Source organism: Nelumbo lutea, chromosome 5 (assembly GCF_056320005.1).
Source record: "Nelumbo lutea isolate HS-2025 chromosome 5, American lotus-T2T, whole genome shotgun sequence".
NCBI lineage: Eukaryota > Viridiplantae > Streptophyta > Magnoliopsida > Proteales > Nelumbonaceae > Nelumbo > Nelumbo lutea.
The window spans coordinates 67,541,238-67,613,326 of NC_142688.1; the positions used below are offsets into that span (position 1 = coordinate 67,541,238).

General features: G+C 39.4%; 2 protein-coding genes, 1 non-coding gene and 1 pseudogene across 5 annotated transcripts; 3 read left to right on the plus strand and 1 right to left on the minus strand.

Moving 5' to 3' along the window:
- Positions 1-709: 709 nt before the first annotated feature.
- Positions 710-5,445, plus strand: LOC148852777 (uncharacterized; annotated as a pseudogene).
- A 2,917-nt stretch (positions 5,446-8,362) lies between these two features.
- LOC148852778 (uncharacterized) lies at positions 8,363-54,608 on the plus strand. Of its 3 annotated transcripts, none has more exons than XR_016098812.1 (3): positions 8,363-8,741; positions 13,322-13,727; positions 14,011-14,887. XR_016098812.1 is itself a non-coding variant. In XM_088943038.1 (3 exons), exon 3 carries the CDS (start codon positions 52,364-52,366, stop codon positions 54,053-54,055), a length of 1,692 nt encoding a protein of 563 aa, XP_088799164.1. In that variant the 5' UTR covers positions 8,363-8,585; positions 8,665-8,741; positions 51,658-52,363; the 3' UTR covers positions 54,056-54,608. The 3 variants fall into 3 exon arrangements, 2 of the variants coding, with proteins under 2 accessions (XP_088799164.1, XP_088799163.1); XM_088943038.1 differs by lacking the exons at positions 13,322-13,727; positions 14,011-14,887 and adding an exon at positions 51,658-54,608 and having other exon boundaries at positions 8,363-8,585; positions 8,665-8,741; XM_088943037.1 differs by lacking the exons at positions 8,363-8,741; positions 13,322-13,727; positions 14,011-14,887 and adding exons at positions 39,871-41,635; positions 51,658-54,608.
- LOC148852779 (small nucleolar RNA R71) lies at positions 32,709-32,818 on the minus strand. The gene has a single exon (XR_016100096.1). It is a non-coding gene; the product is annotated as a small nucleolar RNA R71 (small nucleolar RNA).
- LOC148852780 (uncharacterized) lies at positions 33,078-34,412 on the plus strand. Its single transcript, XM_088943039.1, has one exon. It carries the CDS (start codon positions 33,078-33,080, stop codon positions 34,410-34,412), a length of 1,335 nt encoding a protein of 444 aa, XP_088799165.1.
- Positions 54,609-72,089: the final 17,481 nt, after the last annotated feature.

A 72,089-nucleotide genomic window follows, 5' to 3' on the forward strand; every position in this document is an offset into this window, starting at 1 on the left:
AGTGTTTTCTTTGATCTTTGCACATTTCTTGTGTTGTCCTTGCATAGTTTCTTTGAATTCTTCCATTCAACTTCTTTGTGTTTTTGAATAGAGTCAATTCTGTTTTGTGTGTTTTTGAATAGAGTCAGATTGCAGATATGATTTTTAATCATTTTCCCAGCATAAATGGGATTTCTTGAATTGCAAGATCATATTCCTATAAGTCATCATGAATTCTCCTTTCCTTTTTTGGGTTTGACTAGTTAACTAATTCAAAATCCAACTGTATAATCCTTTTTGAGCTGGGATTTCTTTTCATTAAGCAGTTGTCTTACTTAGTACTAATCCTCATAAAATAAGGATTCTTGTGTCTACATTAATTTAGTCTCATGCTCCATATTTATTCTATTCGGGTTCAATTGCGCAAGGCCGTTTTGTGTATTCTAGTGATTTCTTTTGCATGTTTTTTGCTTCCTTTTGAAGTTTTCTTATTTTTTGGCTCCTATAATTGATTGGTTTTTTCTTCCTTATTTCTACCGTTTGCCTCAACTAAGTTTTTTAAGTTCTGATTTTGAGATTTTCCACCATCTAACTAATTTCTCATTGAGATTTGTTGATCCTGATTCTATTAAGAATATAAAGGAGGCTGGCTTGAGTGAAAAAAAAAGTGAGGGAGTGTGTGAGGAACAAAATTTCTTTTATTTCCAATGAGTTTTTGTAGGTTATAAACATGAGTATTGAAGGAGAACCACAAGAGATTGACATGAAATTATTCATTAGGGCTGTTAATGAACAATTTAGAAAGTTGAATGTGAGGCTGGATGATTTGCAATCCCCATCTATTTCTAAGTCCACTAGAAGTCATGTGTTTGAGGAAGAAGAGGAAGATGATTTGGATTTGGAGGAATCAAGTTCTAAACGAGGAAAGAAGGTTGTTTCCAAAAGAGATAGAAATTTGGGCAGCATAAAGATGAAGATTCTGATATTTCAAGGAAAGAATGATCTCAAACTATACTTGGAGTGGGAAAGAAAGGTTGAGCATGTATTTGATTGTCATGATTACTCCAAGGAGAATAAAGTAAAACTAGCAGCCATGGTCACAGATTATGCAAGCATATGGTGGGATCAATTGGTGATCAGTAGGCATAGGAATGGAGAGAGGCCAATTTGGTCATGGGAAGAGATGAAATTGGTAATGCACAAGAGATTTATATCTAGCCATTACTATAGAGATTTGCATAGAAAGTTGCAAGGGCTGGTTCAAGGTTCTATGAGTGTAGAGGACTATTACAAAGAGATGGAGATAGCCATGATTAGAGCAAACATAGAGTAGGACCAAAAAGCAACAATGGCTAGATTTATTAGTGGCTTGAACAAGGAGATTGCTGATGTGGTGGATTTACAACACTATGTGGAGATGGAGGAGCTATTGCACAAAACCATTAAAGTGGAGAAGCAAATCAAATCAAAAGGGTTTAGATCTATTTCTTCATGGAAATCTAATTGAAAGGACAACAAAGCTACCTCAAAAATAAAAGATGAAGCAAAGCAAAAGGATTTGGTTGTTGTTTATAAGAGTAAAACCAACACTAAAACTTCTTCTAAGTCACGTGATGTTAAGTGTTTTAGGTGCTAAGGATTTGGGCATATTGCTTCTCAATGCCCAAACAAAAGAGTTATGATTGTGTTAGAGAATGGAGAAATAGAAAGTGTTAGATCAAGTGAGGATGAGATGCCACCATTGGAGGATTGTTCTGATGTTGAAGTTGTAGAACCTGTTCATGGTGATTTGCTGGTTACAAGGAGAGCCCTAAGTATACAGCCTAAGGATGATGGTGATGAGGAGCAACGTGAGCATATTTTTCACACAAGATGTCGTGTGAAGGATAAGGTATGAACTATGATTATTAATAGTGGAAGTTGTACTAATGTTGCTAGTACATTGTTGGTAGATAAGATGAATTTGCATACCATAAAGCATCCTAAACCGTACAAATTGCAATGACTGAATGAATGCGGAGAAGTGAGGGTAACCAAGCAAGTTCTGGTTTCCTTTTCAATTGACAAGTTTGAGGATGAGGTTCTATGTGATGTGGCACCAATGCATGCTAGTCATATATTGCTTGGCTAACCGTGGCAGTTTGATAGGAAGGTTTCACATGATGGGTATAAAAACCATTATTCTTTTGTAATGAATAACCGATTTATTGTACTAACCTCTCTCAAACCTTTGCAAGCTTATGAAGATCAAATTAGGATAGCAAGAGAGTGCAAAATGAGAGAAGAACAAAAGTGTGAGCAAGAGGAAAAGAAAAAAAAAGAAAGTGAACAAGCAAAAACAAAGAGAGCAAGTGAGACTAAGAGGAAAAGTGCAAGTGGAATGACTAAGGCCTAGAGGAAAACTGGAGAGATAAGTGTACAAAAAGGAGAGACAAGCAAGGGAATGAGAGTGTTTGCTGAAAAAAAATGAGGTTAAGAGTGTCATGATTGCAAGACAACAACTACTTGTAATTATGTACAAGGATGTTTACTTTTATACTAATGACCTTAACCCCTCTTTGCCTAGTGTTGTTGTGTCTTTATTGCAAGAGTTTGAGGACCTATTTTCCGAGGAGATTCCCTATGGACTATCTCCCTTAAGAGGTATTGAACATCAAATAGACTTCATTCCCAGTTCTGTCATACCAAATCGACCTGTTTATAGAGCTAATCCGGAGGAAACAAAGGAGATACAAAGGCAAGTGGTTGAGTTGGTGCAAAAGGGTTTTGTAAGAGAGTGTCTTAGCCCATGTTCAGTTCCTATCATCTTAGTCCTAAAGAAAGATGGAACATGGCGTATGTGTGTGGACTGCCAAGCCATTAACAAAATAACAGTTAAGTATAGACATCCTATCCCTAGATTAGATGATATGCTTAATGAATTGCATTGCTCTTGTTTGTTTTCTAAAATTGATTTAAAGAATGACTATTATCAAATTCGCATGAAAGAGGGAGATGAATGGAATACCACATTTAAAACTAAATATGGATTGTATGAGTGGTTAGTAATGCCTTTTGGTTTAACTAATGCACCTAGTACATTCATAAGGTTAATGAATCATGTCTTACGTGCTTTCATAGGGAAATTTGTGGTAGTTACTTTGATGATATTTTAGTTTATACCAAAAATTTGGATAAACATGTGAAACACTTGCATGCTGTTTTTAGTGTGTTAAGAGAGCACCAATTATATGTTAATCTAAAGAAGTGCATGTTTTGCATGGAATCTGTTGTGTTTCTTGGATTTGTTGTTAGTTCGTAAGGTATTAGTGTTGGTGAAGAGAAGGTAAAGGCAATAAGGGACTTACCTACACCTAAGAATGCAAACGAGGAAAGAAGATTTCATGGTTTAGCAAGTTTTTATCGAAGGTTTGTTAAGGATTTTAGTTCTATTGCTGCACCTTTGAATGAACTTATTAAAAAGAATGTTATTTTTAAGTGGGATGAAGTGCATGATCGAGCTTTCAAAACTTTGAAAGATAAGCTAACTAATGCACCTTTGTTGTGTTTGCCTAACTTTGATAAAGATTTTAAAGTAGAATGTGATACATCTGGAATTGGAATAGGGACTGTTTTGATGCAAGATTCCAAACCAGTTGCTTATTTTAGTGAAAAGCTAAGTGGGGCAGCCTTGAACTATCCTACTTATGACAAGGAACTTTATGCATTAGTGAGGACTCTTCAAACATGATAGCATTACTTGTGGCCAAGGGAATTCATTATTCATTCTGATCATGAGAGCTTAAAGTTCTTGAAATTCCAAGGTAAGCTTAATAAAAGGCATGCTAAGTGGCTAGAGTTCATAGAAATGTTTTCTTATGTGATCAGGTACAAACACAGAAAGGAAAATGTTATTGTTGATGCATTATCTAAGAGGTACACATTAGTTACATCTTTACAAACTAAGTTACTTGGTTTTGAATTGCTTAAGGACTTGTAAGCTAATGATTCTGATTTTGGCCAAGTATGGAATGCATGTTATAAGTGTGCATTTAATGATTTCTATAGGCATGAAGGATTTATGTTTAAGAAAGATAAATTGTGTGTGCCTATTTGTTCTATTCGTGAGTTACTTGTTAGAGAAACTTATGGAGGCGGCTTGATGGGGCACTTTGGTGTACAAAAGACTTTAGATATATTGCGTGAGCATTTTTATTGGCCTAATATGAAGCATGATGTACAATCTGTTTGTGATAAGTGCATTACGTGTAGGCAGGAAAAATCTAAAGTTAAATTGCATGGCTTGTATACCCCTTTACCAGTTCCTAACCAACCCTAGATTGATATTTCTATGGATTTTGTTTTAGGGTTACCAAGGTCTTAAAGTTGTAAGGACAAGATATTTGTACAACGGCTCATTTCATTGCCTGTTCTAAAACCAATGATGCAACACATATTGCTGACTTGTTCTTTAAGGAAGTTGTTCATTTGCATGGTTTTCCTAAGACAATTGTTAGTGATAGAGATGTTAAGTTCTCAAGTCATTTTTGGCGCACTTAATGGAATAAATTAGGAACTAAACTATTGTTTTCTACTGTTGCTGACCCTCAAACAGATGGTCAAACTGAAGTAGTTAATAGAACACTCACTACTTTGTTGCGTGCTATCATTCAAAAGAACTTAAGACAGTGGGAGAACTGTTTGCCACATATTGAGTTTGCATATAACAGGTCTGTTCATTCTACTACTTCTTTTTCACCTTTTGAAGTTGTTTATGACTTTAATCCTTTAACTCCTATGGATATTTTACCTTTGCCTGCTAATGAACATGCTAATCTTGATGATAAGAAAAAGACAGTTTTTGTGAAGGATTTACATGCCAACATTCGGGCTAACATTGAAAGGAAGAATGAGCAATATGCTAAGCAAGCTAATAAGGGGCATTTGAAGGTTGTTTTTGAACTTGGAGATTGGGTTTGGGTGCACATGCGTAAGGAGAGGTTTTCTACACAAAGGAAATCAAAATTGCAGCCTAGAAGAGATGAACCTTTTCAAGTCTTGGAAAGAGTCAATGATAACGTCTACAAGCTAGATTTTCCAAGCAACTATGGTAGTGTTAATGCAACTTTTAATGTTGTTGATCTATCTTTGTTTGATGTAGGTGATTCAAGGACAAATCCTTTCAAGGAGGGAGAGAATAACGGAAATAGAGGTGCTGACCAAATGGCTCAAGCTAATATTCCTAAATATTCTCAAGAACCTTTGCAAGGAATTGGTGGTCCAATGACTAGGACAAGGACAAAGAAGATGAAAGAGGCTTTACAAGGCTTAATCATGGAAGTGCATGGCAAAGAGGATGTTCTAGAAGATTCTAAGACTTTTCTAGAAGTTTCCAAAGCTTCACCAAGGATGATCACCTATCTTTATGTGAAAGATGATGTGCAAGGCTTAGATCTTAAAGAACAAAGCTTAGAATTCATGACATAAGACCAAGGCACATGGACATGATAAAAAAAGGCCTAATCTGCATGTTAAGATTTATTGATGGGCTTAGCGCATGGACATGATAAGAAAAGCCCCAATTCGCATGCTAAGATGTATTGATGGACTTGTTTTTTGTCTTGTTTTGTTTTACTTTGACTTTTCTATGCTTAGTTGTCATTAGTTGTAGTCTTTTAGAAGGATTCCTATATCAAGACAGATTTGTTTTCCTAAATTAAAGGGATCCTCATTAGGTTAGGTATTTCCTTATAAGATAATACATGCCTATATAAAGGCTACAACTATGTAAAACGAGATCATCAATAATATAGAGGTATTTTTAGCAAGCTTAGCTTTGCCTTCTTGTGTTCTTGGTAGAATACAATATCTTGACTTATCAAGGGAGTGATCAACCTTTGTGGTATTTTCAAGATTGGATTTTTTAAGGACTTAGTTTCCTTAAAGTTCTAATATGATCAACTACAACTTGCTTTCTAGCTTCTGGGTGCGCATAACAACTTGATTCAAGAGTTCCTAGAGCAGGTCGTCTAGTGGGTTCTTATCAGTAAGAGCACATTTCTCCAGATTTCATAAATTCTAGCACTACATTTATTGTTTTTCCAAAAGAAATTGGGGCTGAACAACTCTCATATTAGGCTACTATAGTAGCTTGGAGAGAGGGGTGCCTAATACTTTCCCTCTCCCAATCCTTGGGACCCAAAATCTCCCGGTTGTGTACCTTTTCAATGGAGAATAGAGTCACTATCAAAGACTTAAATCGAATTTTTCAAATCCACAAGTAAGGTCCCATTTCTTCTAAAAAGTGGGTGGAAACTCCATCTTTTTTAGCCGGCCTTGAGCTTACTGGAGCTCACAATCCTAAAATATTTAACTTAAAGTTTTTTGAAAATCATAGGTACCCAATTACACAAAATGTACATGTAATAGAGCATTTTTTAAGGAGTGTATTGTAGAAGGATATGTTGCAAATGAATGCTAACATTTTACTTGATGTACTTTGAAAAAATTGAGACACATTTTAACCAACCAAGGAGAAATGATGATGATGGGGTTGTTGAAATGGAAGAAAGTTGGTATATCTTTTGACAATTAGGCCATGCCTTTGGGAATAGTGGTGTAATTCTCTGAAACCAAGACATATTAAGGAAGGAAAATTAATTTGTTTTGTGTAATTTCCTAGCAATTGAACCATACATTTGATAGGTGAAATATCCTTAAAATATAGTTATAGACAATTTAGCTTATAAACTTAAGTATCAATTTCACTTTTGTGAGCTTCAAAAAGGTCATGGTCATCTCAAAACGATGGAGTCATCACCCATTTTTTAGAGGAAATGGACGCTCATTTTCAGATTTGAAAATTTTGATTTAAATCTTTGATAGTGACTCCGCTCTCCATGGAAAAGGCACACAACCGAGTGATTTCGGGTCCCAAGGATTGAGAGAGGAAAGGTACTAGGTGCTCCTCTCTCCAAGTTATTGTAGCAATCCAATACGGGAGTTGTTTAGGCTAAATTTCTTTCAAAAAACCAATAAACACAGCTGCTAGAATTTATGAAATCTGAAGAAACATGCTCTCAATTTTCCTAAGACCCTCGCCTTATTGCCTCTATACTCAATTTAGAAGAAATCGATAACAATGCTTCTCCAAGGTCTCAAAACTTCATGCAACTCAAAAAAACTAAAAAAAGAATTACCTTTCATATGTACCTTGTCAAAAGTTTTCCTACAACTAGGGATGATATAGAATGAAGTTTAAATGCATTCTTGAGATAGGGAGTGTTTCTGGTTGCAACAACTTCTACTTGAAAATGGAGGAGGCGAGTTTGGAATTTGAGGTTTAGAGTACCTCTGAATTTCATGTGAACAAGAGGCAATATATGGGCTAGGTGTTAGCACTCAATTTTTGCTTGGTCTATCACCTCAACCCCTAACTCACCCTGAACATGACCCTTTTGATCTCTCCAAATCACCCAAAAACCCAAAAACCCAAGTTTTACTATGCGAGCCCTCAGATCTAAAGTTAAACCTGCCTGATACCTATTCGATGACCCCAATTGACCCTCACTTACACCTCAACCATTAGAGCAGACAGGACCATCAGACCTAGGACCGCCCAAAACACCTTCCCATGAAAATTGAATTCAAGATTCCTTCGTTTACCTTTCCATCAAACGAAGATTCCATTTCAACTCCTATCGTTAGCCTAAACACTTAGAATCCAGATTCCCTTGATCTTGACACATCTGAATTGATCAAACCACATCGTTAAACTCTGGATACATCAAAGCACCTGCCCATAAAGTTTTAACCCCAAATTCCCCCATTTACCCTTTCATCAAATCAAGATTCTATTTCAAAGTATCCCATTGACCCAAATTCTTACGATCTTGACCTCCCCAAGACTAATCAATCATCACCATCATATCCTAGGCACCTCCAAGCACCAACATATAAAATTTCATCCAAAACACACCATTGTTTACCCTTCTATCACATAGATTTCATTTCGATGCTTGAGATTTACTAAATCAAGCCCATTCCTGATTTGCTCGATCTAGGCCCATTTGGTCCAATCAGACCCCACCAATCAATCCAAAATGTCTGAAAATCCTACCCTATAAAATTTCAGCCTAAAATACCCTCGTTTACCCTTCAACCTAAAAATATTCTATTTCGGCCAATCTTGCTAGCCTATTCATACAAACCCACTCTCTATGGTTAAACCCATCTCAACCCTCCACTTTTTGACTTGGAACCATCCATCATTGAAATAGGACCCTGGTTTGACCCCGCTGAAATTCCTTGAAATTATAAAATTACCCCTGCCTTCCATATAAATTCAACCTAAAGTTTCATTCGCCCTAATGGACAAATTCCCTTCTCCCCCTATCAAACTAGAAGCAGCGGTGCCCTTTTTCATTGTCGGCTCACTCATTATTACTGCTGATTGAAGTCTTCCCACTTTTCAATCTCTGTTGTTTTCTGAAAACTCGTCGCTAGTGCTCGAAAGACTGAAACTTAGCTAAAAACGACCACTATTTGATCGTATCGGCAAAGTCCATCACAAAATTAGTCTTCTGGTTCAGAGGTCAATTCCATCCATTCATTAGCCACAAGTCAGAGTAAACATCGATCATTCATTCTTTTGTGCATATCATTCTCAGGCCACATTCTTCTCAGGCAATCCCTTCTCTCATTCAGTGTGTTCGGGTTTTCTTTCTCCTAGCGTTTTACCGACATCTGGAGTTGGGAGTAACGGGAATGGTTGACTCAGCCAGGTACTTCTCGGTACCAATCCAGATTTAGGTTTAGGTTCTTTTTTTCTCTTAAGAGTATAAAACCTGTTTTACCCTCAAATCTCATAATAAGTCATGTGATTTCTTTCTTTTTGGACCATTGTCTCTTTCTTTATTTTACCTCTTAGATCAGTTCATCATACTAAATATTTTTTATAGAATGGCAATGGTTTAATTCTATTAATCATCCTAAGATATTTGTTCTAGAGATAATTATGGTTTATACCATCTCATGCTTTGTTTAGCTAAGTCTGTGTCTGATGTTTGAGATATTAGTTCTTTAAACTATATTTGGTGAGGTATATATATAGCTCCTCCATGAGCTACTTTGTTTCATCTTGTTGTGTTTCTTTAATTCTTATATGAATATTTTGCTTGATTGATCCCATGTGAGCCCCACCTATTAGACCTGAAATAGGGGTGTCTTACCCCTTCCCTCTCCCATCTGAGTATTACTCAGACTGGTTAGCTGGTGCCAAAAGCTTTGGAGTCACTACTAAAATGAAAAACATTTTTGTAAATTATTCCCAGAGGTCCCATCACCTCCATTTCCTAAACTAATGGATGGCAACTCCATTTCTAGCCCAAGTGGTAACTGAGTCATTTTTCCAATGCTCACAAACTAGTGACTCCACTAGGGAATTCTTGGACCATAGGTGGGGCCTACATGGGGCCCATTTGGCTTGATTGCCTTTTTCTTGTTTATATGCATGCTTCTTTGTTGCTTTCATCTTTTAGAATAACAATTGATTGTTTTTCGTTGATTCTTAGTTAATTCTTTTACTACTTTATATTTGTTATTGCTTATCTACTCACTTACACTCTGCACACATACTTTTGCATTAGTTTTAATATCCCATGTCCTATTAGGGAGGGTCCTAGGTGGCAGGTCATCGAGGCCTTGGTTCTAATAGTCACACTGAATACCTAAACCAGTCACCAGTCAAAGAAGCCCATTTGGCCAATGGGTGGAGGTTTGAAGACCAACTACCTTGTTGGAGTCTTGTGTCTAGAAATAAACCGTGTCAACCCATGCATTTTCACTTAGACCTTTCATTTTTTTTTTTGATAAAAAGTAGTGGGCGAGATCACCCTAATTTTAGGATAGGGCACACATGTTGAGCACTTTGTAGAATAACAAAAAAATAAAATAAAATATGATAGGATAGAAAAATAAAAAAGGAAAAAAAAGAGAAGAAAAAGGAAGAAAAATTGGAATAAAAATAGTAGAAAACTTTAGCATTTTGTTGGGATAGATAAAGAAAGTAGAAATAGCACAAATGCATATGAAAATGAAAGGGAGGGTAATGAAGAAAATAAAAATCAACGAAAAATAAAAAAATCAAATATAAAAAATCAAATCATCGAAAAAGAGGAAAAGGAGGAAAAATAATAATGATAAAGGAAAACAAAAAATAAAAAAGAGTAACAAAAGCTTTTTATGTAAAGAAAATGATGTTGAAGAAATGATGATGATAATAATAATAATAAATAAATAAGAAAAATTAAAAAAAGATTGTAAAAGAAGAAGGCATGAAGATCCCTTGTCACAATCCAAGATTGTTGAAGTTTACTTTAATCAAACCAAGTTTTGGGAAAACTTAAACAATAAACAAAAAATAATAATAATGAAAAAAAAAGGAAATGATGAAAAATAATCCAAAAAGAAAAAGGAAAAAGTTATAAAGATAAAAAGAGGAAAAAATAAGAAAAAAAGTTTTTAAGAGGATAAAAAAAGAATTGATAAAAAATAATAAAACAAAAGATTGGAAATGAGAAAAGAGGATGAGAATATCCATTATCATAGGTATTTCTTGTAGTTTGTGTTCACCAACTAGAATATTGGAATTGTAATAAAGGCATATTATCAAATCAAAAGATGAAATAAAAAAAAAAGGAAAAGAAAAAAACAAAAAGAGAAAAAGAGTTGTTGGAAAGAGAGAGAAAGAAGGACTTGATTTAAATGCACAGAGTTAAGGTAAAGTTTTGCAAACTTCCTGCAAGTTCTGGGTCCTTGGAGAAGAACAAGGTAGTCCCTATTATTAGATAATGTTCTGCATGTCTAGTGGAGTTATGAGCATCCTCCCCTCAGTTTTGAAGATGAAAGGTCCTGAAGGTTACGAGACCCATTTGACCCAAGGGCTCTATTCTTGGAAATTTATGGGGTTCATATCCCAAGGGCTCTATTCCTGGAAATTTATGGGGTTCATAGAATTCCTATTTGGTGACAGTAACTTTACTGGGATTTACCTTCAGGCATTGGACAACGCAGAGGTATGATTGAATTAGCAATTCATGGAAATTTTGCTTGAAGATCTCTTCCACCAGAGCTTAATCACTTAAAGAGTTTAGAATGTTAGACAGTTTTGTATGCCCTTAGCTTCAATCAAAATTGATGTACTTTATGAGTTTATTGTAAATGAATAAAAGTGCATATTTGATTCATGTTCCCTTGGTATGTTTCTGTGTAATACCCTTAAACTGGACACTTATTGAGACTCGTGTTAGTTTAGAATATTCACAGCCTGTGGGCCCATAGAGCCCATTCGATGGGTTTCAGGGGGTGCACTGTCTTTAACAGTGTATTCGACCAGGCCTTGTAACAAAGGCTAGGCCGAACCCATGTGGCTGATGTGTAGATCAATGCTTGGGTCCCACGCCATACAAGGAAGCCCAACTGGGCAGCAGTTAGGAAGGTTAAGTGAGCACATAAGCTTAATGGGCCTAAAGCCCATTTCGAACTGAGCTATTTATTTAGTTAATTAAAGGGGCGAATTCTGAGATGGATTAGCAGATAGGATAGGGTCTTAATCCTATCTACTCAGAGAGTCCAGATCTGAATATGATTAAGATCTAGAAACCTCCTAATGGGATTAGGAGAAAGCTAATCTAATCTGCAGATAAGATAAGGGTTTATCCTTATCACTAGAAGAGAAGGTTGATCCAAATATGATTTGGATAAGCAGCTCCTAATGGGATTAGGAGCTGATCTTTTAAGTTAACAAAAAGAAGGAGGGGGCGACAACCTTTGGAAGGGATACATCAGATCCTCTTTAGTGCTGAAATCAAGAAGAGAGAATTCTGCACCCTGCGAATACTCTCTTGCCGCCTCCCTGTTCTTGTTGCCCTGTTTGCCAGTTCGATCTCCAGTTGTGGGAGAAGTCAAGATTGGATCTTGACATCAGTTCTTTGAAAATGGATTGAGAAGGAAGCTGTGCTCACGTATCATTCTACTGATTCTTGCGAAGGACAGAGTTCTTGGGGAAGAACACTGCTGATTCTGCTCCATCCTGCACTGCGCCATCTTCAGTGGGAGCAGTGTTTGGATCCTTCCTTTGGCGTGAACACCTTCGTTGGGAGATATTATTTCTCCGTATCAGGTATAATTCTCTCCTATTCCTTTTGGTTCAGATCTAGTTCAGTTTAAGGTTCAAGAATGATCCTTGAAAATATGATTTTCTAAATAGGGAATGTGATTCCCAGTTGAAGGGAGAGAAAAATTTTTGAAATTTGCCCCTTATTCCGCAATCTTTGGGTGTCCATGGGATGGATCTCTCATCCTTTCATGGAATCCCTGTACCTAGGAGATATCGGGGATCAGTTTCACTTGTGAGGATCTAGAATCAGTTTAATAGTTTCATTTGATTCAAACCATTGCAGAGGATTGATTATCTTGTTCTAGTGCTGCTGAATCTGAATCAAGTAATAGCATGCCACGAATGAGTTGCATGTTACCTGGCAAAACATTTTTAAGGCTGATGAGGGGACTAACATTAAGAATTGCTCTTATAGTGTATGGAAGGGTGGAAGAAGCAGACACACTGAGTGAGCAAATGACTTGGGATCAAGATCCCATACTTGATTATGGTGGTTTGTATGCTTTGGCACTGGCTTGTAGGGGAACAGCTAATAACAAGACCATCCGCTAGCTGCTGTATTTTGTTGCATCAAATGTTGGTGATGATGTAAGGACTGTTACTCTGGCCCTTAGTTTTGTTCTTTACCCTAAAACCAAAATAGACCACTCAGATTGTTTCACTGCTTGCTGAGTCTTACAATCCACATGGTGCAACTGTAATAGGAATTTCCTACTGGGCACGGGTTTGAGTGAAGCGATGTCTTTGCTATAGCTGTTTGCATTAGATGTTTTGGATTTTGTTTGTCAGGGACCCTCATTAGTATGGCTACGATCATGGTCCAGTTTAGTGAAGCTAGTGATTGTTAGGATAATTCAAACTTTGGGGCCAGTTGGGCCATGATCCAGTCCAGTAGGAAGTTATCTTTCAAGTCCAATTAGTTTCAGCTTTTAGAATTAGTTTCTATCTTGTTACATGTGTCATTTGTTAATTTATTACTTGGTAGAAAATTCACCTAGATGTGCTGAACATGTTATCATGGAAGTTAATTAGTTATTAGTTCTGGGTCTATTTAAGGAGTTCTTTGTATTATTTTGAGTGTGAAATACAATTGTTCTCTGTCAGATTTTGCCTCTATAGTGTTCAATAGCTTGCTCTATTTTGTTTAATTTTTTTGATCACAACCTGATTGTGAAATTGCTGTAGAGACACCACAGCAGTTTTTATGAGCTCATCAATTTACAGATGGTATCAGAGCCTTGTTGATCCAGAAGTTAGGCCTTCCTTTATATATAGTAGAAGCATGGTAGGTAATGTTGTGAATGGTTTATTGGTTGTTCCTATTTTTTATGGCATTATATGTTTTGGAGTATTAAGATGAAGACAGTATTTGTGTCAATCAAAGCCTGGGATATTGTAGAAAATAGGTTTGAAGAACCTGAATAATTGACAACAGCTCAGTGGAATGAACTTAAGGAGAAGAAGAGGAAAGATGCCAAGGCATTGTCATTGATCCATCAGGCCATGGTGGACAACATCTTTCCAAAAATTATGAATGCCATCACTTCAAACGAAGCATGGGATATTCTTGGAGAGGAGTATCAAGGTACAGGTAAGGTACTATCTGTTAAATTGCAAGCTCTCCTTCATGAATTTGAAAATCTATCTATGAGAAATTCTGCAAAATTTCAAGAAATATTTAGTATAGTTAGTTCAATTGTCAATCAAATTCAGTCATATAGAAAGGAATTATTTGATCAAAAAGTTGTTGAGAAAGTGTTAAGAATTCTTCCATCTAAATATGATCATGTCTTTGCTGCCATAGAAGAGTCTAAGGACTTATATTATTATTCTATGAATGAATTAATGGGTTCTTTGCATGTACATGAACAAAGACTAAATAGAGTTGCTGATACACCACCAGAGCAAGTATTACAGATGAAGTTGGATCCCAAGAAAGGGTCTGAAGATGCTGGAAGAGGTTATAATGGAAAAGGCCGTGGACGTGGTGGGTTCCAAGGAAGAGGTAGAGGCAAATCTAATGGCCAGTAGAGAAATTCAAATGAAGGAAATCATGGTTTCAATTCGGTTGCATGTTCATATTGCAAGAAAACTAATCATGCTGATAAGGATTATTGGTATAAGAATAACAACAATCAACATAGGAATTCACCACAATGTTATTATTGTAAAAAACATGGGCATATAGAGAAAAATTATTTTCAAAAATCTAGGGAACATGCAAACTTTCTTGAAGAGAAAGAAGACAATAGACATAAAAGTGATGACAAATTATTTCTCTCATGCCTTACTGCCCATGATGGAGTAAATGATGATACTTGGTGGATAGTGGGTGTAGTAATCACATGACTAGAAACAAAACTTATTTTGTTGAACTTGATGAATCCATCAAAAGACAAGTGACAATGGGTGACAACAACCAAGTTAAAGTGCATGGAATAGGCATTGTTGTTATCACTAATCTAATTGGAATGAAATTTATTAATCGTGTAATGTATGTGTGGAGAAGATGGGCCGAATGGCCCATAGGCTATTTATCCTTTTTTATCTTTTATGTTCTTTGCTATAATGGACCTTAATCTGGGCCTATTCTTTCTTATGTTATGTCGTTTTAATTTTCTGCCCAACTAAGGGCTTCTCTATAAATTACCAAAGTTTAACTTAATAAAATAGAATTAAGGGTGTAAGAGAAGAGATTATGTTCAAAAATCTCTCTCTCTGAATCCAAGTTGCCGCCACCTTCTTCTTCATCTTCTCCCCTCTTGAACTCTGATTTCTGCTACTTTCTTCTGATTTACATCTTTCTAAACAGTCATTTCTTCTCAAAAGGCTGTTTTTCTTCTTGATATCAGAGCATACTCATATTTTCCCTTTTTTTCACTTTTTTTCCCATACACAGTGTGTATGGAGAACTGAATCATATGAGTAGTTAAAGACACATTTTTCAGCCCAGTTATTAGTGGTTTCTAGAGAGAAGAGGACTGAATTTGTTGCCCCCTTGATAGATTCAAGTGTGTTGCCCAAAACACTAACTTTTTGGAGTTCTGTGAAGCCTACAAGGAGTGGCTGAATTTTCTCCATTTCTCCCAACTTCCAAGTGTAACGCAGATTACTTGTATGGCTGCATAGAGGTTCGCTCACAACACAGTTTTGTTCTGTCTTCATTTGGTGTTTTTCGAAGTTGTTTGAAATCATTTTTGAGGTGTTTAAGAAGATGAACTCCTCAGACATTGAAAACAAGCATGTTTCTGAATCCAGACAGGTTCCGAGAGCCTCTGTAGACTAAATACTAGGTGTGACCACAGTCAAATTGGATGGAACTAATTATCTAGCATGATCACAATCAATAAAGATTCATATTTGTAATAGAGGTGTTAGATAGTTTTGTATGCCCTTAGCTTCAATCGAATTGATGTACTTTATGAGTTTATTTTAAATGAATAAAAGTGCATATTTGATTCATGTTCCCTTGGTATGTTTCTGTGTAATACCCTTAAACTGGACACTTTTTGAGACTCGTGTTAGTTTAGAATGTTCATAGCCAGTGGGTCGGTCTGGGGAGACCTATCGTGACAAGGCTGACACTGTGGTGCCACCAAGTTGGTTGGGGTGGCTTGTCTCAGCTACTGGGGTGAGACCCCAGGCACATACAGCGTGGGATTAATTGAATCTTTGAACTGGACCAGATTTCCAGTATTGCCCTGGACCTTGGAGATTGATGGGCAAAACTGGAAAGTTACACCTGACCCCTAGACTCGATTATGATACTGCACTAGGTGTCGGATCGGGCTATCTTTGATGTACCAATCAGTGAGATCCTTAGCGGGGGTCAAAACCTGGGTATGTTGGGACAATCCGAGAATTCATCTAAGTGGGTGATCAAAATGATAGGATCAACCCCTTTGTCGGACAAAGGTAATGATCGGGGATGCACTCTCACTGTTCGAAACCAAGACTACCGGCAGCCGATTTCAACCGTTGAGATTTGTTTTGCAAAGTATATTTTATATGAGATATAAAGGTATATATATTATGGTTTCTAAAATGTTTGCAAAAGGGTTTTAATTCCCGGGATCCATATAAGTGGAGAGTGCAACACTGTTCCTTGCAGCCGAGGGAGAGGTCCTCTCTTGTCGGGCAGTGTATGATCATTAAGGGCTGAGAGGTTAAGTGTAAGACCATTGAGGATAATACCTGATGGGCTAATCTTGCATCTGCCCACAGTCCCTAGGTGTTACAAGGAGGCTTGGCCCAGGGACCACTTAGGGTAAGTATTGTGCCCATAGAGCCCATTCGATGGGTTTCAGGGGGTGCACTGTCTTTAACAGAGTATTCGACCAGGCCTTGTAACAAAGGCTGGGCCGAACCCATGTGGCTGATGTGTAGATCAATGCTTGGGTCCCACGCCATACAAGGAATCCCAACTAGGCAGTAGTTAGGAAGGTTAAGTGAGCACATAAGCTTAATGGGCCTAAAGCCCATTTCGAATTGGGCTATTTATTTAGTTAATTAAAGGGGTGAATTCTGAGATGGATTAGTAGATAGGATAGGGTCTTAATCCTATCCACTTAGAGAGCCCAGATCTGAATCACATTCAGATCTAGAAACCTCCTAATGGGATTAGGAGAAAGCTGATCTAATCTGCAGATAAGATAAGGGTTTATCCTTATCACTAGAAGAGAAGGCTGATCCAAATATGATTTGGATAAGCAACTCCTAATGGGATTAGAATCTAATCTTTTAAGTTAACAAAAGAAGGAGGGGGCGGTAGCCTTTAGGAGATATACATCAGATCCTCTTTAGTGCTGAAATCAAGAAGAGAGTATTATGCACCCTGCGAATACTCTCTTGCCGCCTCCCTGTTCTTGCTGCCCTATTTGCCAGTTCGATCTCCAGTTGTGGGAGAAGTCAAGATTGGATCTTGACATCAGTTTTTTGAGAAATGATTGAAAGGAAGCTGTGCTCACGTACCATTCTACTGATTCTTGCGAAGGACAGAGTTCTTGGGGAAGAACACTGTTGATTCTGCTCCATCCTGCACTACGCCATCTTCAGTGGGAGCAGTCTTTGGATCCTTCCTTGGGCGTGAACACCTTCGTTGGGAGATATTATTTCTCCGTATCAGGTATAATTCTCTCCTATTCCTTTTGGTTCAAATCTGGTTCAGGTTAAGGTTCAAGAATGATCCTTGAAAATATGATTTTCTAAATAGGGAATGTGATTTCCAGTTGAAGGGAGAGAAAAATTTTTGAAATTTGCCCCCTTATTCCGCTATCTTTGGGCGTCCATGGGATGGATCTCTCATCCCTTCAGTGGTATCAGAGCCATGGTTCAAATCTTGAACCATGCTATTTCAGATCTGAACCTGCGCAATTAGGGAGAAGGCGTTCTACCCAATTTGTGCAGATATGGTTTTTTGGGAAATTTGTTCCCAAAACAGATGGGCAAATAATCTGAAATTAATTTTAAATAAATCTGATTATTATTTAGAATTATTCTTTATAATTTTCTTGATTTATGGGTTGTTCGTACAAGAGGAGATCGAATTCTTGGTTTGCGTAGGGAACCTGCGATTTTGCAGTTCTTGAATTATTTTTGGGTCTGTAAATATATATTTTTTATTTTCTAGACTCAATGTTTAGGTATTCGATCTGATGTAATTATTGATAGAAATAGGATTTCTATTTATTTTATTTTGGATCGGAGATGGCAGCGCAGAGAAAAGGAGATTTCACAGATGGGAGAAACGCTATCTGCGATTTGCAGTTTGTGAAATTGCATTCTGTGATCTAACCTCTGTTTTGCAGGATGGATTGTGTGAACAGCCCGGATTGTCTGATTCTTGTTTTTCCTTTTATCAGTATTTAATTTCAGATTATTTTCTTAAATTAAGGATTTAATTAAAAATCAAACCCTAGACCCATTCGAACCGAGATTGGTTCAAAATGTTTGGACCAATTCTAGCGTTTAATCAAGGCTAAAAGTCAGCCCTAATTTCCCACTAATGGGCCTAAGGATTGATATTTAATTAAATGGTTAATTCGGCCCAACCTGTAAAGGCCCAATTTTAAATAGCTAAAACTGCAAAAGCCCATTTTAAAGGATAAAGCTATATGGGTCGAACTGGGTAACCCTAATTCAGCCCATATACCTAGATAATATTAATGGTTAATATTATGGAATTTTAACGGGCTTCCAACAGGCCTTACAGATAATTAATTGATTGGATCAATTTATCCCTGCATGAGATGTATGAATGTGTGATGTGCTGCGTACATGGGCCATAAGTACTTGGCCCATGCTCATTCGACAGTGGCTCTTGTGCACACCATGGCTGAATGCACATCATTGCCATGGTGTCCCTTTTGGTCATTGGATGACTTCCCTCAGTGGTGGGCCCCACACCTCATTAAGAGGTTACGTGCGGAACCCTAGCCGATTCAAGGCCCACCGAAATCAGGCTTTATGAAAGTCAATGGGAACCACTTTGGTTTGACCTAAATCAAACTAGGGCATAATTTTGTTCCCTCCAGCTAATATGAGTGCATGTGATAGAGAGATTCATATGATGAACTCTCTAAAGGCCTTCCATCATTAGCATGAGGATGGGTCCTTCAGTAATGAGAAAACGCACCAGAAAATGGGCTATCCATTTGCTGTTGGACTTGTCTGAGTGTTTCATAAGATGATAGGGGCGTCATAGACCGATGTGGGAGGGGCTTCACCAGAAAATGGGAACTCTCTCACGGTACCTTGGCATTCACGAATATGATGGGTAAGCACTCATTGGACAGAAAGGTTTACCTGAAAATGGCTCTGAACCTTGTCTGACAGAGGCCAAAGGGAAAACTCATATGATGAGTGGATATGATCCTTCACAGAAAGGTGGTGGGGTTATGCAGCTGAAACAGTTGGCTCCATGCACCCTATGTGATTTCCCACATTTCCAGAGATAACCCGTAGTCTCCGTCACTGAGAAAGGAGGGAAATCTCAGAGACAAATAAATGGAAATGGATCGTAGATTAAAATCCATATCTATGAAATGAACATGAATCAAATTAGGTTGTGGACTGATGTTTGCTCTTTTATCAGAAAATGGCAAACGGATCTTTTGCAAAACTACTTGATGACAACAAGTTGAAGGGCCCAAACTATGCTGACTGGTACAGGAACCTTATGCTGGTCCTACCTTCTAAAAAGCTGGACAAAGTGGCAAAGAATCCTGCCCCAGAGCGTCCGGGTGATAGGGCTTCTGAGGCCCGAAGGAGAGACTATCAAGAATGGGAGGAGAAAAACTCCCTTGCCCGGTGTTACATCATTGCCTCCTTGGACAACCCGATACAGAGGGAGTTCGATCAGATCGAACTTGCCAAAGACATATTGGACAGTCTCAGGACAATGTATGAAGAGGAGAATCGTTCTACTCGACAAAAGGTCTTGAAACAGTTCATGACCGCACAAATGTCCAAGGGTCAACAAGTTCATGACCATTGTCTTCGGATGATGGGGTACATCAACGAACTGGAGGCTCTTGGATCCAGGCTGGACCTTGTATCCCAGATAGATGCTATCCTTAACTCTTTGCCTCCTTCTTTTAATCCGTTCATCATGAACTATAACATGAACAAGCTGAATGTTAGCTTACAAGAGCTCAACAATATGTTGCAAAGAGCTGAAGAACTGATTAAAAAGGATGAGCCTGTAGCCATGCTTGTTGAAGCTGGCAAGACAGGCAAGAGAAAGAGGAAGGCAAAGAAGCCTCAGAAGAAAGCCACTAAGAGCAAGAAGTAGAAGAAAGACAAAGCATCGGATGCCTGTCACTTCTGCAAGAAGACCGGCCAGTGGAAAAGGAACTGTCCTGCCTACCTGGAATCCAAGAAAGGTAACTTCGAAACTTGTGTTATAGAAACCAATTTGTTGGTACCTTCTGCGTCCTGGTGTATTGACTCTGGGGCTTCAACTCATGCGTGTAACTCACCGTAGGGGTTCAAGGTTAGTAGAAGGCTGAGTGAAGGAGAAGTCACACTCTACTTGGGGACTACTGCAACTATTGCAGCTGTGGCGATAGGAACCGTGGAGTTAATTTTTAGAGAAGGAACAATTGTATTGAAAGACTGTCTTTATGTGCAAAATTTAAGAAGAATTTTGATTTCTGTCTCAAAACTGTGTGCAGATGGTTATTCTGTCTTCTTTAGTAATACGATTACTATTAAAAGAAACAACAGATTCATCGCATTTGGGGAACTAGAGAACGGTCTCTATGTTCTACATCCTTCTCTAGAAACTAACATAACCGAAACTACGTCAGCTGAAATCCCCAAGAAGAGAGCCCGTGATACAGTTAGTCCCACGTGTCTGTGGCATTATCGACATGGCCACATCAGTGTTGACCAAATCACAAGGTTGGTAAATGATGGTCCTTTGGATTTTCTAACTGTAGAAGATCTTCCCACTTGTGAGCCTTGCCTATAAGGCAAGATGACGAAACGGCCATTTAACGGTAAGCCTGAAATATGTACAAGCACACTTGACCTAATACTTACTGATATGTGGTCCCCTAAGTGTTAGGACACGAAATCAACACGTGTATTTCATCACCTTCACAGATGATTTTTCATGAAACGGTTACGTGTACCTAATGAGACACAAGTCTGAATCATTTGAAAAGTTCAAAGAGTTTAGACAAGAGGTCGAGAAACAGTTAGGGAGAGAAATTAAGGCCCTTCGATCAGATCGAGGTGGCGAGTATCTCTCTGACAAATTCAGGGACTACTTAAAGGACAAAGGGATAGTATCACAATTAGCTCCTCCTGCTACACCACAACTTAACGCTGTTTTCAGAGAGGAGGAATAGGACCTTATAGGATATGGTCCGGTTACCCACATCCTTTTGGGGTTATGCATTAGAGACTGCGATTTATGTGCTGAATCGGGTTCCAACCAAATCGGTTCCGAATACTCCATATGAACTTTGGACCGGAAAGAAACCAAGTGTCAGACACTTGAAGATTTGGGGTTGTCCAGCACACGTTAAAAGAACGAGTGCAGACAGGTTGGAATCCAAGACCAGCCATTGCCTATTTCTAGGCTACCCAAAAGGCTCTGTAGGTTACCTATTCTATGACCCAAGTGAGCAGAAAGTGTTCTACAGTCGTAATGCGCAATTCTTGGAAACCGACTATATCCTGGACACCCATCGTCAGGAAGTTGTTCTTGATGAAGAGAGCTCAGGAGCAGTGGGAGATGTCCCACAAGTTCCAGGTAGTGACCAACCTAGAAGATCCACTCGGGTATCCAGGCCACCAGTCCGTTATGGTTATGATCAGGATAGTTACCAGGTGGAAACTTTGACTAGTGAGGAGGATCCCGTGACTTACACGGAAGCTATGTTGGACATGTTAGACAATTTTGTATGCCCTTAGCTTCAATCAAAATTGATGTACTTTATGAGTTTATTGTAAATGAATAAAAGTGCATATTTGATTCATGTTCCCTTGGTATGTTTTTATCTAATTCCCTTAAACTGGATACTTATTGAGACTCGTGTTAGTTTAGAATGTTCATAGCCAGTGGGTCGGTCTGGGAAAACCTATCCTGACAAGGCTGACACTGTGGTGCCACCAAGTCGGTTGGGGTGGCTTGTCTCAGCTACCGAGGTGAGACCCCAAGCACATATAATGTGGGATTAATTGAATCTTTGAACTGGACCAGATTTTCAGTATTGCCCTGGACCTTGGAGATTGATGGGCAAAACTGGAAAGTTACACCCGACCCATAGACTCGATTATGATACTACACTAGGTGTCGGATCGGGCTGTCTTTGATGTACTAATCAGTGAGATCCTTAGTGGGGGTCAAAACCTGGGTATGTTGGGACAATCCGAGAATTCATCTGAGTGGGTGATCATAGTGACAGGATCAGCCCCTTTGTTGGACAAAGGCAATGATCGGGGATGCACTCTCACTATTGGAAACCAAGACTGCCGGCAGCCGATTTCAACCGTTGAGATTTGTTTTGCAAAGTATATTTTATATGAGATATAAAAGTATATATATTATGGTTTCTAAAATGTTTGCAAAAGGTTTTTAATGCCCGGGATCCATATAAGTGGAGAGTGCAACACTATTCCTTGTAGCTGAGGGAGAGGTCCTCTCTTGTCGGGCAGTGTATGACCATTAAGGGCTGAGAGGTTAAGTGTAAGACCATTGAGGATAATACTTGATGGGCTAATCTTGCATCTGCCCACAGTCCTTGGGTGTTACAAGGTGGCTTGGCCTAGGGACCATTTAGGGAAAGTGTTGGGCCCATAGAGCCCATTCGATGGGTTTTAGGGGGTGCACTGTCTTTAACAGTGTATTCGACCAGGCCTTGTAACAAAGGCTGGGCCAAACCCATGTGGCTGATGTGTGGATCAATGCTTGTGTCCCATGCCATACAAAGAAGCCCAACTGGGCAGCAGTTAGGAAGGTTAAGTGAGCACATAAGCTTAGTGGGCCTAAAGCCCATTTCGAACCGGACTATTTATTTAGTTAATTAAAGGGGCGAATTCTGAGATGGATTAGTAGATAGGATAGGGTCTTAATCCTATCCACTCAGAGAGTCCAGATCTGAATGTGATTCAGATCTAGAAACCTCCTAATGGGATTAGGAGAAAGTTGATCTAATCTGCAGATAAGATAAGGGTTTATCCTTATCACTAGAAGAGAAGGCTGATCCAAATATGATTTGGATAAAAACAGCTCCTAATGGGATTAGAAGCTGATCTTTTAAGTTAACAAATGAAGGAGGGGGCGGTAGCCTTGAAGATATATACATCAGATCCTCTTTAGTGCTGAAATCAAGAAGAGAGAATTATGCACCCTGTGAATACTCTCTTGCCGCCTCCCTGTTCTTGCCGCCCTGTTTGCCAGTTCGATCTCCAGTTGTGGGAGAAGTCAATATTGGATCTTGACATCAGTTCTTTGAGAAAGGATTGAAAGGAATCTGTGCTCATGTACCATTCTACTGATTCTTGCAAAGGACAGAGTTCTTGGGGAAGAACACTGCTGATTCTGCTCCATCCTGCACTGCACCATCTTCAGTGGGAGCAGTCTTTGGATCCTTCCTTGGGCGTGAACACCTTCGTTGGGAGATATTATTTCTCCGTATCAGGTATAATTCTCTCCTATTCCTTTTGGTTCATATCTGGTTCAGTTTAAGCTTCAAGAATGATCCTTGAAAATATGATTTTCTAAATAGGGAATGTGATTCCCTGTTGAAGGGAGAGAGAAATTTATGAAATTCGCCCCCTTATTCCGCAATCTTTGGGCGTCCATGGGATGGATCTCTCATCCCTTCAAGAGAAAAGTTTGGTTTTATCTCCAGGAGCAAAAAGGCTTCTTGAGAAGATGATCCATCATATGAAAAGTGGATGCAAGAAAATTATACTATTATTGGGTGGCTTGTGAACTCAATGCAACCACAGATTAGTTAGCACTATTTGTGGATGAATTCAGCAAAGGAAATTTGGGATAGTGTTGTTGAAACCTATTCCCAAAAACTAAATGTGGCTAGAGCTTACAATTTGAGAAGTGATGTGAAGAAGTTAAGACAGGGGGAGAAATCATTAGCTGCATACTTCTCAATGCTGAAATCTTTATGGCAAGAAATAGATTTGATAGAAGCTATAACCTGGGACACCACTAATGATGCTAAGACCTACAGAAAATTTGTTGAGAGAAATAGGGATGTTTGAGTTTTGACAAGACTAAATCCAGAGTATGACATTACAAAATAAAATATTTTATCCAAGGATAGTGTCTCACTATCTCAGGCATATGCCTTGGTAAGTAGTGAAGAAAGCAGGAGACTTGTCCAGGTTCAAGGGGCTGGTCTAAATGATTACTTTGCTAATATGGGACTGAAACCCAAGGGGGTTGTAGGGACTCCAAGTAGCTCAGGGAAGAAAGAGATTGTCTGTGAGTACTATAAAAAGCCAAAACACACTAAAGACAAGTGATGGAAATTGCATCCTGAGCTCCTACCACTTCGGTTTTAGAAGAAGCCTAATAATAAAAGGGCAGGGAGTGCTAAGGTTGTTGCTGGTCTAGATAGTGATAGATACCAAGCTGAAGAGATGATGACTAGTGTGCAGTTAGCAGTTATGAAGGCAGAATAGGAGAAGTTTGGGAGGATGATTAGTCAGAGGGTGTGATCTCTTCTTCCAACCCTTTAGAAAATTCAACCTCTTCTGCATTTGCTCATTCAGGTATATGGGCTTCTGCCAATCATGCAACTATTTTAGGTAATCAAGGATCCCTTGGATTATTGATTCCGGTGCTTCTGATCATATGACCAACCTTTCTACTTTGTTAGTTTCATATTATTTACTTCTTGGACGTGATAAAATCACCCTAGCCGATGGCTCTCTTGCCCCTATCTCTGACAAGGGAACTATCAAGGCTATAGACTCCTTGGTTCTTCCTTCTGCTCTTCTTGTACCTAGACTAAATACAAACTTGTTATCTGTAAGTATCCTAATTAAGTCATTAAACTATTATGTAACCTTCTTCCCTTCCTACTGTGTTTTTTAGGATCTAGAGTCTCAGAAGGTGATTGGGAGTGGCCGTGAGGCAAATGGAATATACCTGCTAGATACTCCCGGACAGTGCCATGAACAACCTAGAAAAGCTACTTTTGGGTCTACATCTACAGAGTTCATTAGTCGAGTTATGTTATGTCATTTCTGTTTGGGTTATCATTCTTTTTATGCATTAAGTCATTTACTCCCAGAACTGTTTAAGGGAACTAGTTTGTCTAGTCTTCATTGTGAGTCTTATGAATTGTCAAAACATTGTAGAAACAATTATCCTTTAAGTAATAAAAGATCTTCTCCTTTTAATATTGTACACTCTGATGTGTGGGGGCCCTACCACTTACCCTCTATGGGTGGCTGCAAATATTTTATCTTGTTCTTTGATGACTTTTCTCAGTTCACTTGGATATTTTTTATGAAGTCCCATGATGAAGTTCCCAAACTTGTGAGCCAATTCCACGAATTTGTCCTAACCTAGTTTGATACCAGGATTAAAATTTTTAGATCTGACAATGCAAAAGAATATTTTGAGAAAAACTTGACCTGCTATCTCACTAATTTAGGGGTTATTCATCAAAGCTCCTGTTCCAGGACCCCAGAACAGAATGGAGTTGCTGAAAAAAAAAATAGACATATTGTTGAAGTTGCAAGAAGTATTCTATTTGCCTCACATGTCCCTACAAATTTTTGGGTTGATGCTAGTCTCATTGCTACCTACCTTATAAACCATATGCCATATGGGGTTTCAGGGTTTAAAGTCTCCCTTTAGTCTTCTTCATCCGAACAAGGATCTTTTTCATATTCCTCTTTGTGTCTTTGGCTGCATCTGTTATGTACATATCCCAAGTGTCCAAAGACATAAATTTGAACCAAAAGCCCACAAGTTTATCTTCCTTGGTTATTCCCCCACACAGAAGGGTTACTATTGTTTTGATCCAAAGACTGGAACTCGATATGTCTCAATGGATGTCACCTTTGATGAGCTTTCTTCCTTTTATGGTTCCTCTCTGGAGAGACATTGTCCAAAGGGGGGGGATTTGTCATAGGTGTTTGCTCTTCCTCTTCCTGTCCCAGTTGAGTCTTTTGCTGAGTCTCCTCCTCCTTCAAATGAATAAAGGGAGGATCAATCACTTCACTCTCATTCCAGTGTTCCTATTCCTTCTCCTTTACCTCCTCACCCACTTTTTAATCCTAGGATGTATCAAAGGCAAAGAACCAGAAATGAGCAAGTTGTTTCCCCAACAACACATGAGCCTCATGCACTTCCAGTTACAGATGAGACAACAGGTACTGTTACAGCCCCTTTGGAGCCATCCTTCTTAGACCTTGATATCCCCATTGCTATTAGGAAAGAAAAAGGAAGTGTGTTGCACATTGCATTTCCAAACACCTTTCTTATAGTTTGCTCTCTCCGTCATATTTTGCCTATCTTTCTTCTATTGCCTCTAACCTAATTCCCAGGTCAGTGTCAAAAGTTCTTAATATTCCAGAATGGAGGGATGCTATGAGAACAGAAATTGATGCCCTGCACAAGAATGACACTTGGGAAGTAGTTGATTTGCCTGAAGGAAAGGATCCAATAGGCTGTAAGTGGGTCTTTACTATCAAATATCATGCTGATGGCACCATTGAAAGGTACAAGGCTAGGGTGGTTGCAAAAAGCTATACACAAACATATGGAATTAATTATCTGGAGACCTTTGCCCCTGTTGCCAAGATGACTTCTGTGAGAGTTCTTCTATCTTTGGCTGCACACTCAAACTAGGCACTTTATCAACTAGATGTAATGAATGCATTTCTGAATGGAGAATTACATGAGAAGGTTTATATGTCTCTTCCTCCAGGGATGTATGAAACAGATATGAAAGGAAAGGTCTACAGGCTAAAGAGATCTCTTTATGGACTCAAACAGTCCCCTAGAGCATGGTTTGAAAGGTTTAGGGCTGCCCTGTCAGCTTTGGCTATGTACGACACAGCCTGGTCATACACTCTTTGTGAAGAGGAGAGGATTCTTGATTGTTTACCTGATTGTGTATGTTGATGATATTGTTGTGACTGGTAATGATGTCTCGGGAATTAATGATCTCAAATCTTTCCTTCATACAGAGTTTGAGATCAAAGATCTAGGGGAATTGAGATACTTTCTTGGTATAGAAGTTGCTAGATCCAAGGATGGGATTCTTATCTCTCAGAGGAAGTATGTTATTGATTTTCTCTCTAAAACATGGAAGATGGGTGCTAGACCAGTTGCTACTCCTATTGATATGAGCCATAAACTCTCTGCTTCAGATGGAATATTGTTAGAAGACAAGGGAGTCTTCCAGAAACTACTTGAATAACTTCTTTATCTATGCATGACTCAGCCAAACATTGCATACGCTGTCAGCTGCATCAATCAGTTCATGCATGCTCTTAGGGATACTCATATGGCACAGTAGAGCGGATTCTGTGTTATTTGAAGGGCTCCCATAGAAAGGGAATTCTATTTTCCAAGCATGGCCATATAAAACTTGAAGCCTACATAGATGCTGATTGGGTTGGAAACATTGATCATAGAAGATCTACCTCTGGGTACTGTAGCTTGGTGGCAAGTAACATTGTCTCTTGGAAAAGAAAGAAACAATCAGTTGTTGCTCGATCTTCAACCGAAGCAGAATACAGAGCCCTGGCATACGCTATCAGCTGCATCAGTTAGTTCATGCATGCTTCCAGGGATACTCATATGGCATAACAGAGCGGATTCTGTGTTATTTAAAGGGCTCCCCTAGAAAGGGAATTCTATTTGCCAAGCATGGCCATATAAAACTTGAAGCCTACATAGATGCTGATTGGGTTGGAAACATTGATGATAGAAGATCTACCTCTGGGTACTGTAGCTTGGTGGCAAGTAACATTGTCTCTTGGAAAAGAAAGAAACAATCAGTTGTTGCTCGATCTTCAGCTGAAGCATAATACAAAGCCATGGCACAAGGAGTTTCTGAACTATTGTGGCTTAAATCATTGATGGAGGAACTTGGTATTGAGCATGATAAGCCAATGATGTTATACTGTGATAATCAGGCCGCCATCAACATTGCTCACAACCCAGTACAACATGACAGAACTAAGTATATTGAAGTTGACAGACACTTCATTCGAGAAAGAGTGGCTTTTGGTGAAGTGTGTCTACCTTTCATCACCTTTGAAGGACAATTAGCAGATTTTCTCACCAAGGGCATTTCCAAGGCTAAAACTCCAGCATGATACTGGCAAGCTTGGAATGATTGACATCTATGCTCAACTTGAAGGGGAGTGTAGAGAAGATGGGCCGAATGGCCCATAGGCTGTTTATCCTTTTTTATCTTTTATGTTCTCAGCTGAGTGTGCAGTATAAAGAGTGGGAAAATTAAATAATTAAAATTCAAAATGAGCAATATCAACTTAAGAGAAATCAGTCTTACCGAATTCTGATTCAAGGGTTTGGATTTAATCAATTGATCATCAATCCTAGGTAGACTTTGGCAGTCTTGCAATTCAAGCATTTAACCTTAGATTTATTAGTATAGCCATAATAAATCTTGTGTTTTCCTAAATCAGCTGACAAAACCCAGCATTCGATCAACACTTATCACTAATCGACTAGGTACGATAGTGCTCCATATTAACTAGTGATACCATTAAACTTTGTGAAAACAGTTAAACCAAAATAACAATAATTGAGATAGTGATGAACTTACAATTTATCTATAATTTTTGAGGACTTTAGCATGGATTTTTATGCCGGTTTTATTAATTTTTGCCTTAATTTAGCTTAATGCTAAGAATAAGTTCAGGGATAATTAATCCAAGAAAAGGAAGGAAAAAGGCAAGAAAAGAAGGTTCAAAAAGACCAATTTCAGTCCAGCCCGGTCATGGAAGCAAGAGAGAGCACTTCGGCCCAAGAAGAGCAAGTGAATTCCTTGAGAAAACCCAAGAAAATAAAGCCTAGCTATGAGTAGAATTCGGCCCAGCAAGGAAGGCCCATTCTCAGCCCAAAAGAGCAGCTCAATGTATAGCTATCATGTGCTAAGAGAGAGCCTAAGTGCAGCCCAAATAGCAGCCCTTAGGAGGCTTTCAAGAGAGCTCTAGGAAGTTCAAGAAAGGGGTGTAATACACCCCATTCTAGAGGCTTCAAGAAGGGGGCAAGAGCCCCCTTGAAAAACTATATAAGGAGGCCTCTAGGAGGGGGGAGAGGTGTTCAATTGCTTGAGAGGAAGGCTCTCCCACTCTTAGAGGTTCGGCCACCTTGAGAGAAGAGAAGAGAAGAAGGCTAGGCGCAAGGAAGAAGAAGAAGAAGGGCTGAAGGAAGTTCAAGACAAGAAAGCTAGAAGAGAAGGTGAGTTCGAATTGAGGGTTTGTGATTCAAAGATATTTTGTAATAAATCATTTGTAGTTTCATTCTCTTTTGATTTGAATTCAGTTTCTTTGTTATATTTTCTTTCTTCTTTCTCCTTGTTTCCATTCTTCCTTGATGTATTTCAGCTTGTAAAATTTCAGTTCAGCAATCTAATTCTTTTTGATTCATTCAAATGGTCATGAATTGTACTTGAAGTTTCTTGAGTAAGGGTGTTATTGTAGATTAATTCGGCCAACTAACCTTCAAAACTCAGATCTGAATTCTCAGATCTGAGATTGCAAGATCTGAATTGCTTGAAAGAGAATTCAGATCTGCAATTTTCAGATTGGCCGAATGGATCTAAAGCTTGGAATTCCTAGAGTGCTTGAGAGAGACTCTAGGAATTCAGATCTACTATTCAAGAACTGAATTGAGTGCAAGGTTAGAGATAACTTGCACAATTCAGTTGGTGATCAATTCAGACTTGAATTGATGCCTTAGAAGTGTTTGAAGAAATGCATGCATGGGGATTAAATTCTTACTAGAGATAGAAGAACCGTCACTCATGCATAGGATGAACATGCGCTTGAGAGAGGCTGTTCATGACCTTGGGGTTTCACCAAACCAAAGCTCAATGATGATTTATTCGAATGATCCAAATTGATAGATTGCTGAATTCTGAGATTGACATTTACTGCTTACTCTTCTAACCTGATTTGAAGGCAATTGGGCCAATGATTTAGATAGATTTTAATTTAGGATTTTTTAGCTTTCATTAAAGTTTTGATTTATTTGTTGATCAGATAAGAAGTGCTCAATTTAGTATTGGTAATTGTTTCCTAAATCCTCGTGGGAACGATACTTCACTCACTACTTTATTACTTGAACGGCTAGTGCACTTGCTAGTGTCACAATGAGCCACACATCAAGTTTTTGGCGCCGTTGCCGGGGATTTAGGGAAACAATATTAGGAAACATTGAGCATTCTTAATCTGATCTCATTCAGCATTGCATTCATAGTTGGGTTAATTTGCTAAGTTTTTCATTTCAGCTTGGACTACAATTGCTGTACTACTGTAATTGTGTTTTAGTAGATAACTTTCTCTTCCCTGTTTTAGTTTAATTTTCATAAAGGGAGACCTGTTTTCCTTTCTATCTTGAAGTTATTGTCTTCTAAAAGAAAAAAAAAAAAATTGAAAACATGAGTGTTGCAGATCTGAGTTGCATTCGGCACTCAGATCTGCTATAGCAGAACTGCAATACTCAGCTGAAAAAAAAATCTGTTATCAGCCCTTTATTATTCTTTTCTTTCATTACAAAAAGAAAAAAAAATATATTTAGACAGTGAAAAAAAAAAAGAGAGAGAGAACCATATAACCGAAAGAATGGAAACCAAGGATTCGGATCAGAACTCAGATCTGAGTTCAGATCTGAGTTCTGCTGTAGCAGATTTGCAACAGTTCAGATCTGAGTTCCCTTGAACTCAGACCTGAACTGATATAAATTCAAAGGGTAATTGGGGGTTATCTTCACCCCAATACACCCTAGAACAAATCTGCTATCTGTATAAAACAATTGGATAGCATTGGGTAAAGAAATTCAGATCTGAAATCACCCAAATCTGAACTGGGACTATGAACAGAGCAGGATAGAGGGCAGACTTTGCAATGTTAGATAACTTGTACTATGATTTTTTTTTTTTTTGAGCTGATTTGGTTGAGAAAAAGTGTGTTTATTTTGAGGAAAAGAATAGCATGAGAGCTTTCAGATCTGAACATCAAATCTGACTTTCAGATCTGAAACTCAAATCTGAATTTCAGATCTGAAACTCAAATCTGCTAGATTCAGATCTGAGTTCAGCTAATTGCAGGTCTGCATTCTGCTAGGTTCAGATCTGAGTTCAGCTAATTGCAGGTCTGCATTCTGCTAGGTTCAGATCTGAGTTCATCTGAACTCAGACCTGAACCTACTCAATTATGACTGATATTTTGATACATCAGACTTGTCTAATGGCTGAAAATGTAGCAAAGAATGAAAGAAATTTGATGTGAACTCAGACTTGGGGTCAGATCTGAGTTCAGTTGGTTGCAAATCTGCTAGGTTCAGATCTGAGTTCAGTTGGTTGCAAATCTGCTAGGTTCAGATCTGAGTTCAGTTGGTTGCAAATCTGCTAGGTTCAGATCTGAGTTCATCTGAACTCAAACCTGAACCTACTCAATTCTGATGAGAATTTGGCACCCCATTCACAATGTGAGATATCAGATTAGCTTCAGGGATCAAAGGGTAGCAAGGAATGAAAAATATTTGAAAGAATGATATGTAAGCCTTCAGATCTGAACCTCAGATTTGAGCTCAGCTAGTTGCAGATCTGAATGCATGTGGGTTTAGATTTGAGTTCATCTGAACTCAAACCTGAACCCACTCTATTCTGATGTGAATTCGGGTAGTAACAGCATCATTTGATGCATCAGACTTGCCTCATTGATGAAATTTAAGCCATGAATTGTAAAATCAGATCTGAATTAAATGAGAATCTGAGGCAGTATGAGTACATGATCTGAAATTTCTTTGAACTTGATGTTTTGTTATCTTTTAAATCTCTTGCACCCGATCTGAATTGATGTTTGGATTAGATCTCTTGCAGCAGTTAACAATACCAAACATTGCAGATCTGATTTTTCAGGTCTTAGCAAGTGTTTGATATGCATAAGCTATACAGGTTTGGGCTTCAAATGTAGAGCTTAAAATCCTTAAACCAAGCCTAACTCTGATATCAGCCCTAACGCATCACAGATTTGGTAGATGTATATTGCAGTGTATACCAATGAGTGTGTATGAGATATACAGCTCAGATCTGAATTATTATTTGTTAATTTCTCTGGACTAACAATACCAAAGACTTGTAGATCTGAAGTCAACTAAATTGGGTCTGAATTCAGATGTTGCAATCGATGGATGTAGATAAAGGAACCTTGAATAAGATGATTGGTTTAAATCTGCTTTTAGTATAATCGGCTTCATTTATTCATGATAGGATGTAGGTTTTTGTATTCCAATAATTCACTTTACATTTTCAGTGTGATAGGATTAGTTATTTATTTTCTTTTGTGAATATTGGCCTTTTTATTGCTTTGACCTTAACAGTTTATGACAAGCAGACCTGAACTGGAAGAGATCCTTTACGACCCGGAGATTGAACGGACTCTCCGTGTCCGTTTAAGAGCTGCTAGGCAAGTCAGACAAGAAGTTCAAGAAGCTCAAGAAATGGCTGAGCAGAGGACTATGATGGACTATGCCAAACCCACTCTCACTGGAGCTGCCTCCAGCATTATCAGGCCCAATATTGCTGCTAACAACTTTGAGATCAAACCTGCCATCATACAAATGATTCAAAACACGGTGCAATTCTGTGGATTGGCCCACGAAGATCCCAATGCACACATTTCTAATTTTTTAGAAATTTGTGACACCTTCAAACACAATGGGGTAAGTGATGATGCCATTAGGTTGAGGTTATTCCCATTTTCTTTGAAGGATAAAGCCAAAGCATGGCTGAATTCATTACCAGCATGATCAATAGCTACGTGGGACGAAATGGCCAGCCGTTTTCTCTCTAAATATTTTCCCCCTTCTAAAACTGCTAAAATGAGGAATGACATCACTACTTTTTTCCAGCAAGAGGGGGAATCTTTATATGAGTCATGGGAATGATACAAGGAGCTGCTGTTAAGGAGAGTTCCTCACCATGGCCTCCCCATTTGGCTGCAAGTGCAGACTTTCTATAATGGTCTTACTGACTCAAATAAGACCATATTAGATGTTGCAGCCGGAGGATCCATAAATAATAAAACTCCTGAGGTTGCCCATGCACTTATTGAGGAAATGGCAGCCAACAACTATCAATGGCATTCGGAAAGAACTCAAACTAGGAAGTAGCAAGGCTTGCATAATGTTGACACTTATACAGCACTATCTACACAAATAGGAGCACCCAGTAAGAAAATAGATGAAATGCAGATAGCTGCCATGCACGTGCAGCCTCTTAATTGTGAATTGTGTGGGGGAGGCCACATCAGTACAGACTGCCAAGTTGGCAATCAGTTCAGACCATCTACTGAACAAGTTGACTATGTCAGCAATTCATCAAGACAGCAGGATTACCAGAGTCACCATACTTTTCATCCAGGATGGAGGGGACATTCAAACCAGTCCTGGCCAAATCAGCATACTTCCAAGCCGTTCCACCAGACTTATCATCAGCCTGAACCAAAATCCAATTTGGAGGAACTGATGACAAAATTTATAGCAAGTGCAGAAACTAGGTTCCAGAACCAGGAAGCCTCAATCAAAAACCTGGAAAACCAAGTGGGGCAATTGGCACAATTAATCTCTTCCAGACTGCCGGGAACTCTTCCAAGCAACACTGAAGTGAATCCACGAGAGCAGGTGCAAGCTATTACCTTAAGGAGTGGAAAAGAGTTGCCTGAGGTAGAAAAGAAGAATTGGGCTAAACCCAAGGCAGAAACAAGCCTTGGGACCAGACAACAGAAGACAGAACAACCAGAAGCACAACAAGGGATGCACCAACAGCCACAAGTTCCATTCCCTAACAGGATAAAGCAACAAAAATTGGAGAAGGAATTTGGTAAGTTTCTTGAAATATTTAAAATTTTACATATTAATATTCCTTTTGCTGATGCTTTAGCCCAGATGCCACACTATGCAAGGTTTTTGAAGGAATTATTGGCAAACAAAAGGAAACTGGGAGATGTGGCTACAGTTGCATTAAATGAGGAATGTTCTGCTATCCTTCTGAACAAGCTGCCTCAGAAACTCAAAGATCCAGGGAGTTTCACTATTCTTTGTACCATTGGCAGTTTAAAAATTGAAAAAGCTTTATGTGACCTGGGAGCTAGCATCAATTTAATGCCATATTCTATTTTCAAGAAATTGGGGTTGAATGAACCCCAACCCACTAGAGTGGCATTACAATTGGCTGATAGATCCATTAGACATCCTAGGGGGATCATAGAAGATGTGTTAGTTAAAGTTGACAAATTCATTTTTCCAGTTGATTTCATTGTGATAGACATGCAAGAAGATGTGGAGGTCCCGCTTATCCTAGGGAGACCTTTCCTGGCTACCGGGAAAGCAATGATTGATGTCCAACAAGGACAACTCAGCCTTAGGATACAAGATGAGGAGATAATTTTTAAAATGTCTAATGCTATGAAACATGCACCCTCTAGTGATGATTCTTGTTTTATGATTGATGCCATTGAATTGACAATTGATGAATGCTTCCAGGTAAGTAGAATAACTGATCCTCTTGAACTCTGCCTCTAGCAGGGAGAACTTGAAGAAGGAGAAAATGAAAAAATAAACCTCATGATAGAATACCTGAACGATAAGCCTCAATTCAAGGGAAAGGGGTTTCTTAAATTAGAGAACTTAGGAAAATTGCCTGGACCATCAGGTAAGCCATCACCCCAAGAACCCCCCACCCTTGAACTGAAGCAGTTACATCCCATTTAGAGTATGCTTTCCTTGAGGAACCATCAGATCTCCCCATGATAATTTCCGCAGCGCTGAATCCCTTACAAAGAGAAAAATTATTAAGAGTGCTGCGGGAACACAAAAATGCTATAGCTTGGAAGGTAGAAGATATCAAAGGCATTAATCCATCAATCTACACTCACAGCATTTTGATGGAAGAGGACAGCAAGCCTTCCGTTCAGCCCCAAAGGTGCCTGAACCCCAACATGAAAGAAGTGGTAAAGGTTGAAATAATTAAGTTGTTAGATGCTGAGATCATTTATCCTATTTCTGATAGTTCTTGGGTAAGCTCTGTGCAAGTTGTGCCCAAGAAAGGGGGTATGACTGTTGTTCCAAATGAGAAAAATGAACTCATCCCTACTAGAACCGTCACCGGATGGCGTGTGTGTATTGACTATAGAAAATTAAATGAAGCCACCCAGAATGACCATTTCCCTCTCCCATTTATGGATCAAATGTTGGAGAGGTTAGCCGGGCATGAGTATTATTGTTTCTTGGATGGATATTCAGGGTTTAACCAGATACCAATTGCACCAGAAGATCAAGAAAAGACCACTTTTACTTGCCCATATGGAACCTTTGCATACCGAAGGATGCCCTTTGGGTTATGCAATGCCCCAGCAACCTTTCAGTGATGTATGATGTCTATATTTTCTGATATGGTTGAAAAATTTATTAAGATCTTCATGGATGATTTTTCAGTTTTTGGCTCTTCGTTTGATGCATGTTTGAATAATCTGGAATAGGTGCTTACTAGATGTAAAGAAACACATCTTGTGTTGAATTGGGAGAAATGTCATTTTATGGTGCAAGAAGGCATAGTGCTTGGACACAAGATCTCTCAAAGAGGTATAGAAGTCGACAAGGCCAAGGTGGAGGCAATTGAAAAATTGCCAACCCCAACATCTGTTCGTTCTTTGAGAAGTTTCTTAGGACATGTCGGATTCTATAGGAGGTTTATTAAGGATTTCTCAAAAATTTCCAAGCCATTATCTACCTTGCTTCAGAAAGAAGTGCCTTTTGAATTTTCAACTGAATGCCTTCATGCTTTCAACATCTTGAAAGACAAATTGATCCATGCACCTATCATGGTAGCACCAGATTGGACCCTCCCATTTGAATTAATGTGTGATGCGAGTGATTTTGCTATAGGAGCTGTTTTAGGACAAAGAATGAACAAACATTTTCAGCCAATTTACTATGCTAGCAGAACCTTGACTGGACCCCAACTCAATTACACCACCACAGAAAAGGAGCTGCTAGCAGTAATATTTGCACTTGATAAGTTTCGTTCATATCTGATATTATCCAAGGTTGTTGTCTACACAGATCACTCGGCATTAAGGCACTTGCTTACCAAGCAAAATTCAAAACCAAGACTGATCAGGTGGATCCTTTTATTGCAAGAGTTTGACATTGAGATTAGAGACATGAAGGGTGCTGCAAACCTGGCTGCTGACCATCTCTCCCGGTTGGACACGGTAAGCTCAAAAGAGGAGATAACCAGCAACATTCGAGAAGAATTTCCGGATGAGCAGTTGTACTCAATACAGAAATACTCATATCCTTGGTATGCTGATTTTGCTAATTATCTAGCTGCACAAGTCCTTCCTCCTAACCTTTCATATCAACAGAAAAAGAAATTCCTTTCTGATGTAAAATACTATCTGTGGGAGGAACCCTTTTTGTATAAATTGTGTGCAGATCAGATCATAAGGAGATGTGTCCCCGAGGAGGAGATGGAGTCGGTACTCCAATTTTGCCATGATAAAGAAGTAGGAGGTCATTTTGGAGCTAGTCGCACTGCAGCCAAGGTTTTGCAATCAGGTTTTTATTGGCCCACACTTTTCAAAGATGCCCATAGGTATGTGTCCACATGTGACAAATGCCAAAGATCGGGAAACATTTCCCGACGGAATGAAATGCCCCTTTCCAATATTTTAATCTGTGAAATCTTTGATGTTTGGGGTATAGATTTCATGGGACCTTTCCCGAATTCTTTTGGGAATAAGTACATCCTCGTTGCAGTTGACTATGTATCCAAATGGGTAGAAGCCATGGCTTTACCCACAAATGACTCAAGAAGGGTGGTACACTTCCTAAAGAAACTATTCTCCCGATTTGGCACTCCGCGAGCTATAATTAGTGATAGGGGAACTCACTTCTGCAATAGCCAATTTGAGAGGTTAATGCAGAAATATGGAATTACACATAAATTAGCTACCCCTTATCACCCTCAAACCAGCGGCCAAGTGGAGTTGGCTAACAGGGAACTCAAAAGAATTCTGGAAAAGACCGTAGCATCTGCCAGAAAAGATTGGTCCATCAAATTAGATGATGCATTATGGGCATACAAAACTGCATTTAAGACACCCATTGGCATGTCCCCTTACAGATTGGTCTTTGGTAAAGCATGCCATTTACCAGTTGAATTAGAACACAAGGCCTATTGGGCTTTTAAATTCTTAAATTTTGACATTCAGGCCACAAGGGCTAAAAGGCGGTTGAAATTGAATGAATTGGATGAATTCAGACTTACCACCTATGAGAATGCCAAAGTTTATAAAGAAAGAATAAAAAACTGGCATGATAAGAACTTGCTGAGACGGGACTTTTATGTAGGCCAACAGGTATTGTTATATAATTCTCGTCTCCGCTTGTTTCCAGGTAAGCTGAGATCCAGGTGGTCTGGACCCTTTACCATTTCACAGGTTTTTCCCCATGGGGCTATAGAACTCACCCACCCGGTTCAGGGCACGTTTAAAGTAAATGGTCAGCGCCTGAAACCATATTTAATGGGCGGTACTGTACCCCCTCCATCCACTATTTATCTTGATAACCAATAATCTTTTATGCTTGCTCATGAACAGGTTAAGGAATCTTTTTGTCATTTATCTATTTAGAATATTAGTTAGTAAAATAAAGATCTTTTTCTCAAAATTCCAATTCTTTAAGGACTCAGTTCATCCTTTTCTTTTCTTCAGTTTACTCTAGCAAGTGTGCTCCCCTAACAATACAAACATTGAGGACAATGTTCATCTTAAGTGTGGGGGAGTGAGCCCGAGGCTAGGGTATGAGGGCTGAAACCATGCACCCCAACACACATATGCAGGCAATGACATAACCAAAAAAGACTGGAACCCCTCAAGTTCATTACTATTTATTTGATGATTTTTTTAAGAAGGAATTCAATGAGTTGAGGGAGACTGATGTACTTGTTAAATTTTTATTCTTGTGAATGACCCAATTTGATATATGCATGAGAAAAGGGGAGCTGAATATGCTTTTCAGCATGACTAGCCCTAACTATCTTCATGTGTATGGAAGCCCTTGATTTCATGGTTATTGGTCAAGAGAGCTAGTGCACATCTGAAGTGTTGATTCTTGGGGTTCAATAATTGCAAAGAAGGACAAAAGCCCAAATTGACTCCGCTATTCTGAGCTGAATAGTAAAACTAGCAGCTTAGAACATGAGTCCTATTTACCTACCTCAAGCAAGTGACCAGTGTGAGATGGAGCATAAGATGCACTCACACAAAAAAAAAAAAAGAGAGAGAAAAGTGTGTGAGATGGAGCATAAAATGCACTCACACCGAAAAAAAAAAAAGAAAAAAAAAGAAAAGAAAAGGGTGAGATGGAGCATAAGATGCACTCACCCCTAGAATTAAGAAATTGTGGTGATAGCTGAGGTTCAAAGGGGCACTCTAAAGTTGAACTCTCATTAAGATTTAGTTACAGATGTGAAACTTAGTGAAATTTGATTATTAACCTTGACAATTAAGGAGTTGATTTATATATGAATTAGGAGTGAAGGGTAGACTATGATGAAATTCATAATCTCCTTTCCTTGGATCTTATACATATCTTAAATAGTAATTTACAAGAATAAGAGTTGAGCACTTACAAAAGTCCCCCGACTACTGAATGAATTTCTATCTTAAAAAGTTTATGGCTGATGTCCTTGCTTGAGGACAAGCAAAAGCTTATGGCTGATGTCCTTGCTTGAGGACAAGCAAAAGCTTAAGTGTGGGGGTATTTGATGAACTTACAATTTATCTATAATTTTTGAGGACTTTAGCATGGATTTTTATGCCGGTTTTATTAATTTTTGCCTTAATTTAGCTTAATGCTAAGAATAAGTTCAGGGATAATTAATCCAAGAAAAGGAAGGAAAAAGGCAAGAAAAGAAGGTTCAAAAAGACCAATTTCAGTCCAGCCCGGTCATGGAAGCAAGAGAGAGCACTTCGGCCCAAGAAGAGCAAGTGAATTCCTTGAGAAAACCCAAGAAAATAAAGCCTAGCTATGAGTAGAATTCGGCCCAGCAAGGAAGGCCCATTCTCAGCCCAAAAGAGCAGCTCAATGTATAGCTATCATGTGCTAAGAGAGAGCCTAAGTGCAGCCCAAATAGCAGCCCTTAGGAGGCTTTCAAGAGAGCTCTAGAAAGTTCAAGAAAGGGGTGTAATACACCCCATTCTAGAGGCTTCAAGAAGGGGGCAAGAGCCCCCTTGAAAAACTATATAAGGAGGCCTCTAGGAGGGGGGAGAGGTGTTCAATTGCTTGAGAGGAAGGCTCTCCCACTCTTAGAGGTTCGGCCACCTTGAGAGAAGAGAAGAGAAGAAGGCTAGGCGCAAGGAAGAAGAAGAAGAAGGGCTGAAGGAAGTTCAAGACAAGAAAGCTAGAAGAGAAGGTGAGTTCGAATTGAGGGTTTGTGATTCAAAGATCTTTTGTAATAAATCATTTGTAGTTTCATTCTCTTTTGATTTGAATTCAGTTTCTTTGTTATATTTTCTTTCTTCTTTCTCCTTGTTTCCATTCTTACTTGATGTATTTCAGCTTGTAAAATTTCAGTTCAGCAATCTAATTCTTTTTGATTCATTCAAATGGTCATGAATTGTACTTGAAGTTTCTTGAGTAAGGGTGTTATTGTAGATTAATTCGGCCAACTAACCTTCAAAACTCAGATCTGAATTCTCAGATCTGAGATTGCAAGATCTGAATTGCTTGAAAGAGAATTCAGATCTGCAATTTTCAGATTGGCCGAATGGATCTAAAGCTTGGAATTCCTAGAGTGCTTGAGAGAGACTCTAGGAATTCAGATCTACTATTCAAGAACTGAATTGAGTGCAAGGTTAGAGATAACTTGCACAATTCAGTTGGTGATCAATTCAGACTTGAATTGATGCCTTAGAAGTGTTTGAAGAAATGCATGCATGGGGATTAAATTCTTACTAGAGATAGAAGAACCGTCACTCATGCATAGGATGAACATGCGCTTGAGAGAGGCTGTTCATGACCTTGGGGTTTCACCAAACCAAAGCTCAATGATGATTTATTCGAATGATCCAAATTGATAGATTGCTGAATTCTGAGATTGACATTTACTGCTTACTCTTCTAACCTGATTTGAAGGCAATTGGGCCAATGATTTAGATAGATTTTAATTTAGGATTTTTTAGCTTTCATTAAAGTTTTGATTTATTTGTTGATCAGATAAGAAGTGCTCAATTTAGTATTGGTAATTGTTTTCTAAATCCTCGTGGGAACGATACTTCACTCACTACTTTATTACTTGAACGGCTAGTGCACTTGCTAGTGTCGCAATGAGCCACACATCAGATAGCTACAATTATCGAATCTTGTTCCATTGATTCTATTTAGGTTAAAACATGTCAATACATTGGTTAAAGGCTATCATGAACAATTGACCCAGAAACATATTAACCTAATTGCTACTTGTACCACTATTCGTGACAATTATGGATCATCGAACCATGGATAGCTGTAGGAAAATCAATATTAACTAATTTGTTAGACTAAATAACATTAACATCCATAGAGAATAAGCACAAGAATCAACGAATACTTGAAAAAAGCAAGAACTTGAATTAAATATTGAACCTCACGATGACACAATCGAACATTCCCCCTTGAACCAGAAAAGAAAAGCTTAACTGCTCATGATTTTCAAATCCTCCATGCTCTGCTTCTCAGAAGGCCGAACTGATCTTTCTTGATTGATCGAGTTGCTTGATGCTTGATTGATGCCTAAAGCTAGTCCACCGCCCCCTTTATATAGCTGAGGGAGAGGGCTGTTTTCCAACTCCTTTTAGGAGATTAACTTCAATTAAAAAAGTCCTGATCTATTTTGAACTAATCCTATCCTATCTCTTATCTAGTGATCTAATCTCAATCATCTTATCTTTCTAGGATTACATTCAAAACTAAAATCTGATAAGACTCTCTTTTTGGAGATTACAATCGAAAATGGGACTCTTGGCTCTTGAATAACTTGGGCTGCTACAAGGCTCTTTTGCAAATTGGGCTTCAGCTATGAAATGGGCTTTGCTGCGAACTTACTCCGACTTTGGGTCCGATTTCATCTTCGATGCGTACCGAATATGTCAAAACCCAAAACATAAATGTTGTGGGCCTATCCCTCATCTTTCTAGTGTATCTTGAATTATCCAAATCGGAGTTCGGAATAGAGAGAGTTATGCCCAGATTACTGAATGGTGCCAAAATTGTGCAAAATCATCCAATTAGCCTTGTTTTATTCAAATCGCCTTCTTGCTTGCCCTGAATCGAAATACAAGAGTAATGAGTCCAATTAAGTGCTAAAATAATGAAAAAGAGTGAATATTTGGGGATAAAAATAGGGTATTTTTTAGTCTCATCACCTAGCTCTTGTTCCATCAACATATCACCAGTGCATCAAAGCCAAACACAAGGGGCATGTGATTAGAATCCCGACTACCATAGTCCCCTTCGGTAAGTCAAAGAAACACCTACAAGACATGATCTATTACACAAAACTAGCAAATGAAGGGGAGACAATGATAGCCAAGGTAGAAGGGACGAAGCTACCTTGCACAGAGTAAGCCTCCAACAACTACAGAAAAGAAAAGGAGAACCAGATGCGTGCGGGTAATAGGTGACAAAAGAAGAACTATTACACCATCATCACAGACTATGAAGGTGAGGATCCACCGGCAAGTAAGAAGGCCATTCCTAAGGTATGAGTTGGTTTTTGAGTTCAAATTATGATTTACTTTATCTTATTCTAGAGTTTGATCATCAAGCTGTCCCCATAAGCAAAATGTAAGGTATGCTATATTGAGTTTATCGCAAGACACTATTATGAAATTGTTTCCAAAAAAGTATATGTGAATTCTTTCTTTTTGACCAAACTATCTTCTGATAACATGAGTAATGCAATCATGATTCCTCCTCTAATAAAACTCTAAGTAATGTTTCAACCAGAAATACTTTGTCGGATCATTTCCACAAAATGATGTTGCTGTAATTTCATCATTGAACAATAAATCACAATCCAAACATGAATCACAAACGTTAGAGGTACAACAATAAACTGTATTCAACTCATGATTAGTAGCACACACAAAAAGACATTGAGTAACACTTGCAACAATAGGAACTGAGAAAGGAGACTTTAGAATATTGCGGTGAAGTTCAAACACCTCCCAAGTGCATGATAGATTCCATCGACATGGTGGGAGAACCCTTAGAGGAGATAAACCTAGCAGTAGAAGGAGTAGTGAAGAAACTACTAAACATATCAACTAGGTTATGACCCAAAGATAGAGAAAAGTTGATCACACTGCTGAAAGGTAAAGACCTTTCTTTGTCGCAAATCACTGAGACCTATTAAAAGATTCTAATATGTATGTACTTTCACAGAATTTCAAGATGTTTTCACCTGGTTGTATGACTAGATGCTAGGCCTAGACCTGGACCTCGTCAGGTATTCACTATGTATAGATCCCAAGTTTAGGCCAATAAAGCAACCACAAAGGATCTTTAAATTGGAAGTGGCTTTGAAGATTAAAGTGGAAGTTGAGCGACTCTTGAAAGTAGGGTTCATCAAACCCATAGCACAAACTCAGTGACTGGCCAATATAGTACCATTGAAGAAGAAGAATGAGTAACTCAGGTTAGTGTTTCTAGCTTAGTTACCTAGTGTTAGCACATCATCAGAAACTAACCTATCCCAACCTTATCGCATGTGTTGTGTCAACTTTAGAGACCTAAATAAGGCCTGCCCTAAGGATGAGTTTCCCCTACCAAACATGAAGGTGCAGATAGACCTGACAACAGGCAATAAACTTTTCTCCTTCCTAGATGCTTACAGTGGGTACAACCAAATCTTCATGGACCCTACAGATGCACCTCACATGGCCATTAGGATGCCACTACAAGATGATGCCCTTTGGCTTAGAGAATGCTGGGACCACATATCAGAGGGCCATGACAAGTGTCTTCCATGACATGTTACACAAGGAAATTGAATGCTATGTGGACGATACAGTGGTCAAATCAAAGAGGCGGGAAGACCATCCTGATGTGCTGAGAAAAGTGTTCAGTCGGTGCAGAGCTTTTAATTTGAGGCTTAATCCATTGAAGTGCGCATTCGGAGTGGAATCTGGAAAATTTTTGGGATACAAAGTGGACCAAAGGGGGATACACCCAGATGAGAGTAAGGTGAAAGCAGTCCTAGGTCTCCCATCTCCAGTTAGTGAGTCCTAATTAAAAACCTTCCTAGGAAAATCTCCTACCTTAGGAGGTTCATCCCTAGTCTTGCACATGCGGTGATGCCATTAATGAAGCTAGTTAAGAAGTTTGTAGAATTCAGGTGGACAATTGAGCACCAATAGACTTTTAAACAGTTGAAGGTTACCTTTGCTAAGGCCCCAACCATGCCGCCACCCAAGGAAGGTCATGAATTTAGGATATACATCGAATTGGGTTTGGAGACAATAGGATGTATTTTGGCATAGGAAGATGGCAAAGGAATAGAATGTCTGATATACTACGCCAGTAGGACCCTTAAACCAATTGAGAAGAATTACTCTCACATGGAGCAGCAATGCCTCGCACTGGTCTTTGCCATACAAAAATTCAGGCATTACATCCTAGATCAAAAGGTGAGACTCATCACATTAAATGAGCCAATCAGGTTCTTTATTAACAGACCTCCTTCTTCTGGTAGACTTGTCAAATGGATGATGTGGTTGAGTGAGTACATGATAGAGTATAGCCAACCTAGGGCCATTAAATGTTAGGTAGCAATAGACCTCTTGGCCGACTTTCCCTCCAATGGTGACTTTACCATATCAGAAGAAATTCCTGGAGTCATATCCATGATCATAGTAGCCGAAGGAAGAGAGTGGTTCTTGACTTTTGACGGAAGTAGTACTAGTACTTCAGTCGGTGCTGGAGTCACCTTAACTTCACTCGACGGTCAAACTTCTGCTTACTCCTTCAAACTCCAGTTCCCCTGTTCCCACAACATAGCTGAATACGAAGCCTTAGTTTTGGTTTTGATCAAAGCAATAGAGTCTAGAGCCAAGGATATTAAAGTGACCAGTGATTCCAAATTAGTAATAGGCCAGCTTGATGGAAGCACTGTGGTAAAAGAGTTGATAATCCTACCATATAGGACCTTGATCCAGAGGCTAATCCATGACCCGAATGTAGACTTTGAACACCAAAATAGAGCCAAAAACAAGTTGGCCGACGCACTAGCTACCCTGGGATCAAAACTTCAGTCTAGCAAAGATCCAATTAAAATTACTATCCATACACTTGCCAAGCCATCAACCATCACATTAGAAGACTGGGTAGAAAAGGAGGATAAAATCATGTCGGATGACTGGAGGTACGAAATAATCTAGAAATTAAGCAGCCTGATAGTGGGGACATAGGATAGCAAAGTGCTTTTGAGGTTTCAACTAGTGAATGGGGTGCTATACCATAGATAGGAAGGCAGGGTGAGAACAAGATGCTTAGGAAGAGAGAAGTAGAGGCAATCCTAAATGAGACCCACAAGGTCTATGTGGAGAAATCACTAGTACCCTATACAGAAAATTGCAAAGGTTGGGGTACTACTATCCTACGGCGAAATTAGACTCTGCCAAAATACAACGTTAGTGTTAAAAAGTGTATCCTAGAGGTGGATGGGATACGATGCCTCATGGTAGGCAATAAGGATTGGAGGAGTATGTACATAAGCTACATAAAAGACAACACACTACCAATAGACCCAACATTGAGAAGGATACTCCTATCCAAAGCTAAATGGTTCTATCTTCAGGAAGGAGTATTATACAAAAAGTCCCATACAAGAAAACCTTTGTGATGCCTGGCCAACAAAGAAATTGAAGAAATACTAGAAGTAGCCAGATTTTGGATTCTTCCTTGGGTGTGAACAACTCCATTGGGTGATACTGTTTCTCCGTATCAGGTATAATCCCTTCCTACTCCTTTTGGTTCAGTTTATGGTTCAATAATTATCCTTGAAAATATGATTTTCTAAATAGGGAATGTGATTCCCAGTTGGAGGGAGAGAAAAATTTTTGAAATTCGCCCCCTTATTCTGCAATCTTTGGGCATCCATGTGATGGATATCCTATCCCTTCAGAAGGACAGTCAAAAACATGTGCATAGATGTTACAAGTGCCAGATCCATGCCGAAAGGATACATAAACCTACCAATAGCCTTCAACCTATCATCACGCCTTGGCCCTTCCACACCTAGGGAATAGATCTCATAGGAAAAATACATCCCCCTCTAGAAGATACTATTTCATTATAATGGCCACAGATTACTTCACCATGTGGGCAGGGGTTATACCCTTGTGAAGGATTTGTGTAGAGAACATAGCCAACTTCCTTAGGCAACAAGTAGTCCACCAATTTGGAGTCCCGATGAGGATTTTGATAGACAACAACTTATCTATTAAGAATCAGGAAGCCCATGACCTTTTAGGATAGTATAGTGCAAGATTAGGAATGTCAACGATTTACTACCCACAAGGAAATGGCAAAGCAGAAGCCACCAATAAGACCTTACTAAGAATGCTGAGCAAAATGATGGCTGATAATCAAAAAGATTGATCAGAAAAGCTATTTGAAACCCTATGGGCTTATCACACCACCATTATAAAAAGCACACAGGTGACACCTTATTCACTAGTGTTCAACCAAGAAGCAGTGATGCCGGTAGAGATACGGGTGGTGTCTGATCGTGTAGCCTTTGCGATTAGAAAAAGGATTAGGCCAGAAGACATGGATCAACTCCTTACAGAAAAACTAGAGGGTATAGATGAAAGCAGGGAAAAAGCATTGTAAAGACAGATTAAATATAAACAAGCTCTAGCTACAAATTTTAATAGATTACTGAGACCCAGGAATTTCAGAGAAGGAGACAAGGTACTCAAGACAGCATTGAACGTTAGACAGTGCAAGTCCACTAGAAAATTTGCTCCAACATGGGAAGGCTCATATATGATCAAAGACACTCACTCATCTAGCTATTCTGTGTTAAAATCTATATATATAGGAGAGCAAGATGAAACAATAAATGGCTACTAGTTAAAGTATTACTTTGAGTACTATTGTACAAGATGTAATTCCACTATCTCATGTATTTGCTTTAAAGATAAATGTATCAAAGATATTATACAAGTTTTCTATTTTACTAAGCATTCTTATGAGATTGTACTTTGCTTATAAATAAATACAATGAATTCTTGATGCATATGTTAATAGTTCATGCCTTGCGATAAAGTTTACTTCTTCTCAATTCTAGCGATAAAACCCTGATGTGTCCATGTATAAAATCAACTGATAACTATTTGTTGTTACAATGCTTTAATCAGTATAACTTGTGTACTCACCCTTGAATATTATCTCATATACTCCTATCTCTTGGCAACCCCAAGATTGCACTCTTATTCCCCGGTAACCCCAAGAAGGCCCTAGCAACCCCAGGTGCGCTCTCTTATCTCCTGGCAACCCCAAGATAGCACTCAGGTTCCCTGGCAACCCCAGGATAGCCTTGACAACCCTAGGTGCACTCAAATTCTCTAACAACCCCAGGAAGGCCCAGGTAACCCCAAGCGCATTCAGATTCCCTAGCAACCCTAGGAAGGCCCTAGCAATCCCAGGTACAATCAGATTCAGTGGAAACAAGGCCCTATCAACTCTAGGTGCACTCAGATGTTAGATAGTTATGCCCTTTAGCTCCAATCTGATTGATGTACCTTTTTGACATTTATTGTAAATGAATAAAGTACATAATTGATTCAAGTCAATGTGGTGTGTTTCTGTGTAATACCCTTAAACTGGACACTTATGAGACTCGTGCTAGTTTAGAATCTTCACAGCCGTTGGATAGATCTGGAGAGACTTATCTTGCCAATGCTAACACTGATGTGCCGCCAAGTTGGTTAGGGTGGCTTGTCTCAGCTGTCAGGTGAGACCTGAGGTACATGCAGTGTGGATTCTCTTGAAATCCTAAACCGGACCAAAATTCCAGTATTGCCCTGGACCTTGAAGATAGATGGACAAAACAAAAATGTTATATGTGACCCCTAGACTCGATTATGATACTGCACTAGATGTCAGATTGGGCTATCTTTGATATATCAATCAGTGTGATATTTAGAGGGGGTCAAAACTTGGGTTTGTTGGGACAGTTTGAGAATTCATCTGAGTGGGTGATCATAGTGACAGGATCAGCCCCTTTGTTGGACAAAGTGAATGATTGGGGATGCACTCTCTATAATGGAAACCTAAACTGTCGACAGTTGATTTCAACCGTAGAAATTTGTTTTTGCAAAATATATTTAAATAAAGATATACATATATATATTATGGTTTCAAAATGTTTGCAAAAAGGTTTTAATTCCTAGGATCCATGTGAGTAGAGAGTGCTACACTGTTCCTTGCAGCCGAGGGAGAGGTCCTCTCTCGTCGGGTAGTGTTTGATCATTATAGGCTGAGAGGTTAAGTGTAAGACCATTGAGGATACTGATGGGCTAATCTTGCATCTGCCCACAGTCCTTGGGTTTTCATAAGGTGCCTGGACCCAAAGACCATTTAGTGTAAATATTGGGCCCATTAAGAGCCCATGGTGATAGACTCAGGGGTTCACTGTCTCCTACAATGAATTTGCCCAGGCCTTGTAACAAAGGCTGGGCTGAACCCATGTGGCTGATGTGTAGATCAAGGTTTGGGTCCCATGCCATACAATGATAGCCAACTGGGCAGCAGATTAGGAGGTTAAGTGAGCACATAGACTTAATGGGCCTAAAGCCTAATTCGAACTGGCTTAATAAGATTAATTAAATAAGGGGTGGTTCTAGGATTTGGATCAGCTGATAGGATAAGGTATTATCCCTATCCACTCAAAGAGTCCAGATCCAAACAAAGATTTGGATCAAGAAACTCCTAATTTGATTAGGAAGGCTGATCTTTATCTGTAGATAAGATAAGGGATTATCCTTATCTCTTAAAGAGAGTCCAGATCCAAATAAATTATTTGGATTAGGAAACTCCTAATGAGATTAAGAGAACCTCTCTTTTAAGGCTATAAATAAGGAGAGCAGACCTCCAAACTTAACTTATAGTTCGTAGATTATAGAGAGAGACAATACAGTTTAACTGTTCTTGGTCTTTTCTTTCCTGCTCTTGCCACCCCTACCCAGTTTGATCTCCACCAGTGGGAATGATCAAGAAAGGTTCTTGATATTGCCTTTTGCTAGAAGAGGCAATCTGAACTTGTGCTCACCAGCCCTCCATCATATTCTTGTTGAAGAGTTCGGTTCTTGCTGAAGAGTCGTCCTAATGATTCTGCTTCACCTCACACCATGTCATCTTCAGTGGAAGTAGTCTTTGGTCTTCTCCTTGGACGTGAACACCTTTGTTGGGGGTTACTGTTATTACTCTATATCAGGTATATCTCTCTCCTCCCTTTTGGTTTCAGATCTAGTCCGGTTTGGTTTCAAGATTGATCCTTGAAAATGTAGTTTTCTAAAATAGGGAATTCGATTTCAACATGGGAGAGAGAAATTTTTGAAAATTTGCCCAACCTTCCTGCAGGGTTTGGCCATCCATATGATGGACCTCTCATCCCTTCATTGGTATCAAAGCTAGGTTTAGATCTAGATCTACACAAATGGGCAGAAGGCGTTCTACCCGATTTGCGTAGTTAACATTTTTCTAGGAAACTGGTTCCTAGTTTTTGGGCGATTGATCTAAAATTAAATCGTTATAAATGTGATGAGTGTTTAGAACTGTTCTATATATTTTTCTTGATTTTTGGGCTATTTGTATGGTAGAGATCGAATTCTTTAATGGCGCAATAAATCTGCGCACCTGCTGTTCTATTCATTCTTGGTCTGTAATTAATTATTTTTAATTTTTAGACAGAATGTATAGGAATTTAAATCTGATGTAATATTAATTGAAAAATAGGTTTTCTATTTTATTTCATTCGACGATGAAGCAGAAAATGCAGAGGAGAAATTTTTGCAAATTTGGGTTCATCCATCTGCGATTTGCAGTTTTGGAAACTGCATACTACGATCTAATCTTTGTTTTGCAGGGTAGCAGTCTTATGAATAGCCCTCCTACTGATTCTTGACTATCTTGCATCAATAATTTAATTTCAAATCATCTTCTTGAATTGAATCTTGAATTAAACATCGAATCCTAGACCCATTCAAACTAGATTGGACCAAACTAGTTGGACTGAATTTATGGTTCGATGGGGGCTGTTCTCAGCCCTAAAATTTTCTATATGGGCCAAGGGATTGATGGTTAATTGCAAGATGCAATTCAGTCCATATCTATAAAACCCAGTTTTAATCTATTAAAACTGCACTCTCTTTGATGGAAACCAAAACTACTAGTAGTTGATTTCAACCGTTGAATTTTTTTTTGCAAAATATATTTATATAGAGATATACATATATATATATATATTTTATATATATATATATATTTTATATATATATATATATTATATATATATATATATATTATGGTTTCAAAATGTTTGCAAAAAGGTTTTAATTCCCGGGATCCATGTGAGTAAAAAATGTAGCACTGTACCTTGCAGTCGAGGGAGAGGTCCTCTCTTGTTGGGTAGTGTTTGATCATTATGGGCTGAAAGGTTAAGTATAAGACCATTGAAGGTAATACCTGATGGGCTAATCTTGCATCTGCCCACAGTCCTTGGGTTTTTATAAGGTGGCTTGACCAAGGGACCATTTAGTGTAAATGTTGGGCCCATTAAGAGCCCATGGTGATGGACTTAGGGGTTCACTGTCTCCTACAGTGAATTTGGCTAGGCCTTATAACAGAGGCTGGGTTAAACCCATGTGGCTGATGTGTAGATCAATGTTTGGGTCCCACACCATACAAGGATTCCCAACTGGGCAACAGTTTGGAGGAAAAGTGAGCACATGGACTTAATGGGCCTAAAGCCCAATTCGAACTAGTTTAATATGATTAATTAAAGAGGGGCGGTTCTAGGATTTAGATCAGTAGATAGGATAAGGGATTGTCCCTATCCACTCAGAGAGTCAAGATCCAACTAGAGATTTGGATCTAGAAATGATAAGCTTAAGTTATTCATAAGAATTTGGGGTGTTTTTAGGCTTAATTGTTGAGATTCTATGGTTAATTTGGGTATTTATGAGAATTTAATGCATTCGGATGTTTTGTCACTTTTCAGGTAACTAATCATCAAAGATGAAAGTTTTGGGCCAATTTGGGATAAGCTGATAAGGATCAGGGACTACAGTGCAAAGCTCCACACGTAGCTGTAGCCCAACCGAAACCATATGGCCGAACAGCAGTTCGGCCCATCAAGGAGAACAACCCAACTGCAGTTTGGCCCACTAAGAACAACAGCCTAGTCTGTAGCCTAGTGGAGGCTCCAAAGGCGGCTAGCTTTAGAGAAGGAAGGGAGGCTGAAGAGAAAAGGTATAAAAAGAAAAGAAAAAGAAAGAATTTGGGTTCATACCCTTAACGAAAACAAATGAGAAGAAGAGAGGAGGGGATTTTTGGACAAAGCACACTCAATTCAAAGAGAAGAGAAAAAAGGAAAACACAAGAAAACAAGGGCGAAGACAAGATTGAAGATTCTTGAGCCAAGATTGAGATATCGGTTGCAAGATACTTTCTTTTTCTCTTGTAATATCATGTTTACTCTTGATATTGGGATGTTGCTTGTTCTTAATTACATCATGAGGGGCTAAGTTTCTATTGCTAGGGATTAATACTTGATCATGCATTGATTTTCATTCATTAATAAAATCGATGAAGTTCTTGTTATATTGTGTTATTTGTGCTTATTACTTATTATTGATTGATCGCCAATGATTCATTCTTTAATCAAGATTATTCATTGAGAGATGATAATTGAGGTGGAACTAATAACCCTTATTTGACCAATAATTAGGTAGAGATATCATTTGTTGGTAGGATTTCCTTGTAGGTGTATTAATAACTTATGTTTTTGCAAAGAGGATTTCGATTGAAAGAATGACAATTCATTGATTGTAATTCCATTTAATTGAACAACCCTCAAGAGATTTTATTGATATTGAATCTTGTTGATCGTGATAGGATTAATCCCTAGCAACTTTTTTATTGATTTTGTTCAAATTATTGGTTTTTGTCATTTAATTTCCTTAATCAGTAGTGCTATTTTAAATTCCTTAAATCGCAAACCCAAATTGCTTATTGCTTTAAACAATTTGAGAAGAAATTAATAGGTGGCTAAATAATTCATTCCTCGTGGGAACGATTCTATATTCCTTACTATATTAGTTGCACGACTCCGTACTCTTGCGGATAGCGATCAAGTTTTGGCACCATTTTCGGGGAAAGAATTTTATTTAACCCCATAATTAATTTAGTTTTTCTTGATTTAAAGCACAGTTCTTTATTAGTTTTTGCTAACCCTAGCCATTTAGGGCCCATCAAAATCTAGCTTTATGAAAGTCAGTGGGAGCTACTTTGGTTTAACTTAAATTAAACTAGGGCGTAATAATGTTGTTCTCTCCTGAAATATGGGTGCAAGTGATAGGGAGATTCATGTGATGAACTCTCTAAAGGCCTTCCATCATTAGTTTGTTTGCATAATTAATTTAGTTTCTCTTGATTTAAAGTGTAGTTCTTTATTAGTTTTTGCTAACTTTGTTTGTTTGCATTCTTTGTTTAGGTAGTGTTTCTGCGTATGCAAAGAACTTGAAGTTCACAACCCGAGCTTCTTCCTTTCAGACCTGAAATCGAGAAGTTTGTTAGAGAAAACAGGAAAGCTCAGCAAGGAAGGTTTTCAGAGGTGGCGGAGGATAATGGAGGTAACCATGCAGATCGACATGATAATGAGAGAACTCTTAGAGATTTTGCTATGCTTGGGCTGCATGGTGCACCTTGAAGGTTAAAGCTAAAGCGTGGTTAAATTCTCTACCATCAAATTCCATAACCACATGGGCACAGCTGGCACAGGCTTTCTTGGCTAATTATTTTCCCCCAGCTAAAACCGCATAGATCATCAAAGACATCACTACTTTTTAGCAATTTGAGAATGAATCATTGTACAAGGCTTGGAAAGATTTAAGGATTTGCAGAGAAGCTGCCTTCACCATGGCTTACCTAAGGGACTTTTGATTCAGACTTTCTACAATGGAACCACTTGCACTAGTAGAGGTACTATTGATACTATTGCAGGAGGTTCCTTGATGAGGAAAACTATAGATGCTGCTTTTGATCTTTTAGAGGAAATGGCAGCTAATAAATGTTTGTGGCCAACCGAGTGGCTAAATCCACTGAGACAGGGAGGAAATTAGAAGCAGACTCCATAGCATCCTTGCAGGCTCAAACTTCAATTTTAATCAAACAATTGGGCACCATGAACATGCAAGCCAATGCCATCAACAATACTATTCAACCAATCTGTGAGTAATGTAATGGTATATGTCATGTTAGTTCTAACTGTTGCGTTGGAAATTTTAATTTTGCAAATGGAAATTTTATGGAGCAATGCAATTTTATGGGGAACCAATTCCAAGGAAGGCAGGTCAACAACCCGTACTCCAACACATATAACCCAGGGTGGAGAAATCACCCCAATTTTTCATGGAGTAGCAATACCAACAACGCTGGTAGTTCCAGTTTCCAAAACAACAACATGCATAGACAGCAAGGAGCACCAGGATTCTAGCCACATCCTTAGCAGGATAGATCAGCTTCTTTTTGAAGCCAAGCTGGATAAATTCATGGACATGATGAGTAGCAAGATGAGCAGCCAGGATGAGGCCCAGAGAAGGATGGAAGCTAAATTTGATCAAATTGAAAAGAACCATTCATCTTCAATTCACAACTTGGAGGTGCAGATAGGCCAACTAGCCAATGCTATTTCGGCTAGGAACCAATGTAATTTATCAAGCAACACTGAGACTAATCCAAGGGAGCAGCTCAAAGCAATTTCACTAACGAGTGGGAAAGTGTTGGAGCCAAAGAAAGATGTGAAAAGTAAGAGAACGGGTATAGATGTTGAGAGTACTTCATCAACCAATGCTGAAATCTATGATGAAGAAATCGGTGATAAGTCAGAGGAGAACCAAGGTGACAAGGAGAATCACTCTAATGCCCAACCTTCACCCCATGTCACACGAATCCCTTTTCCTCAAAGACTGAAGAAGCAGCATACTGAACAACAATTTTCCAAAGTTTTGGATATTTTTAAGAAGCTACAAATCAGTATTCCTTTTACTGAGGCTCTTGCCCAAATGCCTCAATATGCTAAATTTTTGAAGGAGATCATCACTAATAAGAGGAGATGGGAGGATGACCAAACTGTATCATTGACTGAAAAGTGCAGTTCAATCATTACCAACAAGATGCCTGCCAAATTGAAAGACCTAGGGAGTTTTACAATTCCATGTGTTGTTGGTAGCATTGAATTTCCTAAGTGTTTATGTGATTTAGGTGCTAGCATTAATTTGATGCCTTTGTCTATTTTCAAGAAACTTGGTCTTGGAGAAAAGAAACCGACCTTGATGACTTTGCAGCTAGCAGATCATTTCATCAAGAAACCTCATGGCGTGGTTGAGGATGTACTTGTGAAAGTGGAGAAGTTCTTATTTCCTGTGGACTTTGTTGTGCTAGATTTTGAGGAGGATCGTGATTGCACCTTGATCCTTGGCAGACCATTTCTAAACACAGGGAAAGCTTTGGTTGACGTGTATGAAGAGAAACTGACCCTTCTAATTGGTGATGACAAAGTGGAGTTTAACATGTCCAAGGCTATGAAGCATCCTATGGAGGAAGAACTTTTTATGAGAATTGATGTGATCAATTCATGTGTGAAAGAAGTATGTCAAGTTAGTGAGGTAGAACAAGACTTTGAAGTTGATGCAACAGATGGCAATGCTTGTGACATTGAACCTTTTGTTAAACCTAAATTACTAGTAAGAAGTGCTAACCCCACTCCTCCTTCTATTGAGCAGCCACCTAAGCTTGACTTGAAACTTTTACCATCACATTTGAGGTATGCCTTCTTGCGAGATGATAATACCTTGCCAATTATTATCTCAAACAAACTATCGAATAAGTAGGAACAAAAAGTGTTAAATGTGGCAAGGCGTAGGATTAAGGCTTTAGGTTGGAAAATTTCTGACATAAAGAGTATTAGCCATTCTATTGTGATGCACAAAATTCACATGGAGGATGGATTTCATGCCACAGCTGAGAAGCAAAGAAGATTGAACCCGCACATGAAGGAAGTGCTGAAGAAAGAGATTGTTAAGCTCCTTGATGCAGGTATTATCTATGCAATTTCTAATAGTTCTTGGGTCAGTCCTGTTCAGTGTGTACCCAAGAAAAGTGGTATGACTGTTGTGAAAAATGAAGATGGTGAGTTTATTTCTAAGCGGGTAGTTGATGGATGGCATGTGTGTATTGACTACCGTAAGTTGAATGCTACAACCAGGAAGGATCATTTTCCTCTTCCTTTTATTGACCACATGTTGGAAAGTATTGCAGGTCATGCCTATTATTGCTTTCTGGATGGCTATTCTAGATCTAACCAGATTTTCATTTTTCCAGAGGATCAAGAGAAAACCACTTTTACATGCCCATATGGCACTTTTGCTTATAGGTGAATGCCTTTCGGGTTGTGTAATGCACCAGCTACCTTTCAGAGGTGTATGATGGCCATTTTCTCTGACATGATTGAAGACATAATGGAGGTATTCATGGATGACTTTTTTGTTTCTAGTGATTCATTTGATCTGTGTTTGGCTAACCTTGACAGGGTTCTTAAAAGATGTGGGGGAGGAGACCAACCTTGTTCTAAATTGGGAGAAGTGGCACTTTATGGTGGAGGAAGGCATAGTTTTGGGTCACAAAATTTCTAGCAAAGGTATCGAGGTTGATAGAACTAAAACAAAGATCATTGAAAAGTTGCCACCTCATACATCGGTAAAGGGAGTAAGAGGTTTTCTTGGCTATGTTGGCTTTTATAGGCGATTTATTAAGGATTTCTCATCTATTGCTAAACCTCTTACTAATTTGCTGATTAAAGATGTCCCTTTTGAGTTTGATGATGCATGTTTGAGTGTTTTTCACAGGTTAAAATCAGCTTTAGTATCTGCACCAATCATCTCACCACCAGACTGGTCTTTGCCTTTTGAGATTATGTGTGATGCCAGTGATCAAGCTATTGGAGTTGTGCTAGGGAAAAGGAAGGATAAGAAGATGCATGTTGTGTACTATGCAAGCAGAACTTTGGTAGATGCCCAACTCAATTACACAACCATTGAGAAAGAGATGTTAGCAGTGGTGTTTGCAGTGGACAAATTCAGATCAAATCTGCTTGGCTCTAAGGTAATAATTTATACTAACCATTCTGCTCTCAGGTACCTTTTTGCCAATGGAAACTCCCCTGCATGGCAGTATCAAACAAGCTCAATAAGGGACACTATCTCCCTTTCTCTAAGCACTTCACCCTAAAAGTATGGCTTGCAATGGTGACCATTCACCTTAAAGCGCTCTCTTTCGAGTTTTCCAATTCAAGAGCACCATGAGAAAATGTCTGAGTGACTGTGAATAGTCCACTCCATCTCGACTTCAGCTTTCCTAGAAACAATTTCAAACAAGAGTTAAACAACAAAACCAAATTACCTACCTGGAAGTCCTTCCGAACAATATGCACAACATGCCATCTCTGTCTTCTCCTTGTATAGCCTGGCATTCTCATATGCCTGCAATTTAATCTCATCTAACTCAGTAAGCTGTAACATTCTCTTTTCACCTATAGTCTTCATATCGAAGTTCAGTACCTTAATTGCCCAAAAGGCCCAGTGTTCCAACTCGACAGGAAGGTGACACCTTGCCATAAATCAACCTATAAGGGGACATACCAATAAGGGTTTTGTAAGCAGTCCAATACGCCCATAAAGCATCATCAAGTTTCACAGCCCAGTCTTTCCTTGACCCATTGACAGTCTTCCCCAAAATCTTCTTAAGTTCCCTATTAGATACCTTGACTTGCCCACTAGTCTGGGGATGATAGGGTGTAGCAACCCTATGATAGACATTATATTTCTCGAGGAGAGAATCAAACTGTTTGTTGCAAAAGTGGGATCCCTCATCACTAATGATAGCTCTAGGAACTCCAAACCTCAAGAAAAGCTTCTTCAAGAACTTAATCACTACCCTAGCATCATTGGTGGGGGATGCAACTGTTTCAACCCACTTGGAGACATAATCCACTCCCACCAAAATGTAGCAGTTCCCATGTGAGGATGGAAAAGGGCCCATGAAGTCAACTCCCGACACATCAAAAAGTTCAATCTCCTGAATAGAAGTCAATGGCATCTCATTTCTCTTAGAGATATTTTCTACTCACTGGCAGCGATCACATCTAGCAACAAACCCTCTAGAGTCTAGAAATAATGTAGGCCAAAAAAAACCACTCTCTAGAACCTTAGCAGTAGTCTTTGTTGCACCAAAATGACCACCATATGCTGAGTCACGGCAATGAGTAAGAATGTCAAGCATCTCCTCCTCAGGCACATATTTCCTAATGATATTATCACCATAGATCTTGTAAAGGTAAGGATCCTCCCATAAGTAATGCTTTACTTCCAACAAAAACCACGTTTTCTACTAATAAGAAAAATCTAGTGGCAAAATATCACAAGCTAATTAATTTGCCAAATCTGCATACCAGGGTGCACTCAAATGTTGAATAGCTAGAAGGAGTTCATCTAGGAAGTTCTTATTGATCTCGGGCTCATCATCTCTCTTGTGATATTGGGATGTTGCTTGTTCTTAATTACATCATGAGGGGCTAAGTTTCTATTGTTAGGGATTAATACTTGATCATGCATTGATTTTCATTCATTAATAAAATCGATGAGGTTCTTGTTATATTGTGTTATTTGTGCTTATTACTTATCATTGATTGATCACCAATGATTCGTTCTTTAATCAAGATTATTGATTAAAAGATGATAATTGAGGTGGAACTAAAAACCCTTATTCGACCAATAATTAGGTAGAGATATCATTTGTTTGTAGGATTTCCTTGTAGGTGTATTAACAGCTTGTGTTTATGCAAAGAGGATTTCGATTGAAAGAATGAGAATTCATTGATTGTAATTCCAATTAATTGAACATAGGTTTAGCTAATCAATTCTTGAGAAAGATTGACTAGTGCCTTTAGGAACACCTTGGAATATAACAACCCTCGTGAGATTTTATTGATATTGAATCTTGATGATCATGATAGGATTAATCCCTAGCAACTTTGTTATTGATTTTGTTCAAATTACTAGTTTTTGTAATTTAATTTCCTTAACTAGTAGTGCTAGTTTAAATTCCTTAAATCACAAACCCAAATTGATTATTACTTTAAACAATTTGAGAAGAAATTAATAGGTGGCTGACGGGTTTGTCAAAGCCCTCAAAATTAGTACTAGTCCCACAATAAGATATTTGCAGTAAAAGTGGTACTAGGTTGAATCCCACAGGGAGCAAATCAGTAACCGCTTAGCTGAATGGATACTATAATTGAGTGGGGAAATTTAATAACTAGAATTAAAAGAATAAGAAAGCACTTAAACAAACAAGAGAAAATTCAGTCTTACCGAATTCTGGTTCAAGGGTTTGGGTTGAATCGACTGGCCATCGATCCTAGGTACAATTCAGCATTCTTGCAATTCAAGCATTTAACCTTAGATTTACTAGGATAGCAATAATAAACCTTGTGTTTTCCTAATTCAGTTGACTAAACCCAGCATTCGATCAACACTTATCACCACTCAACTGGGTATGATAGCGTTCCATGTTAAACAATGATAGCATTAAGATTTGTGAAAACAGTTAAACCAAAATAACAATAATTGAGATAGTTGCAATTATTGAATTTTGTTCCATCGATTCCTTTAGGTTGAACCATGATAAAATGTTGGTCAAAGGCTGTCATGAACAATTGACCCAAAAAGATATCAACCTAATTGCTACTTGTACCATTATTCGTGACAATTACGGATCACCAAAATAATGAATAGCAATAGGAAAATCAACATTAATTCAGTTGTCAAACTAATTAATATCAATGTCCAATAAAAATATGCACAAGAATCAATGAATACTTGAATTAGAAAGCAAGAAAATAAAGTAATTACAAAACCTCACAATGACACAATCGAACCTCCCCCTTGAACCAGAAAAAGAAGCTTAGCTACTCATGATCTGCGCAATCTCCTTGCTTTTCTTCTCCATAGCCGAACTACCTTCTTGAGCTTCTTGGCCTCTTGATGATCTCTTGGATCTTGGAATGAGTGATGCTAGAGCTGGTTCGCCCCCCTCTTAATATAGCCAAAGGAGAGGGCTGTTTTCCAACTCCTTCTAGGAGATCATCTTATCTTTAGGGAGTCTTGATCTTATCTTCTGCGAGTTGGGCTTCAGCTGTTAAATGGGCCTGGCTGCGATGTTGCTCCGACTTTGGGCCCGGTTTCGTACTCGATGCGGACCGAACCAGTCAATGCCCAAAACATAGTGGGCCTTTCGTTCTTCTTTCTAATGCTTCTTGAATTGCCCAATTCGGAGTCCGGAATTGCGAGTTAGGCCCAGATCACTGACTATCGCTGAAACTATGCAAAATCGCCCGAATTAGCATGTTTCCTTCCAATTGCCTTCTTTATTGCCCTGAATCGAAATACAAGAGTAATGAGTGCATTTAAGTGTTAAAATAATGAAAAAATATAAAAATTAGGGGACAAAAATAGGGTTCTTTTCAGTCTCATCAGTGGCTAAATAATTCATTCCTCGTGGGTGTTAGACAGTTTTGTATGCCCTTAGCGTCAATTAAAATGATGTACTTTATGAGTTTGTTGTAAGTGAATAATAGTGCATATTTGATTCATGTTCCCTTGGTATGTTTCTGTCTAATACCCTTAAACTGGACACTTAATGAGACTCGTGTTAGTTTAGAATGTTCACTGCCAGTGGGTCAGTCTGGGGAGACCTATCCTGACAAGGCTGACACTGTGGTGCCACCAAGTTCATTGGGGTGGCTTGTCTCAGCTACCAGGGTGAGACCCTAGGCACACACAGTGTGGGATTAATTGAATCTTTGAACTGGACCAGATTTCCAGTATTCCCTTAGACCTTGGAGATTGATGGGCTAAACTGGACTCGATTATGATACTGCACTAGGTGTCGGATTGGGCTGTCTTTGATGTACCAATCAGTGAGATCCTTAGCGGGGGTCAAAACCTGGGTATGTTGGGACATTCTGAGAATTCATCTGAGTGGGTGATCATAGTGACAGGATCAGCCCCTTTGTCGGACAAAGGTAATGATCGGGGATGCACTCTCACTGATGGAAACCAAGACTGCCGGCAGTCGATTTCAATCGTTGAGATTTGTTTTGCAAAATATATTTTATATTAGATATAAAAATATATATATTATGGTTTCGAAATGTTTGCAAAAAGGCTTTAATTCCCGGGATCCATACTTGAGAGAGTGCAACACTGTTCCTTGCAGCCGAGGGAGAGGTCCTCTCTTGTCGGGCAGTGTATGATCATTATGGGCTGAGAGGTTAAGTGAAAGGCCATTGAGGATAATACCTGATGGGCTAATCTTGCATCTGCCCATAGTCCCTGGGTGTTACAAGGTGGGTTGGCCCAGGGACCACTTAGGGTAAGTGTTGGGCCCATAGAGCCCATCTGATGGTTTTCAGGGGGTGCACTGTCCATAACAGTGTATTCGGCCAAGCCTTGTAACAAAGGCTTGGCTGAACCCATGTGGCTGATGTGGAGATCAATGTTTGGGTCCCATGCCATATAAGGAAGCCGAACTGGGCAGTAGTTTGGAAGGCTTGATGAATACATAACCCTAAATGGGCCTTAACCCCATTTCGAACTGGGCTAATTTGATTAGTCTTTAAGGGGGTGAATTCTGAGATAAGATCAGCTGATAGGATTGGGCCCACACCCTATCCACTCAGAGAGTCCAAGATCTAAATGAGATTTAGATTTGGAAACTTCCTAATTAGATTAGGAGCTGGCTGATCTAATCTGCAGATAAGATAAGGATTATCCCTTATCTTAAAGGGATTTCTAATCCAAATATGATTTGGGTTAGCAACTCCTAATGGGATTAGGAGCTGATCCCTTTAAGTCTATAAAAGGAAGAGGGGGGCGGCAGCCTTTAGACACAACATCCAACAGACTCAAATCTTGTCTTCAAAGCTGAGATCACAGAGGAGAGAATTCTGCACCCTGCAAATTCTTTCTAGCCGCCTCCTTCCTGCAGCCGCCGCCAATAGCAGTTCGACCTCCATTGCTTGGGAGAAATCTAGATTGGATCTTGATTCCAATCTTTTAGAGAAAAGATTGGTAGGAGTTGTATTCACAAGCCGTCCAGGTGATTCTTGGGAAGAATCAAGTTCTTAGGAAGGACACTGCTGATTCTGCTCCACCTTGCACTGTGCCATCTTTAGTGGGAGCAGATTTTGGTTTCTACCTTGGGCGTGAACACCTCCATTGAGAGATTCTATTTCTCTGTATCAGGTATTATCTCTCTCTCCTCCTTTTGGTTCAAATCTGGTTCAGTTTGTGGTTCAAGAATGATCCTTGAAAATGAGATTTTCTAAATAGGGAATTCGATTCCTAGTTGAAGGGAAAGAAAAATTTTTGAAATTCGCCCCCTTTATTCCGCAATCTTGGGCGTCCATATGATGGATTTCCTATCCCTTCAGGTAGATGCCATGAGAGCTGAGATGGACTCAATGGAGACCAATGGAGTCTGGACTCTAGTAGATCCACCCCCTGGGGGAAAAGCAATTGGTTGCAAATGGATATATAAGAGGAAGAAGGGCCCCGTTTAGACCTACAAGGCTCATCTTGTGGTGAAAGGGTACACACAGAAAGAGGGAATCAATTAGGGCCCTGCTAGCTAAAGCAGCATACCATGATTATGAGGTTTGGAAAATGGATGTCAAAACTGCATTCCTAAATGGAGATCTTAGTTAAGATATCTACATGTAGCAACGGCAAGGTTTCATAGCTGCAGGTCAGGAACACATGGTATGTAAATTAAAAAGATCCATATATGGACTTAAGCAATCTTCTAGGAGTTGGAACATCCGGTTTGACTCTACCATCAAAAGGTTTGACTTTGAGAAAAATCCGGATGAACCCTATGTTTATAGGAAATCCAGTGGGGATAAGGTTACGTTCTTGGTTCTGTATGTAGATGAGATTCTACTCATTGGGAATGATCTAGGAATGTTGAGTACGATGAAAGTATGACTTTTACAACACATCTCCATGAAAGATCTTGGAGAAGCCTCCTATATACTGGGTCTTCAACTCTATAGAGATAGATCAAAGAGGATAATAGGATTATCTCAATCTGCTTATATTGCCAAGATGGTCAAAAGATACAGCATGGAGAACTCCAAGAAAGGAAATGTTCCTTTCAGGCATGGAGTCATTTCTCTCCAAGGGCATGTCTCCCAAGACACCCGAGGAGATTGAGGGCATGAAGGACGTTCCCTATGCCTCAGTCGTAGGAAGCATCATGTATGTCATGATGTGCACTCATCCTAATATCACTCAGGTAGTGAGTGTGGTAAGTAGATTCCAAGCCAACCCAGGGCAGGAGCATTGGACTGCTGTGAAAAACATAGTTAAGTACCTTTGTAGGACAAAAGAGTTTTGTTTGGTATTCGATGGTAGTTCACTACAGATCCAAGGGTATAGTGATGCCGATTTCTAGTCAGATCCAGATGATAGAAAGTCTACATCTGGGTATGTTTTCATGATAGGATCGTATGTTGTTTGCTAGAAAAGCAGTAAATAGGGGTCCACGGCATATTCCACAATCGAAGCCAAATACATTGTCGCAAGTGAAGCTGCCAAAGCCGTATGGATGAAGAAATTCATTCATGAATTGGGAGTAGTTCCATCTAGCATATCACCCATTCCATTATTGTGTGACAACACTGGAGCTATCGCTTAAGCTAAGGAGCTATGAGCCCACTCGAAGTTGAAGCACATCGAGAGGAAGTACCATGTACTGCGGGAGATATTGGAAGAGGGGATGTCCTAATTCAGAATGTAGCATCAGCGGAAAATGTAGCAAACCCATTGACTAAGCCACTGACACAGAAAGTGTTTGAGAAACACGTAGAAAACATGGGACTCCGTCTTATACTAGATTGAACCTAAGTGCAAGTGGGAGCTATTAGACAGTGTATGCCCTTAGTTACAATTAGAAAGATGTACGTTATGACATTTAATGTAAATGAATAAAGTACATATTTTGTTCATGTTATTATGGTGTGTTTTTGTATAATACCCTTAAACTGGACACATATGAGACTCGTGTTAGTTTAGAATCTTCATAGCCATTAGATAGATCTGGGGAGATTTATCCTACTAAGGTTGACACCCAAGGAAGGATCCAAAATCTGCTCCCACTGAAGATGGCGCAGTGCAGGATGGAGCAGAATCAACAGTGTTCTTCCAAAAGAACTTGACCCTTCGCAAGAATCAATAGGATGGCTTGTGAATACAGCTCCAATCAATCTTTTCTCCAAAAGATTGGTACCAAGATCAAATATTGATTACACCTGTAGAGAGTAGGAGATCGAACTGCTGGAGGCAGCGGCTACAGGAAGGAGGCGGCAAGAGAGTATTCGCAGGGTGCATAATTCTCTCTTTTTGTGATTTCATCTCTGAAGACAAGAATGTGTTGGTTGCATGTCAAAAGGCTACCGCCCCCTCCTCCTTTTATAATCTTAAAGGGATCTGCTCCTAATCCCATTAGGAGTTGCTAATCCAAATTATATTTGGATTAGAAGTCCACATAAGTGATAAAGGATAACCCTTATCTTATCTGCAGATCAGATCAGCCATCTCCTAATCTAACAATGAGACTTTCAGATCTAAATCATATTTAGATCTTGGACTCTCTAAGTGGATAGGGTCTGGGCCCAATCCTATCAGCTGATCCATCTCAGAATTTGCCCCTTTTTAATTGACAAGTCAAACCATCCTAGTTCAAAATAGGCATAAGGCCCATTTAATGTTATGTATTCACTTAGTCTTTCAAACTGTTGCCCAGGTGGACTTCCTTGTATGACATGGGACCCAAATATTGATCTACACATCAGCCACATGGGTTCAGCCCAGCCTTTGTTACAAGGCCTGGCCGAATACACTATTATGGATAGTGCACCCCGTGAAACCCATCTTATGGGCTCTATGGGCCCAACACTTACCCTAAGTGGTCCCTGGGCAAAGCCACCTTGTAACACCCATGGACTATGGGTAGATGCAAGATTAGCCCATTAGGTATTATCCTCAATGGTATTACACTTAACCACTCAGCCCATAATGATCATACATTGCCCGACAAAAGAGGACCTCTCTCTCGATTGCAAGAAACGGTGTTGCAATCTCTACTTATATGGATCTCGGGAATTAAAACCTTTTGCAAATCATTTCAAAACCATAATATATATACTTTTACATCCCATGTAAAATATATTTTGCAAAATAAATCTCGACGATTGAAATCGGCTGCTAGCAATCTTGGTTTCCATCGGTGAGAGTGCATCCCCGATCATTACCTTTGTCCGACAAAGGGGCTGATCCTATCACTATGATCACCCACTCAGATTAATTCTTAGACTGCCCCAACATACCCAGGTTTTGATCCCCACTAAGGATTTCACTGATTGGTGTTAGACAGTTTTGTATGCCCTTAGCTTCAATCAAAATTGATGTACTTTATGAGTTTATTGTAAATGAATAAAAGTACATATTTGATTCATGTTCCCTTGGTATGTTTCTATGTATTACCCTTAAACTAGACACTTATTGAGACTCGTGTTAGTTTTGAATGTCACAGCCAGTGGGTCGGTCTGGGGAGACCTATCCTAACAAGGCTGACACTGTGGTGCCACCAAGTCGGTTGGGGTGGCTTGTCTCAGCTACTAGGGTGAGACCCTAGGCACATACAGTGTGGGATTAATTAAATCTTTGAACTGGACCAGATTTCCAGTATTTCCATGGACCTTGGAGATTGATGGGCAAAACTGGAAAGTTACACCCGACCCCTAGACTCGATTATGATACTGCACTAGGTGTCGGATCGGGCTGTCTTTGATGTACCAATCAGAGAGATCCTTAGCGGGGGTCAAAACCTGGGTATGTTGGGACAATCCGAGAATTCATCTGAGTGGGTGATCATAGTGACAGGATCAACCCCTTTGTCGGACAAAGGTAATGATCGGGGATGCGCTCTCACTGTTGGAAACCAAGGCTGCCGGCAACCGATTTCAACCGTTGAAATTTGTTTAGCAAAATATATTTTATATGAGATATAAAGGTATATATATTATGGTTTCTAAAATGTTTGCAAAAGGGTTTTAATTCCCGGGATCCATATAAGTGGAGAGTGCAGCACTATTCCTTGCAGCCGAGGGAGAGGTCCTCTCTTGTCGGGCAGTGTATGATCATTATGGGCTGAGAGGTTAAGTGTAAGACCATTGATGATAACACCTGATGGGCTAATCTTGCATCTGCCCACAGTCCCTGGGTGTTACAAGGTGGCTTTGCCCAGGGACCACTTAGGGTAAGTGTTGGGCTCATAGAGCCCATTTGATGGGTTACTGGGGGTGCACTGTCTTTAACAGTGTATTCGACCAGGCCTTGTAACAAAGGCTGGGCCGAACCCATGTGGCTGATGTGTAGATCAATGCTTGGGTCCCACGCCATACAAGGAAGCCCAACTGGGCAGCAGTTAGGAAGGTTAACTGAGCACATAAGCTTAATGGGCCTAAAGCCCATTTCGAACTAGGCTATTAATTTAGTTAATTAAAGGGGCGAATTCTGAGATGGATTAGCAGTTAAGATAGGGTCTTAATCCTATCCACTCAGAGAGTCCAGATCTGAATGTGATTCAGATCTGAAAACCTCCTAATAAGACTAGGATAAAGCTAATCTAATCTGCAGATAAGATAAGGGTTTATCCTTATCATTAGAAGAGAAGACTGATCCAAATATGATTTGGATAAGCACTTCCTAATGGGATTAGGAGCTGATCTTTTCAAATTAACAAAAGGAAGGAGGTGGCGGCAGCCTTGAGAGAGACCAAGAAACACATCAGATCCTCTTTTAGTGCTGAAATCAAGAAGAGAGAATTCTGCACCCTGCGAATACTCTCTTGCCGCCTCCCTGCTCTTGCCGCCCTGTTTGCCAGTTCGGTCTCCAGCTGTGGGAGAAGTCAAGATTGGATCTTGACATCAGTTCTTTGAGAAAGGATTGAAAAGGGAAGCTGTGCTCCCGTTCCATCCTATTGTTTCTTGTGAAGGACAGAGTTCTTGGGGAAGAACACTGCTGATTCTGCTCCATCCTGCACTGCGCCATCTTCAGTGGGAGCAGTCTTTGGATCCTTCCTTGGGTGTGAACACCTTCGTTGGGAGATATTGCTTCTCCGTATCAGGTATCATTCTCTCCCATTCCTTTTGGTTGAGATCTGGTTTAGTTTAAAGGTTCAAGATTTATCCTTGAAAATATGATTTTCTAAATAGGGAATGTGATTTCCAGTTGAAGGGAGAGAAAAATTTTTGAAATTCGCCCCTTATTCCGCAATCTTTGGGCGTCCATGTGATGGATCTCTCAACCCTTCAATTGGTACATCGAAGACAACCCAATCCGACACGTAGTGCAGTATCATAATCGAGTCTAGGGGTCGAGTGTAACTCTCTAGTTTTGCCCATCAATCTCCAAGGTCCAAGGCAATACTGGAAATCTGGTCCAGTTCAACTATTCAATTAATCCTATACTATATGTGCCTAGGGTCTGACCTTGGCAGCTGAGACAGGCCACCCCAACCAACTTGGTGGCACCACAGTGTCAGCCTTGTCAGGATAGGTCTCCCTAGACCGACCCACTAGCTGTAAACATTCTAAACTTACACGAGTTTCATTAAGTGTCCAGTTTAAGGGTATTACACAAAAACATACCAAGGGAACATGAATCAAATATGCACTTTTATTCATTTACAATAAACTCATAAAGTACATCACCTTGATTGAAGCTAAGGGCATACAAAACTGTCTAACAACACTTGATCCCTAGACTCGATTATGATACTGCACTAGGTGTCAGATTGGGTTGTCTTTGATATGCCAATTAGTGAGATCCTTAGAGGGGGTCAAAACGTAGGTATGTTGGGATAGTTCAAGAATTCATCTGAGTGGGTGATCATAATGAAAGGATCAACCCCTTTGTCGAAAAAAGTGAATGATCTGGGATGCACTCTCTCTGATGGAAACCTAAACTACCGGCATTTGATTTCAACTGTTGAAATTTGTTTTACAAAATATAGTTATATAGATATATATATATATATATATATATATATATATATATTATGGTTTCAAAATGTTTGCAAAATGGTTTTAATTCCCGGGAGAGGTCCTCTCTTGTCGAGTAGTGTTTGATCATTATGGGCTGAGAGGTTAAGTGTAAGACCATTGAGGGTAATACCTGATGGGCTAATCTTGCATCTGCCCATAATCCTTGGGTTTTTATAAGGTGGATTGACCTAGGGACCATTTAGTGTAGATGTTAGGCCCATTAAGAGCCCATGGTGATGGACTCAGGGGTTCACTGTTTCATACAGTGAATTCGGCTATGCCTTGTAATAGAGGCTAGGCTGAACCCATTTGGCTGATGTGTAGATCAATGTTTGGGTGCCACGCCATACAAGGATACCCAAATGGGCAGCAGTTTGGAGGATAATTGAGAACATGGACTTAATGGGCCTAAAACCCAATTTGAACTGGTTTAATATGATTAACTAAAGAAGGGTGCTTCTGGGATTTAGATCAGCAGATCAGATAAGGAATTATCCCTATCCACTCAGAGAGTCCAGATCCAAATAGAGATTTGGATCAGGAAACTCTTAATCAGATTATGAGGGCTGATCTTTATCTGCAAATAAGATAAGGGATTATCCTTATCTCTTAAAGAGAGTCCAGATCCAAATGCAAGATTTGGATTAGGAAACTCCTAATGGGATTAGGAGAACCTCTCTTTAAGGCTATAAATAGAGGAGAAGGGTGAACCCCAAGTTCATCCTTAAAGATTACTGATTCAAGAGAGAACACAGCTACAGTTGGACTGACGCCATCTTCTACTCTTACCTTCTCCTGATGTTGCTGCCATTGCCAGTAAGATCTCCACCTGTAGGAGCGATCAAGAAAGGTTCTTGATATCAGTTTTGGAAGGAAAAATATCTGAAGTCATGCTCACTCGCTTTGCCTCAGATTCTTGGTGAAGAATCATGTTCTTGCTGAAGAACCACCCTGATGATTCTGCTCCACCCTACGCTTTGTCATCTTCAGTGGGTGCAGTCTTTGGTAATCTTCTTGGGCATGAACACCTTCATTGGGAGTTACTATTACTTTGTATCAAGTATATCCCTCTCCTACCATTTGGTTTCAGATCTGGTCTGGTTTAGGGTTCAAGATTGATCATTGAAAATGTAGTTTTCTAAAATAGGGAATGTGATTCCCACATGGGAGAGAGAGATTTTTTTTTGAAATTTTGCCCAACCTACCTGCACGGTTCGGCCATCCATATGATAGATCTCTCATCCCTTCAACACCTGACCCCTAAACTCGATTATGATACTAAACTAGGTGTCAGACAGGGTTGTCTTTGATATGCCAATCAGTGAGATCCTTAGAGGGGGTCAAAACCTGGGTATGTTGGGACAGTCCGAGAATTCATCTGAGTGGGTGATCATAGTGACAGGATCAGCCCCTTTGTTAGATAAAGTGAATGACCGGGGATGCACTCTCTCTGATGGAAACCAAAATTGCCGGCACTCGATTTCAACCGTTGAAATTTGTTTTTACAAAATTTATTTATATAGAGGTATACATATATATTATGGTTTCAAAATGTTTACAAAAGGTTTTAATTCCTAGGATCCATTTCAGTAGAGAGTGCAGCACTGTACCTTGTGGGCAAATCATTCTAGGTTGAGAGGTTATATGTAAGATCATTAAGGATAATACCTGATGGGCTAATCATGCATCTACCCACAGTCCTTAGGTTTTTATAAGGTGAATTGACCCAATAACCATTTAGTGTAAATGTTGGGCCCAAAAAGAGCCCACGGTGATGGACTCAGGGGTTCACTGTCTCCTACAGTGAATTTGGCCAAGCCTTGTAACAAAGGCTGAGCTGAACCCATTGAAAGGGATAGAAAATCCAACACATGGGCGCCAAAGATTGTGGAATAAAGGGGGCAAATTTCATAAATTTTTCTTTCCCTTCAACTAGGAATTGAATTCCCTATTTAGAAAATCATATTTTCAAGGATCATTCTTGAACCATAAACTGAACCAGATCTGAACCAAAAGGAGGAGAGAGAAATAATACCTGATACATAGAAACAATATCTCTCAATGGAGGTGTTCACGCCCAAGGTAGAAACCAAAATCTGCTCCCACTGAAGATGGCGCAGTGCAAGGTGGTGCAGAATCAACAGTGTCATTCCTAAGAACTTGATTCTTCCCAAAAATCACCTGGATGGCTAGTGAATACAACTCCTACCAATCTTTTCTCCAAAAGATTGAAATCAAAATCCAATCTTGATTTCTCCCAAGCAATGGAGATCGAACTACTATAGGTGGCGACTGCAGGAAGGAGGCGGCTAGAGAGAATTTGCAGGGTGCAGAATTCTCCCCTCTGTGATCTCAGCTCTGAAGACAAGACATGAGTCTATTGGATGATGTCTAAAGGCTGCCACCCCCTCTTCCTTTTATAGACTTAAAGGGATCAGCTCCTAATCCCATTAGGAGTTGCTAACCCAAATCATATCTGGATTAGAAGTCCCTTTAAGATAAGGGATAAACCTTATCTTATCTGTAGATTAGATCAGCCAGCTCCTAATCTAATTAGGAAGTTTCCAACTCTAAATCTCATTTAGATCTTGGACTCTCTGACTGGATATGTTGTGGGCCCAATCCTATCAGCTGATCTTATCTCAAAATTCGCCCCCTTAAAGACTAATCAAATTAGCCCAGTTTGAAATGGGTTTAAGGCACATTTAGGGTTATATATTCATTAAGCCTTCAAAATTGCTGCCCAGTTGGGTTTCCTTGTAAAGCGTGGGACCCAAACATTGATCTACACATCAGCCACATGGGTTCAGCCAAGCCTTGTTACAAGACCTGGCCGAATACACTGTTATGAACAGTGCACCCCCTAAAACCCATCAGATCGGCTCTATGGTTCCAACACTTACTCTAACTGGTCCCTGGGCCAAGCCATCTTGTAACACCTAGGGACTATGGGCAGATGCAAGATTAGCCTATTAGGTATTATCCTCAATGGCCTTACACTTAACCTCTCAGCCCATAATGATCATACATTGCCCGACAAGAGAGGACCTCTCCCTCGGCTGCAAGGAACAGTGTTGCACTCTCTCAAATATGGATCCCGAGAATTAAAACCTTTTGCAAACATTTCAAAACCATAATATATATACTTTATATCTCATATAAAATACATTTTGCAAAACAAATCTCAACGATTGAAATCGGCTGCCGGTAATCTTGGTTTCTATCAGTGAGAGTGCATCCCCGATCATTACCTTTGTCTGACAAAGGGGCTGATCCTGTCACTATGATCACCCACTCAGATGAATTCTCAGACTGTCCCAACATACCCAGGTTTTGACCCCCGCTAAGGATCTCACTGATTGGTACATCAAAGACAGCCCAATCCGATACCTAGTGCAGTATCATAATCGAGTCCAGGGGTCGGGTGTAACATTCCAATTTTGCCCATCAATCTCCAAGGTCCAGGGCAATAGTGGAATTTTGATCCAATTCAAAGATTCAAATAGTCCCACACTGTGTGTGCCTAGGGTCTCACCCTGATAGCTGAGACAAGCCACCCCAAACAACTTGGTGGCACCACAGTGTCAGCCTTGTCAGGATAGGTCTCCCCAGACCAACCCACTGGGTGTGAACATTCTAAACTAACACGAGTCTCATTAAGTGTTCAGTTTAAGGGTATTACACAGAAACATACCAAGGGAACATGAATCAAATATGCACTTTTATTCATTTACAATAAATTCATAAAGTACATCATTTTGATTGAAGCTAAGGGCATACAAAACTGTCTAACAGCTCCCATTTGCACTTAGGTCCAATCAGGTACTAGACGGAGTCCCATGCTTTCCACGTGTTTCTCAAACACTTTCTGGGATAGTGGCTTAGTCAATGGGTCTGCTACATTTTCCGCTGACGCTAACTTCTAAATCAGGACGTCCCCTCTACCAACAATCTCCCTTAGTACATGGTACTTTCTCTCGATGTGCTTCGACTTCGAGTGGGCTCGTGGCTCCTTAGCCTGAGCTATAGCTCCATTGTTGTCACACAACAATGGGATGAGTGATGTTCTAGATGGAACTACTCCCAACTCGTGAACGAACTTCTTCATCCACATGGCTTCCTTGGCAGCCTCACTTTCGGCAATGTACTCGGCCTCGGTCATGGAATCTGAAGTGGACCCCTATTTGCTGCTTTTCCAGCAAACAGCACACGATCCTATCTTGAAAACATATCCAGATGTAGACCCTTGGATCTGTAGTGAGCTACCATCGAATACTAGACAAAACTCTTTTGTCCTTCGAAGGTACTTAAGTATGTTTTTCACAGCAGTCCAATGCTCCTGCCCTGGTTTGGCCTGAAATCTACTTACCACATGCACCGCCTGAGCAATGTCAGGGCGAGTGCATAGCATGGCATACATGATGCTCCCTACGGCAAAGGCATAGGGAACGTCTTTCATGCCATCAATCTCCTCAGAAGTCTTGGGAGACATCTTCTTGGAGAGAGTGACTCCGTGCCTGATAGGAACATTTCCTTTCTTGGAGTTTTTCATGCTGTATCTTTTGGCTATTTTGTCAATGTAGGCAGATTGGGATAATCCTATTATCCACTTCGGTCTATCTCTATAGAGTCGAAGACCCAGTATATAGGAGGCCTCTCCAAGATCTTTCATGGAGAATTGCTACGAAAGCCATACTTTCATGGTAGTCAACATTCCTACATCATTCCCAATGAGTAGAATGTCATCTACATACAGAACCAAGAAGGTAACCTTATCTCCACTGTACTTCTTGTAAACACAGGGTTCATCCGGATTCCGCTCGAAGTCAAACAATTTGACGGTAGAGTCAAAACGGATGTTCCAACTTCTAGAAGCTTGCTTAAGTCCATAAATGGATCTATTAAGTTTATATACCATGTTTTCCTGACCCACAACTATGAAGCTTTACGGCTGCTGCATATAGATATTTTCAGTAAAATCTCCATTCAGGAATGCAGTTTTGACATCCATTTGCCAAATATCATAATCATGGTATGCTGCTACAACTAGCAGGATCCAAATGGATTTAAGAATGGCCACAGGCGAAAAGGTTTCCTCATAATCGATGCCCTCTTTCTGAGTGTATCCTTTCGCCACCAGACGAGCTTTGAAGGTCTCAACTCTACCATCGAGACCCTTCTTCCTCTTGTAAATCCATTTGCAACCGATTGCTTTTATCCCAGAGGGCGGATCTACTAGAGTCCAGACTCCATTGGTATCCATTGAGTCCATCTCTACTCTCATGGCCTCTACCCACTTCTGGGAATCTATGTCCAACATAGCTTCCGCGTAAGTCATGGCATCCTCCTCACTAGTCAAGGTTTCCACCAGGTAATTATCCTGGTCATAACCATAACCGACTGGTGGCCTGGATACCCGAGTGGATCTTCTAGGTTGGTCACTACCTGGAACTTGTGGGACATCTCCCACTGCTCCTGAGCTCTCCTCATCAAGAACAATTTCCTGACGATGGGTGTCCAGGATGTAATCGGTCTCCAAAAAATGGGCATTTCGACTGCAGAACACTTTCTATTCACTTGGGTCATAGAAAAGGTAACCTACAGAGCCTTTTGGGTAGCCTACAAATAGGCAACGGCTGGTCTTAGATTCCAACTTGTCTGCACTCGTTCTTTTAATGTGTGCTGGACAACCCCAAATC

Coding starts and splice junctions, on each gene's coding strand:
- LOC148852780 (XM_088943039.1), top strand. CDS start 33,078: ATGCAGATAGCTGCCATGCACGTGCAGCCTCTTAATTGTGAATTGTGT.
- LOC148852778 (XM_088943038.1), top strand. CDS start 52,364: ATGCCATCAACAATACTATTCAACCAATCTGTGAGTAATGTAATGGTA.